Source organism: Leucoraja erinacea, chromosome 35 (assembly GCF_028641065.1).
Source record: "Leucoraja erinacea ecotype New England chromosome 35, Leri_hhj_1, whole genome shotgun sequence".
NCBI lineage: Eukaryota > Metazoa > Chordata > Chondrichthyes > Rajiformes > Rajidae > Leucoraja > Leucoraja erinaceus.
The window spans coordinates 5,984,478-6,056,566 of NC_073411.1; the positions used below are offsets into that span (position 1 = coordinate 5,984,478).

Genomic DNA, 72,089 nt, shown 5'->3' on the forward strand with positions numbered 1-72,089 from the left:
ACGTCACCCCATTCCTTCTCTCCAGAGATGCTGCCTGTCCCGCTGAGTTTCTCCAGCTTTTTGTGTCTGTCTTTGGTCTCAACCAGCATCTGCAGTTGCTTCCTATGCACAAGGTCAGTGTGGGACTGGGAAGGGGAGTTAAAGTGTTCAGCAACCTGGAGATCATGTCGGTCTAGGCGGACTGAGGGGGGGTGCTCAGCGAAACAATCGCCGAGCCTCTGCTTGGTCTAGTCTGTGATTTATTCCGATACCAGCAGAAAAAATAGCTACATTCTCATTCTTTCTGGCCAAGCCAGGACAGATCAGAACGTCACCGCAGAGATAGCAAGTGCTGAATTAAATTGAATCCTTTATTTGTCAATCAGACCTTTCGGTCTGAACGAAATGTCGTTGCCTGCAGCCATACATGTAATAATAAACAACGCAGAATAAACACAAATTAACATCCACCACAGTGAGTTCACCAAGCACCTCCTCACTGTGATGGAGGCAAAAGTCTTAGGGTTACTGTCTCTTCCCTCCTCTTCTCCCTCTGTGAACAGGTTGAGGGGAGGTGGTGTATACTTGCAGTCTTAGTCGGCACTCGACCACCTATGTTGTGAGGACCAGAGAACGGGGGGCATTAGTGGAAGTTAAAAGAGAAGTTTACTGAAGAAACTATTGCATTCAGCCAGGATATGGTTTCTCGAGGCTTGCGCTCGCTTGCTTTTTGTGATTTCACGCCTTTCAGCGATGCTCAGAAAGTAAGATTTCCATGTGAGGCAAATGTGAGAGAGAATTCTGCTTATTGGCTGTGCAACTCACCAGCGTCCTCTGATGAAATGAATCCTCGTGCAAGTTGTGACAAGGAAGCAGAATGAGGAAGTGAGTCTGAATTCCGAGCGAGCAAACCACCACAAAATATGGAGCAACATTCTGGTTGATAAGCCGGCAGCCGCCAGCACAGGTGGAGTGTTAGCAAACATGGTCGATGCACGATCTCTCCTGTGGTCTCTCCTCTTTTGCTCCATTCTGCCAGAGGCTGGTAAGTCTGTGCTCTCTACTGCTAAACCATATCCCTTTACTCAACCTGAACTGTGTGCAATCAGTTCTTTGACATTTACTGTGAGACTTGATTTATCCTCCTGCCTTCATACCGTCGAGTTTAGTTTTGTTTTATTATCTAAATGGGGGCCGATTGGGAAAGGGGGAGATGCAGCGAGACCTGGGTGTCATGGTACACCAGTCATTGAAGGTAGGCATGCATGTGCAGCAGGCAGTAAAGAAAGCGAATGGTATGTTAGCTTTCATTGCAAAAGGATTTGAGTATAGGAGCAGGGAGGTTCTACTGCAGTTGTACAGGGTCTTGGTGAGACCACACCTGGAGTATTGCGTACAGTTTTGGTCTCCAAATCTGAGGAAGGACATTATTGCCATAGAGGGAGTGCAGAGACGGTTCACCAGACTGATTCCTGGGATGTCAGGACTGTCTTATGAAGAAAGACTGGATAGACTTGGTTTATACTCTCTAGAATTTAGGAGATTGAGAGGGGATCTTATAGAAACTTACAAAATTCTTAAGGGGTTGGACAGGCTAGATGCAGGAAGATTGTTCCCGATGTTAGGGAAGTCCAGGACAAGGGGTCACAGCTTAAGGATAAGGGGGAAATATTTTAAAACCGAGATGAGAAGAACTTTTTTCACACTGAGAGTGGTGAATCTCTGGAACTCTCTGCCACAGAGGGTAGTTGAGGCCAGTTCATTGGCTATACTTAAGAGGGAGTTAGATGTGGCCCTTGTGGCTAAGGGGATCAGAGGGTATGGAGAGAAGGCAGGTACGGGATACTGAGTTGGATGATCAGCCATGATCATATTGAATGGCGGTGCAGGCTCGAAGGGCCAAATGGCCTACTCCTGCACCTAATTTCTATGTTTCTATGTTTTGTTTAGTTTAGACGTACAGCACGGAAACAGGCCCTTCGGCCCACCGAGTCCAGCGGTCCCTGCACACTAATACTATCCCACACACACACACACGAGGGACAATTTACAATTTTACCAAACCAATTAACCTACAAACTGCACGTCTTTGGAGTGTGGAAGGAAACCGGAGCGCCCGGAGAAAACCCACGCAGTCACGGGGAGAACGTATGAACTCAGTAACAGACAGCACCCGTAGTCAGGATCGAACCCGGGTCTCTGGTGCTGTGAGGCAGCAACTCTACCGCTGCGCCACCTTGCCACCATTCAAATACTTTATTCCTGGCTATATAGAAAGTGGACATTTGGCCCTTTGTTCACGAGGCTATCCCATTGCACTGCTAATTTCCCCTCTTTTCCCCTCACATTCCCATCAACTCGCCCTCCCCAAGGTTCTGCACCAGGCCCTAGTAAATGACCAACCTGGTGCCTCAAGAGCACCCTGTGGAAACCGGGGATGTGCAGTCAGGGGAGGCAGGGAGAAGCAGCGCCTCACCTGTCATACTCCCAATGAAAATAGCTGTTAAGAAAAGTAAAACGCTGTCCTTTAAGTCCTTTACTGCTTGATATTGCCTTGGAACCTTTGGCCACAGCTATTAGGGAATCCCCTAATATTTATGGTATTGTCCGCGGGAATAAGACACATAAGCTATCCCTTTATACAGATGGTTTGTTATTATTCATCTCTAGCCCTGAGAAATCTATTCCAACAATAGTAGCATTACTTAATCAATTTAGTAGCTTTTCTGGTTATAAACTAAATCTTAGTAAATCTTCACACCTCCTGCTGCTGAAAGACTCATCCATGCCTCCATCTCGTCCCGAATGGACTATTGCAACTCACTTCTCCTTGGCATCAGCTCCACCTACATCAACTGACTCCAACTGGTCCAGAACGCAGCCGCCCGACTCATCACCCACACCAAATCCTGGCATCACATCACCCCAGTCCTCAAACAACTTCACTGGCTTCCCATCTCCCACCGGATCACCTACAAAATCCTGATCTTCACCTACAAAGCCCTCCACCATCTGGCCCCCCCATATCTCACTGACCTCTCCCCCTACCTACCCTCACGGTCCCTCAGATCCACATCAGCCGGTCTCCTCTCCATCCACAAGTCCAACCTCCGCAGTTTTGGGGACAGAGCCTTCTCCAGGGCAGCTCCCAGGCTCTGGAACTCCCTCCCCCAACTGATCCGCAATTCCGTGTCCCTCACCATCTTCCAGTCCCGCCTCAAGACCCATCTCTTCACCTCTGCCTATCCTTAGCCCCACGTCCCCCTCCCTTTTCATCTGTGCATTAATTGCCTCATATTGTGTTTTGAACTGAATTCTGTCTTTACTTTGTGTACTAGTCATGTCTCTACTATTTATTTCATTCCCCTTACATGTTTTTCCTCTACTTGCTAAATTTTTGTAAGGTGTCCTTGAGACTCTTGAAAGGCGCCCATAAATAAAATTTATTATTATTATTATTATTATTATTATTAGTAGTAAGACTGAGCTTTTTCCATTAAACAATTTGGTTTCGAATTATGGACAGCTTCCATTTAGATTGACAACCGAATATTTTACTTATTTAGGCATTAAGATTACCAAGAAACACAAGGATTTATTTAAAGCCAATTTTACGCCTCTAATTGACCACATCAAACACCAGTTCACTAAATGGTCACCAATGTCCTTATCTTTAATAGGCCAAATCAATGCTATTAGAATGTTTATCTTACTAAAATTCTGTATTTATTTCAGACGATACCAATTTTTATTGCTAAACCTTTCTTTGATATTATTGACTCCAAAATTTCTTCGTATATATGACAGAATAAACATTCCAGACTAAGTAAAAAATACTTACAGAAATCAAAAAAAATGGTGGTTTGGCATCGCTGAACCTTAGACTCTACTATTGGGCAATTAATGCTCGCTATCTAATGTTTTGGACAAAAGATTTAGAAGATGCCCTGGATGGGTAAATCTTGAACGTGATTCTATGCAAGGGGTATCATTGGCTTCTATTCTAGGGGCCTTGTTACCTTTTCGAATTACGAGATTGAATAACTATACGACTAACCCAATAATAAGGCATACACTCCGAATATGGTTTCAATTTCGTACGTTTTTTGGATTGAATGATTTTATCTTACGAGTCCTATCATATCTAATTTTTTCTTCCAACCTTCTAGTACTGGACAAGCCTTTCTGTTATGTTTGAGGAAGGGATTAGTAGCTTCTCGTGATTTGTTTTTGGATAGTTGTTTTATGTCTTTTGAACAACTCTCCAATAAATATCATTTACATAACTCACACTTTTTTAGATATTTACAAACTAGACATTTTTTGAGGGCCACTCCACCCTTCTTTCCGTTACCACATCAAACCGAAAACTTGGAAACATTTTTACATTTGAACCCTTATCAGAAGGGCTTAATAACGACTATTTATGAGTTGATTTTGAAACATACATTTGATAAAATTAAGAATGACTGGGAAAGAGAACTCCAAATTTCTCTTTCTATAGAGAAATAGGAGAACCCAACTGCCCAAGTACAAGCCCAGCCGCTCCATTCTCTCAGCATATGACAGTCCCGCCATCCCGGGAATTAACCTTGTAAACCTACGCTGCACTTCCTCAATAGGAAGAATGTCCTTCCTCAAATTAGGGGACCAAAACTGCACACAATACTCCAGGTGTGGTCTAACTAGGGCTCTGTACAACTGCAGAAGGACCTCTTTGCTCCTATATTCAATTCCTCTTGTTATAAAGGCCAACATGCCATTCGCTTTCTTCACTGCCTGCTGTACCTGCATGCTTACTTTCATAGACTGATGTACAAGGACCCCCAGATCCCGTTGTACTTCTCCTTTTCCCAACTTGACACCATTTAGATAGTAATCTGCCTTCCTTTGGGTGCAATGGTGCCTTGGGTGGGGGGTTTTGCAGCGGTCAGAATGGTATTAACGTGCCATCGTTCCTCTCTCCATTCTCTCTCTCTCCCCATTCTCTCTCTCTCCCCATTCGCTCTCTCTCTCCTTCTCTCTCTCCCCCCATTTTCTCTCTCTCTCTCCCCATTCTCTCTTTCTCTCCTTTCTCTCTCTCTCCTTCTCTACCTTCTCTCTCTCTCTCTCTCCCTCCCTTCTTCTCTCTCTCTCTCCCTCTCTCTCTCTCTCTCCCTTCTCTTCTCTATCCCTCCCTCCCAGCCATGGCTCCACTCCTCTCTCTCCTCGGGGAGATGCGTTGATCAATACAGGGAGTGCCGGGCCACTGATACAAGCTTCTCTCTCCCTCCCCAGCCATTGCCCTCACTGCATGTCACTGAAGGAAACCCACGCAGTCACAGGGAAAACATACCAACTTTATACAGAGAGCACCTGTAGCCAGGATCGAACCGGGGTCTCTGGCGCTGTGAGACGGCAGTTCTACCCGTGTGCTGCTGTGCCACCCCCTAATTAAATGTTGGTTCAGCCTTCGAAGGCACACACCTCAAGAATGAACACTTAAATCTCAAACACATCTGGGTGTGACGAAGAGTCTTGACCCAAAACGCCACCTATTCCTTTTCTCCAGGAATGCTGTCTGACCCGCTGAGTTACTCCAGCTTTTCATGTGTATCTTCTGGTAGTTAGCTAAATTGTTTCATGCAAATGTCCCACGTGCTGGAGGGCAATGGGAACATTGGAGGGATGAGCTGTTTATGGACACATGAGAGAGAACTGGTTTACATGGAATATAAGTGGGCAATATGATTTATGACAATGTTCTCAGAGTTGCAGAGACTAAACATGATCAATTTCCTGAGCCCATTTCCTTCCCTATTTGTAGCAGTCCCTTGAGTCGCTGAAACAGTTGCAATTTCCTTCACCATCCTGTGGTGCGTCAGTTTTGCATAACGCTATAACTGAGCCAATAAACCCCAGTGGCCGAGCCTGTTGAACAAGATGTGGGATGATTAGAAGATTCAATTCAATTCAATTCAATTTAATTGTCATTTGGACCCCTTGAGGTCCAAACGAAATGCCGTTTCTGCAGCCATACATTACAAACAAATAGACCCAAGACACAACATAATTTACATTTTACATAAACATCCATCACATCGCTGTGATGGAAGGCCAAAAAAACGTATCTCTCCACTGCACTCTCCCCCCCCCACCGATGTCAGAGTCAAAGTCAAAGCCCCCGGCTGGCGATGGCGATTGTCCCGCGGCCATTAAAGCCACGCCGGGTGGTGCGAGGTCGCACACCAGGTTGTTGATGTTGACGTACGACAGACCCCGATTGTAAGCTTAGCTTAGTTTAGTTTAGAGATACAGTGTAGAAACAGGCCCATCGGCCCATCGAGCCTCTGCTGACCACCAATCAGTTCCATCTTACACACTTGGGGCAATTTACAGCAGACATTGAACCTGCAAACCCGCACGTCTTTGAAATGAGGGAGGAAACCGGAGCACCCGGAGGAAATCCACACGGTCACAGGGAGAACGTGCAAACTCCGCACAGACAGCACCCATAGCCAGGATCAAACCCAGATCTCTGGCGCTGTGAGGCGGCAACTCTGCTGCTGCGGCAGTGAAGAAAAGTATTTTTCTGTATCTGAAATGTTATAGTTTTCCCTGGAGGAGAGAGGAGACTTGAATGAGGTATATAAAATGATGAGGGATATGGATAGGGTGGACTGCAGGAAACCTATCCCCATATCGATAGGCAGAGATGAGTTTAAATTGGCATCATGAGTGATAGAAGCAGGATTAGGCCATTCGGCCCATCAAGTCTCCACCTGGCTGACCTATCTTTCCCTCTCAACTCCATCCCCCTGCCCCCAATTTCAGAACCCTTTACTCCTCCCTTGAGCAGAAACCAAGTCATCCACTCACTACCAACTTCCTTCACCTGCTGAAACCAACCTCACAATGAACAACTGCCCTGTTAACACCTCTCACTTCCTCTAAATCAAGGCCATGACTATAGGAACCTATGTTGGTCCAAGCTGTGCCAGTTTCCATCTGGGTTAGGTTGGCCAAATCCTTGATCCAGTCCTTCTCAACGCCTCCCCTGATTTGTATATCGACTTTATTGGTTCCCCCCTTCCTGCCCTCGCTCAGAATTCAGTTTCATCGTCTTTGCTCTCCAAGTTTAGTTTAGTTTCGAGATACAGCCCGGAAACAGGCCCTTCGGCCCACCGAGACATGCCGACCGGTATCCCCACACATTGACACTATCCTACACACACTAGGGTCAATTTACACTTATACCAAGCCACTTATACCAACCTACAAACGGGGAGAACGTGCAAACTCCGTACAGACAGCACCCGTAGTCGGGATCAAACCTCGGTCTCCGACGCTTGTGTATGGCGTGCACAGCCTAAAGTTGTAGGACAACTTGTTCTATTTGATCATATTTGATTGTGCACGCCGGGTTGATTGCATTCGTTGAAACAGGGCGGACCACGTGAAGGTTGCAATCTCCCACCCCGTCTCCGATGCTGTCAATGCTCCAAGACAGCAGCTCTACCGCTGCACCAGCGCTCTGATTCATTGCTGTCTTGATATCCCAATCTCTACCTGAAGGGTTGGGCCAGGGTCTAAGACCACAGACTCCTAGACCTACCTAGGTCGCACCTCCCACCCGCTCCCAGTAAGGACTCCATTCCAGTCTCCCTGTTTTTCCTATGAACAGTGACTCCTCCAACTTCAAGAAACCCTTGGTTTCCCTCCCCCTTCCCAGTTCTCCGACCAGTCTTACCGTCTCCGACTACATTTTATCTCTGTTTGCTTTGTGTTACCTTCTCCCGGCAAGCAATGATCTATTCTACATGTTCCTTGATCTCCATTCCCTTTGCCGTGTTTTCACACCTTCACGCTTCCTTATCTAGTCTCCAGACTTGTCTAGCACGACAGCTACTCTGCTCCTTTCCATCTGCCATTTTGGTTCCAGGATGGTGCCTGATCAATGTCCGCTGTTTCTTTGCAGTGACCTCGACCACAAGGCTACAAGGTGTACGGAATTACCAGGTGGTGAATCCGCGCAAACTCCACGCCAAGCAGAAACGAGAGACGGAGGTACGGTGCAAAACCCAGTCACTTCCTAACGCATGGATCCTTTACACATGGGGTGTTTGAACAGGGGTCCATCCCACTGTAACAATGGTGGACAGAGAGTAATGGGCAGCTTGGCAGCATAGCAGTACAGTCATAGAGTCATAGATCAATACAGTGTGGAAACAGGCCCTTCGGCCCAACTAGTGAATGGGATCTGTATTCTACTAAAAGCATTAAACACCTTTTAAAACATTAAAATGCCTGAAAAGAAATGACATTAGCAAACAGACTAGTTTAGTTTAGTTTAGTTTAGTTTAGTTTCGAGATACAGCACGGAAACAGGCCCTTCAGCCAGCGTTTCCCACACACTAAACAATCCTACACACGCAGGGGACAATTTTACAATTTTAACCTGCAAACCTATGCGTGATTGGGATGTGGGAGAAAGCCGGACCACCCAGAGAAAACCCATGCAGGTCTCGGGGAGAACGTACAAACTCCATACAGACAGCACCCGTTGTCAGGATCAGACCCGGAACTCTGACGCTGTAAGGCAGTGAAGGGCCTGAACTACTTGGGTATCATTTACGCAACATCATTTACGCTCTGCCCCAGAATTTTGGGATGTACAAAATTTCCGCACACCACCTGCATGACGTGCAAATGATGCCCAAGTGTTAGAGGCCCTTCACTTTGCACGACACACAGATGGCGCGTGAGATTTTGTACATTCCAAAATCCTGGTGCGCCGCTCGCAGCCGCCCGTCACCATGCGCGCGTAATGCGTCGTGATGCGTAAACGATGTCGAGTGAATAACGCCCAAGTGGGACAGGCCCTTAACTCCACCGTTGTGCTACCATATTGCCGTTAATCAAACTAATCCTATCAAGACATACAAGCAGTAATTGTTAATTAAATCAGAAGGTGTAGCTTTGTAAACAGAAAATATCGCTCTAAGGACAGCACGGAGTGGGGAGCCACCAGGCAATGATTGTTTCCTCAGCGTCGATGTATTTGTTAGGAAATAATTTGAGATTGGAACTGAGACTAACTTCGTAGATCTGCGGATAGCAAATCAGCAGATAGCGAGGCCTGAATCCGCAGAAGTCTAGAGTTGACGAGAGAGATTTAAATAATATATTTAAATTAAAAAATGAGGGCAGCATGGTGGCGCAGCGGTAGAGTTTCTGCCTTACAGCAAATGCAGCACCGGAGACCCGGGTTCGATCCCAACTACGGGTGCTGTCTGCACAGAGTTTGTACCTTCTCCCCGTGACCTCCGAGATTTCGGTTTGCTCCCACACGCCAAAGATGCACAGGTTTGTAGGTTAGTGGCCCTAGTGGGTGTAGGATAGTGTTAATGTGCGGGGATCGCTGGTCGGCGCGGACCCGTTGGGCCGAAGGGCCTGTTTCCACGCTCTATCTCTAAACTAAACTAAACTAATGGTGAAGGAGGGTTCTAATGGGACAGGAATATGGTATGGCTTTGGTTAATAACGAGAAAATAACAGGCAGAAAACCGATAGCTGATAGTCTGACTTTGAGTGAGATAAGACTTGCCAATTGAGTCTTTGTATATATTTAATGCATTCAGTGTTCATTTTCCAGTTTGGTTCATCTGAGACCTTTTCTGTTGCAGGGGCTTTATCCATCGGTTGTCCAGTATGAAGTTCCCGTAGAAGGCAAGGAGTTGGTTCTACATCTCGAGAAGAATGAGTAGGTGGCCTTGAGTTGTCCCTGTCTATTGGCATGAAACCCCAGAGAGGGTTGGTGTCTGCTGCCATGTTTCCCTGGGATTGGGTTGGTCCTGACCAAACGTACCATGGGAGTGTGCCCTGTGCTTCCAACACAGTATCTCAAAAATTGCTGAGAGATCAGGGACATCTATCAGAGAGGCACCAACATCCACATGGGTGACTAGGCCTCCAAAGTGTAGGAATGAAGGGGGCGGAAGCTTCAGGGAAGGGATGCAGATCAAAGGGCAAAACCAGAGGGTCTAGAGAGAGGGCCCTACTCTTCATGCTAATCAATGCAATGTTCATCCTTCTCATACTCGCCCGATCATTTTTGAAATCAAGGGACAGATCGGCATGTAGCATAAAAAGACACAAAGTGCTGGAGTAACATAGAAACATAGAAACATAGAAATTAGGTGCAGGAGTAGGCCATTCGGCCCTTCGAGCCTGCACCGCCATTCAATATGATCATGGCTGATCATCCAACTCGGTATCCCGTACCTGCCTTCTCTCCATACCCTCTGATCCCCTTAGCCACAAGGGTCACATCTAACTCCCTCTTAAATATAGCCAATGAACTGGCCTCAACTACCCTCTGTGGCAGAGAGTTCCAGAGATTCAAAACTCTCTATGTGAAAAAAGTTCTTCTCATCTCGGTTTTAAAGGATTTCCCCCTTATCCTTAAGCTGTGACCCCTTGCCCTGGACTTCCCTAACATCGGGAACAATCTTCCTGCATCTAGCCTGTCCAACCCCTTAAGAATTTTGTAAGTTTCTATAAGATCCCCTCTCAATCTCCTAAATTCTAGAGAGTATAAACCAAGTCTATCCAGTCTTTCTTCATAAGACAGTCCTGACATCCCAGGAATCAGTCTGGTGAACCGTCTCTGCACTCCCTCTATGGCAATAATGTCCTTCCTCAGATTTGGAGACCAAAACTGTACGCAATACTCCAGGTGTGGTCTCACCAAGACCCTGTACAGCTGCAGTAGAACCTCCCTGCTCCTATACTCAAATCCTTTTGCAATGAAAGCTAACATACCATTCGCTTTCTTTACTGCCTGCTGCATCTGCATGCCTACCTTCAATGACTGGTGTACCATGACACCCAGGTCTCGCTGCATCTCCCCCTTTCCCAATCGGCCACCATTTAGATTATAGCGGCAGCAGGTCAGGCATCTCTGGGGAACATGGATAGGTGATAGATTCCAAGGGGAGTAAGAGGCGACCGTGGCTGACAAGGGAAGTCAAGGACAGTATAAAATAAAAGAGATGATGTATAACAAAGCAAAGATGAGCGGGAAGCCAGAAGATTGGGCAACTTTTAAAGAGCATCGGAAGGTAACTAAAACAGGTTAGGAAAATGGGAAGTACAACGAGACCTGGGTACATCAGCCCTAGTACATCAGTCACTGAAAGTAAGCATACAGGTACAACGGGCACTGAAGAAAGCTAATGGCATGTTGGCCTTCATAACAAGAGGAGTTGAGTATAGGAGCAAAGAGGTCCTTATGCAGTTGTACAGGGCCCTGGTGAGACCACACCTGGATTATTGTGTGCAGTTTTGGTCTCCTAATTTGATGAAGGGCATTCTTGCTATTGAGGGAGTGCAGAGTGGGTTTACGAGGTTAATTCCTGGGATGACGGGACCGTCATATGATGAAAGAATGGAGCAAATGGGCTTGTATTCACTGGAATTTTGAAGGATGAGAGGGTGTCTTATAGAAACATATAAAATTATTAAGAGATTGGACATGCTAGATGCAGGAAACATGTTCCCGATATTGGGGAATCCTGAACCAGGGGCCACTGTTTAATAATAAGGTGTAGACCATTTAGAACTGAGATGAGGAAACACTTTTTCACACAGAGAGTGGTGAATCTGTGGAATTCTCTCCCTCAGATGGCAGTGGAGGCTGATTCACTGGATGCATTCAAAAGAGAATTAGATAAAGCACTTAGGGCTAGCGGAATCAAGGGATATGGGGAGAAGGCAGGAACGGAGTACAGATTGTGGATAATCAGCCATGATCACAGAATGGCAGTGCTGGGTCGAAGGGCCGAATGGCCTACTCCTGCACCTTTGTCTATGTATCTATGTATCTATGTGATGTTTTGGGTCGGGACCCTTCTTCAGACGAAAGACCAGCATCAGTCTGAAGAAGGGTCCTGACCAAAAATGTCACCTATCCACATTCTCCAGAGATGCTGGCTGAGTTACTCCAGCACTTTTGCGATCTTTTGTGCAAACCGGCATCTGCAGTTCCTCGTTTCTACATTTTGTCTGCACACTGCATTTTTGTTTTATTTTACATCATTCCCACTGACTCCAGCCAGACTACAGCTGGATAAACGTTACTCCCTCGCCAGTGATTCCTCCTGTCTAAACCCCTCTCCACTGTTTCCCCTCTCTCCACTGTACAGGGGTCTGTTTGCCAAGAACTACTCTGAGAGCTACACTTTGGAGAATGGGACAGAAGTGTGGGAGACCCCCGTCTATCCGGTGAGTACCACACAGCGTTCCCAATGTCGGGAAAGCTGCGAGTGTGCTGCAGGTCACAACGTGTTTCCCTGACACAAATCCGGAAATTCCATTCGTGAATCAGACTAAGGAAAGTCCAAATATCGTGTCAGCCCATGCAATATGCAGCACTGCATGCAGTTCTGGACGCCCCATTGCAGCAATGTTGTGTAGGCTTTGGAGAGGGTGCGTAGGAGGTGTACCAGAATGCTGCATGCATTGGAGGGTGTCAGTTACAGGGAGAGGTTGGATGGACTTAGACTGTTTTCTGGAGAGTCGGAGGTTGAGAAGTCGCTTGATAGTGGTATATAAAATTACAAGAGGCACAGATAGACTCAAGAGGCCTGTCACACTTTCACAACCTAATTCACAACCTCTGCTGAGTTTGCCCTTGACTCGTACTCGCAGCATGGTCGTCACGAGGTCGTAGGAGGTCGTAGCAGGCCGTGATGCTAGTCGTAGGTACTCGTGGCATCAAGTAGGTCGGGGCGTTTTTCTAGCCTGATGAAAAATGTCCACGAGTAAAAAAGGTTGTGAATTAGGTCGTGAAAGTGAGACTGACCCTTCATCCTACCACAAGCAGTGCTGAACTACTATCTACCTCTTTGGTGACCCTTGGACTATCCTTGATCGGACTTTGCTGGCTTTACCTTGCGCTAAACGTTATTCCCTTATCGTATCTACTCACGATAAATGGCTCAATTGTAATCATGTATTGTCTTTCTGCTGACTGGTTAGCACGTAACAAAAGCTGTTCACTGTACCTCGGTACATGTGCCAATAAATAAACTAAACTGGACAGTCGGAATCTTTCTCCAGGGATGGGAAATGTCCAACACTACTGGACATAGCTTTAAGGTGAGGGGGTAGACAAAAGTGCTGGAGAAACTCAGCGGGTGCAGAAGCATCTATGGAGCGAAGGAAATAGGCAACGTTACGGGCCTAAACCCTTCTTTTAAGGTGAGAGTCTTGGAACACATAGCTAGGATGGTGGTGAAGGCTAATACATTAATGCTTGCTGCTGCATGAGGCTTTTAGATACGCACATTTAAGTCCAGGAGCTAGAAAGATACAGATCGTGTGCAGGAAGGAACTGCATCTGCTGATTTACACCGAAGATAGACACAAAATGCTGGAGTAATTCAGTGGGTCAGGCAGGATCTCTGGAGAAAAGGAATGGGTGACGTTTTGGGTTGAAACCCTTCTTCAGGCTGCTCATGTTGTATGTTCCATGTTCCAAATCGGTCTGTTTTAAAATGAATGACTAAATCTCCTCTCTTCTTTCTGCTAGCCTTTAGAAACATAGAAACATAGAAATTAGGTGCAGGAGTAGGCCATTCGGCCCTTCGAGCCTGCACCGCCATTCAATATGATTATGGCTGATCATCCAACTCAGTATCCCGTACCTGCCTTCTCTCCATATCCCCTGATCCCCTTAGCCACAAGGGCCACATCTAACTCCCTCTTAAATATAGCCAATGAACTGGCCTCAACTACCCTCTGTGGCAGAGAGTTCCAGAGATTCACCACTCTCTGTGTGAAAAAAGTTCTTCTCATCTCGGTTTTAAAGGATTTCCCCTTTATCCTTAAGCTGTGACCCCTTGTCCTGGACTTCCCTAACATCGGGAACAATCTTCCTGCATCTAGCCTGTCCAACCCCTTAAGAATTTTGTAAGTTTCTATAAGATCCCCTCTCAATCTTCTAAATTCTAGAGAGTATAAACCAAGTCTATCCAGTCTTTCTTCATAAGACAGTCCTGACATCCCAGGAATCAATCTGGTGAACCGTCTCTGCACTCCCTCTATGGCAATAATGTCCTTCCTCAGATTTGGAGACCAAAACTGTACGCAATACTCCAGGTGTGGTCTCACCAAGACCCTATACAACTGCAGTAGAACCTCCCTGCTCCTATACTCAAATCCTTTTGCAATGAAAGCTAACATACCATTCGCTTTCTTTACTGCCTGCTGCACCTGCATGCCTACCTTCAATGACTGGTGTACCATGACACCCAGGTCTCGCTGCATCTCCCCCTTTCCCAATCGGCCACCATTTAGATATTAGCATGTGAGGAATATAAACCCTACACTCCTTGTCCCCGCTCACCTTTCAACTACTGATATAATCACTGACTCCTTCCCTGCAATCTTTGAGTCCAAATCCCATCTCTGTCTCCTTATGGGGAGAGGCCCATTAACATAGCAAACCAGCAACCCCAGGCCTACCTGCTTGTGTGGACTTTGCATGTTCTCCCTGTGACTACATGGGTTTCCCCCTGGGTGCTCTGGTTTCCTCCCACATCCAGAGATGAAACCTGTCCCGCTGAGTTACTCCAGCATTTTGTGTCTGCCTTCAGTGAAGGCCACAGACAGGTAGGGTCAGTGTGAGAGTGGGATGGTGAATGAGGGTGGCAAGCAAACCGGAATGCAAGTTAATGAGTTATAGGAGCAGAATTAGGCCTTTCTTCCCATGAAAGTTTACTCCGCCATTCAATCATGACTGATCTATCTTCCCCTCTCAACCCCATTCTCCTGCCTTCTCCCCATAAGCCCCGACATTCATACTAATCGAGAATCTGGCAATCTCCATTGACTAGGCCTCCACAGCCGTCTGTGACAATGAATTCCACAGATTCACCACCCTCTGACTAAAGAAATTCTTCCTCATTTCCTTTACTAAAGGTACACATCCTTTTATCCTGAGGCTGTGGCCTCTGGTCCTAGACTCTCCCACTGGTAGAAACATCCTTTTCACATCCACTCTGTCCAGGCCTTTCACGATTATGAAGAAAGACTGGATAGACTCGGCTTGTACTCGCTAGAATTTAGAAGATTGAGGGGGATCTTATAGAAGCTTACAAAATTCTTAAGGGGTTGGACAGGCTAGATGCAGGAAGATTGTTCCCGATGTTGGGGAAGCCCAGAACAAGGGGTCACAGTTTAAGGATAAGGGGGAAGTCTTTTCGAACCGAGATGAGAACAATTTTTATCACACGGAGAGTGGGGAATCTGTGGAATTTTCTGCCACAGAAAGTAGTTGAGAGGGAGTTCGATGTGGCCTTTGTGGCTAAAGGGATCAGGGGGTATGGAGGGAAGGCAGGTACAGGATACTGAGTTGGATGATCTGCCATGATCATATTGAATGACGGTGCTGGCTCGAAGGGCCGAATGGCCTACTCCTGCACCTATGTTTCTATGTTTCTATGTCTCACAGAGGGTTGAATAAACAGAACGTTTTAATTAACGAAAGGTGATTAAGACAACAGCCATAGCCAGCTCTCAGAACATCTTATTTACAGCGGGGCTGTGAATGTCCTTGTTGGTGGTGCCGTCCAAAACATGTTGGAACCTGACGAAGGAACGTGTTTTTAAGCCGATGATTAACTTAATAAATAACTCTTGCCCCAGGCTAGTCAGCGCGCACTATTTTTAGGTTTAGTTCAGAGATATAGTGTGGAAACAGGCCCTTCGGTTGACCGAGTTGGTGCTGACCAGTGATCCCCGCATGCTAGCACTATTCTACACATTAGGGACAATTTACAATCAACCTAGAAAACCATGTGTCTTGGGAGTGTGGGAGGAAACCAGAGCACTCGGCAAGAACTCACTTAGTCACAGGTAGAACGTACAAACTCTGTACAGACAGCACAGTAGTCAGGATGGAACCCGGTCTCTGGAATTGGAGACACCAACTCTCCTGCTGCTTGCAAAAGCTTTAGAGATGCAGCGTGGAAACAGGCCCTTCGGCCCACCGAGTCCTTGCTGACCAGCGATCACCTGGACACTAGCACGATCCTCTACACTAGGGAAAATGTTACAGTTTACAGAAGCGATTTAACATGCAAATCTGTATGTCCTTAGAGTGGAGAGGGAAGCTGGAGCACCCGGAGAAAACCCACGCGGTAATGGGGAGAAGGTTGAAACTTAATACACACAGTACCCGTGGTCAGGATCGAACCCGGATCTCTAGCACTGTAAAGCAGCGACTCTTTGGCTGTGCCGCTCTGTTGCCCTACAATGCCCTATCGGTGCCATCTAGGTCTGAGAACTGGTTGAGATTCTGGTCTCTAACATTAACACCCTCCTGCTGTCAACAAGCTAATGTGTAAACTTACTGTAACTCAGACGGAAGCCATTCGGTCTATTAAGCCCATGCCTGTTCACACTGAGCAATTGTATCAGTCCCATACCCACTTCATATCTCTCCTCTACTCCTGCAACCTATTTGGCTCACAGTCGCATCAACTCCATCCCCCCCCCCCCCCCCTTGATTCTGCACACTCACCTATGATAAATACCCTCACGTCTTTGGGATGTGGGAGGAAATCGGAGCCTCTGGAGAAAACCCATGCGGTCACAGGGAGGACGTACAAACTCCACACTGACAGCACCTTATAGAGCCTCAGCATCACCTCCCTGTTTTTATATTCCATCCCTCTTGAGATAAATGTTAGCATTGCATTTGCCTTCTTTGCTACTGATTCGACTTGCAGATGAAATTTTTAGGAATCCTGCACCAGCACGCCCAAGTCCTTTTGCACTTCCAATTTGTGGATTCTCTCCCCATGTAGAAAATAGTCTACACCTTTACTCCTACTACCTAAAATGAATAGGTTAATGTTGAGCACCTCTTCATTGACCTGTTTTAAATGTAAGTTTCTGGGAACTTGATTGTTGACAAACCCAATGCCTATTTTCTGCCACATTTAGGATCACTGCTATTACCATGGTTACATAAAGGGTGAAGAAGATTCCTCGGCCAGCTTCAGCACCTGTGATGGGCTCAGGTAAGGTCAGGACACCTGCAAAACCTCCCAGCCTGGGGCTCTACATGAACAAAGAAGCCATTCAGATAGTCATCGCGATATACAGACCTTTCATCCCACTGAGTCCATGTTCACCTTCAACCATCTATTTGCCCTGATTCTTTTTTTTAATCCTTTTCACTTTTGTACTAATTCCTCCAAGATTTTATGGTGGTATATATGATCACGAGGGGAATAGATAGGGTAAAGGCACAGAGTCTTTTACCCAGAATAGGGGAATCAAGAAACCTGGGGACACAGGTCTATGGTGAGAGAGGAAAGATTTAATAGGAATCTGAGGGGCAACCTTTTCACACAGACACACAGTGGTGGGTATATGGAATGAGCTGCCCTGGGAGGCAATTGAGGTGGTACTATAACTACATTTTAAAGACATATAGACAAGGTATATGGATAGGAATGATTTAGAGGGATAAGGGCCAAATGCAAGTGCAGATAGAGCATTTTGGTCAGCTTGGGAAAGTTGGGCTGAAGAAACAGGCCATTCGGCCCAAATTGCCCATGCTGACCAAGATGCCCCATTAGTTCCACCTGCCTGTGTTTGGTTCATATCCCTCTAAACCTTTCCTATCCATGTATCTGTCCAAATGTCTTTTTAGCATTGTAGGACTCGATAATTCATTGATTTTGACTATGCACACACTATATTGGCTAATTAACCTTCCAGTCCACACATCTTTGGGATATGGGAGAAGATTGGAGCCCCTGGAGGAGCACCGCGCGTGCACGTGCAAACTCCACACAGACTGCACCCGAGGTCGGGATTGAACCGTTGGTGCCGTGAGGCTGCAACACGACCAGCTGTAACAAATGGTTTGCAACGAGTGGCGCTAAATGAATTAGCCTCGTTGGATTGGACTAGCTGGCGCTGGCTTCGACATTCTTGTCCATACTTACAATTCTGACCATAGTCGGAGAGTCTGATATTATCTTTGGATCTTTGCCTTTCTTTTCAAGTGGTTACATCCGCACCAAGGGCCAACGCTATCTGATGGAACCCCTGAAAGAATCAGCCAGTGATGAGCATGCACTCTACAAATATGAAGAGCTCACCATGCCTCAGAGCATGTGTGGCGTGGTCAACACTTCATGGGATAACCTGGAGCCAAGAGTGGAAGAGACATTTGGCTCTGCAAGTGAGGTACCTCGAACCATAGAGTCACAGGATCACAGAAACAGGCCCGTTGACTCATTTCATTCATGGAGGCCAGATCTCAGCTCATCCTATTTCCCAGTGCTTGGTCCCATCTACACTAGTCCCACCTGCCCGTGTTTGGCCCTTAGTCCTCTAAACATTTCCCATCCATGTACGCCCAAATGTATTATGTAACATCCAAATGGCGTTATGCAGGCTCGAAGGGCCGAATGGCCCACTCCTGCACCTATTCTCTATGTTTCTATGTTTCTATGTTATAGTATCTGTCTCAACTACCTCCTCTGGCATCTCATTCCATATACCCACCAACCTCTGTGTGAAAAGGTTGCCCTATCCATGTACATGTCCAAATGTCCTTTAAATGTTTTTATCGTACCTCCCTCAACTATTTCCTCTGGCAGCTCATTCCACATACACATCAAACTCCGTGATAAAGTAACACCTTAGGTTCCTGTTAAATCTTTTCCCTCGCACCTTAAACCCATGTCCTCGGGATCTTGATTCCCCTACCCTGGGTAAAAGATTATATGCATCTACCCTATATATTCCCCTCATGAGCCAATACACCCCTCATCTAGGAATAGAGTCCTAGCCGGCTATCCTCTCCCGATAGCTCAGGCGCCCGAGTCCTGGCAACATCCGTGTAAACCATCCTTGTGAAGCGTGCAATGCTTGTGAAACATTGGGGTAAATTTCTTATTTGGTTACACACTGTTTTTGTAACAATGAGAACAATAACACGTGTGCGCAGCAGCAGAGTTGCTGCCCTACAGCGCATGCAGTGTCAGAGACCCGGGATCATTCCGACTACGGGTGCTGTCTGTACGGAGTTTATACGCTCCCCCCGTGACCTGCGCGGGTTTTCTCCAAGATCTTCGGTTTCCTCCCACACTCCGAAGACGTCCAGGCTTGTAGATTAATTGGCTTGGTATGAATGTAAATCTTCTTCTTATCGAGTTCACATAGCAGATTATCAATTGTTCAGCCACACTTCTCAGCATCTGCATATGGCGTCTTGCGTTTAGAAACATAGAAACATAGAAATTAGGTGCAGGAGTAGGCCATTCGGCCCTTCGAGCCTGCACCGCCATTCAATATGATCATGGCTGATCATCCAACTCAGTATCCCGTACCTGCCTTCTCTCCATACCCCCTGATCCCCTTAGCCACAAGGGCCACATCTAACTCCCTCTTAAATATAGCCAATGAAGTGGCCTCAACTACCCTCTGTGGCAGAGAGTTCCAGAGATTCACCACTCTCTGCGTGAAAAAAGTTCTTCTCATCTCGGTTTTAAAGGATTTCCCCTTTATCCTTAAGCTGTGACCCCTTGTCCTGGACTTCCCTAACATCGGGAACAATCTTCCTGCATCTAGCCTGTCCAACCCCTTAAGAATTTTGCAAGTTTCTATAAGATCCCCTCTCAATCTTCTAAATTCTAGAGAGTATAAACCAAGTCTATCCAGTCTTTCTTCATAAGACAGTCCTGACATCCCAGGAATCAATCTGGTGAACCGTCTCTGCACTCCCTCTATGGCAATAATGTCCTTCCTCAGATTTGGAGACCAAAACTGTACGCAATACTCCAGGTGTGGTCTCACCAAGACCCTGTACAACTGCAGTAGAACCTCTCTGCTCCTATACTCAAATCCTTTTGCAATGAAAGCTAACATACCATTCGCTTCTTGTGCTTCTTGTGAGTGTTGGTGGAAACAGGGCCGAGACGTGAACGCTCTTTCCTTCACCACGTAAATGTAAACCATCCCTAGTCTGTGTAGGGTGGTGTTAATGTGCAGGGTCGCTGGTCGGTGTGTACACGGTGGGCCGACGGGCCTGTTTCTGTGCTGTATCTCTAAACTAGACCAAACTAACTAATCAGAATTGCTGGGGTCATGTTGCATTGACTATACCTTTCCATTGCAGAGGAGTGACTTCCTGAAGGCAAAGAAATACATTGAAATGTTCGTGGTAACAGATACCGCAGAGGTGAGTGAGGCTTCCGCTGAATTGGGTTGGCAAAGGTTTCGGTGCCTCTGGTGATGGTGATTTATTGCCACTGGTTTATAATTCTCACCTGTACCAAGATACAGTGAGAAACTTTGTATTGGCTGCTAAGGGAAATCATACCACGCCATGTGTACATCAGGAGGTGTAACAAAAAGTAAAGAAACTGAATGCAGAATACGTGTAAGTGCAGATTTTAAAAAGCGCATGGCCACAATGAGGTAGATTGGAAGATCGTGAAATTAATCACTAGCTCACAGGAGGTCCATTCAAATGTCTGATTCAAGTGGTGAAATACATTTTTCTCGTGTCTCTTTCCCGACCCAGTGTGGTTTGCGTTGTATGTTGGCCAGGTAGATCCAGCTGAGTTCCATTGTGCCATTGGTAATTCCACAGTGACACCTCCGGGGAATGCGGGCAATCATACATGTACATACTGAGGCGCCCCACTTGTTGTCTATTAACCGGTGGCACAGAGGTAGAGTTGCTGCCTTACAGCGCTTGCAGCACCAGAGACCCGGGTTCGATCCTGACTACGGGTGCTGTCTGTATGGAGTTTGTATGTGACCTGCGTGGGTTTTCTCCGAGATCTTTGGTTTCCTCCCACACTCCAAAGGCATACAGGTTTGTAGGTTAATTGGCTTGGTATGAATGTAAATTGTCCCAAGTCCCAAGGGGTCACAGCTTAAGGATAAGTGGGAAATCCTTTAAAACCGAGATGAGGAGAACTTTTTTCACACAGAGAGTGGTGAATCTCTGGAACTCTCTGCCGCTGAGGGTAGTAGAGGCCACAGTTCATTGGCTATAATTAAGAGGGAGTTAGATGTGGCCCTTGTGGCTAAAGGGATCAGGGGGGGTATGGAGAGAAGGCAGGTACGGGATACTGAGTTGGATGATCAGCCATGATCATATTGAATGGCGGTGCAGGCTCGAGGGCCGAATGGCCTACTCCTGCACCTAATTTCTATGTTTCTATATTTCTATGTTTATAAGTATATTTAGGCTAGTATTAATGTGCGGGGATCATTGGGCAGTGCGGGCTCGGTGGGCCGAAGGGCTTGTTTCCGTGCTGTACCTCTAAACTAAACTAAACTAAACCATCTCAATGTTTACTACCAAACCCAAACATTCATCTTTCATTCCCTTCACAAAGCTGTGATGCGGAATGATACCATATGATGCCAACGTTATTTATCTGCCAACAGTCATGAAAAAAATACATGAAACATGAAATTGAAATAACGAGCGGAAAGGCTTTGGGGATGTGCAAAGATTAGGGAGGGGTGGGAAGAATCAGGCAGTCAGTCTCTGTCTACCCCACGACAGAAGGGGGAAGAGTTGTAAAGCTTGATAGCCACAGGGAAGAAGGATTTCCTGTGGCGTTCTTGGTGGAACCAGTCTGTTGCTGAAGGTGCTCCTCAGGTTGACCAGTGTGTCACGGAGGGGGTGAGCTGTATTGTCCAGGATGCTCCGCAGTTTGAGGAGCATCCTCCCCTCCAAGACCAACCTCCCATGAATCCAACTCCAACTCCAACTCCAACGACGGAGCCAGCCAGCCTGATGAGAAAGACACAAGATGCTGGAGTAACTCAGCGGGACTTCCCGCAATGTAATGGTGTGGGCTGGAGGATGATTCAAGACTGTGGCTTGCTAGGTTCTAGGAAGAGCGTCATGAGATGGCTAATAGCGCTCTGTGAAACAGGACAGAGGCAGAGTCAATTTCATGTAGCTTGTGTAAGAGGGAGGAGAAGACTTCCTCATCACTGCCCACACACAGGAAGAACTGTACGATGTTTTATATAGAGTCATAGAGTCATACAGTGTGGAAACAGTACCTTCAGCCCAACTTGCCCACACCGGCCAACATGTCCCATCTACACTGGTCCCACCTGCCTGCGTTTGGCCCATATCCCTCCAAACCTATCCATGTACCTGTCTAAGAAGGAACTGCGGATGCTGGAAAATCGAAGGTAGACAAAAGTGCTGGAGAAACTCAGCGGGTGCAGCAGCATCTATGGAGCGAAGGAAATAGGCAACGTTTCGTGCCGAAACGTTGCCTATTTCCTTCGCTCCATAGATGCTGCTGCACCCGCTGAGTTTCTCCAGCACTTTTGTCTACCATGTACCTGTCTAAATGTTTCTCAAACGTTGTGATCGCACTGGCCTCGACTTCCTCCTCCGGCAGTTCGTTCCAAACACCCACCACCGTATGTGCGGAAAAGTTACCCCTTAGGTTCTCGAATCCCCTACTCTGAGCAAGCGAATCTGTGCATCTACCCATCTACCCCGATCCATGTACACCTCTATTACATCACCCATCATCCTCCCGCGCTCCAAGGATCAGTTCCCTATAAAGCTACCAGGTCGTCTTGATGGAATCAGGTCTAATGGCTCCTCCTCTTCTTGCCTCTCAGTTCCGACGCTTCGGGTCAGTGGAAGCGGTGCGGAGCAGGGTGTTTGAAGCTGTCAATCACATCAACCTGGTGAGTAACTCTAAAATCTTGACCTCCTGTTGCAGTGTGTCTACAGTCTAATTGGACCAGGACCCTTCCCATTGCAGAGGGCTCTCTCGCTGTTATAAATCATGTTGCTTACTCTTCCCTGACTGATATCCAGCTCACAGTTCTCTTTGTGTATGAGTCTCAAGAAGTGTCTCGACCCGAAACGTCACCCATTCCTTCTCTCTGCATGTCATATAACCATATAACAATTACAGCACGGAAACAGGCCATCTCGGCCCTACAAGTCCGTGCCGAACAAATTTTTTTCCCCTTAGTCCCACCTGCCTGCACTCATACCATAACCCTCCATTCCCTTCTCATCCATATGCCTATCCAATTTATTTTTAAATGATACCAATGAACCTGCCTCCACCACTTCCACTGGGAGCTCATTCCACACCGCTACCACTCTCTGCGTAAAGAAGTTCCCCCTAATATTACCCCTAAACTTCTGTCCCTTAATTCTGAAGTCATGTCCTCTTGTTTGAATCTTCCCTATTCTCAAAGGGAAAAGCTTGTCCACATCAACTCTGTCTATCCCTCTCATCATTTTAAAGACCTCTATCAGGTCCCCCCTTAACCTTCTGTGCTCCAGAGAATAAAGACCTAACTTATTCAACCTATCTTCAACCTATGTCCCGCTGAGTTACTCCAGCATTTTGTGTCTCTCATGCTTCTCTTTGCTATGTTCTTGCATCCTTATCCAAAAACCATCACACACAATTGCCACTGCAACCTGGCTCTTTGGCTCATTGTGATCCATTGTCAACTCTGGTCACAGTATGACCTTCAGACCTGTCCCCTAAGCCAGTGATCCCCAACCTGGGGCCATATGGCCCCAAATGAGCCATGGCAAATATTCAGGGGGGGCCACAGAAAACATTGGGGATTCAGGGGACCACAGGTTCAATGATGGGGGCCACAGAGCTACCTCCTAAATTTCAGTTCTAATAAATTTTAATCTATGTCGTTGAAATATTTTTGATGTTTGTGGAATAGAGTAAAAGAGAATATATACGTGCAATGAATAGACACTGATATTTTTATGGAAGGTATTATAATATTGAAGTACTTTTTTCCGCTAATAATGTCAGGGGGGGTGGGGGGGGGGGGGGCACAGAAATATTAAAATATTCCAAGGGGGCCATGAACTAAAAAAAGGTTGGGAACCACTGCCCTAAGCTATTACCCCAGTGGTTACGGGAAGAAGGCAGGAGAATGGGGTTGAGAGGCAAAAATGATCAGCCATGATCGAAGGGCAGAGTAGACTCAATGGGCCAAATGGCCTAATTCTGCTCCGATGTGTTGTGGTCTTGTGGTCGTCTGTACCGCCTGCCCAATGGTAGCAGTGAGAAGAGGGTATGGACTGGACTGTAGGGATGATAGAAGCCACCAGTTGAGACAGGAACTCGTGAGGATGCTTCCGATGGTGGGGAAGGCTGTGCCTGTGATGAACCAGGCTGAGTGGCAACGTTTTTTTTTCACAATGCCACAAGATTTCACAAACCTGGTTAGAGGTTAACCCCACTACTTTCGATTTGGTTCTTTGAAATATTTTACCCTCCTGGAAGAAAATATCGTTTAACATCTCAACCCTGAAAGATAGATGTCGGCCCTGACTGTGCCGTCTCCCTCTCAGCATCACACTGGGACGGGGAATAGTTGGTTGTGTGTCTCAGCCCTCTGGAATGAACATAGACCATAGAACAGCACAGTGTGTAGGAAGGAACTGCAGATGCTGGTTTAAATCGAAGGTAGACACAAAACGCTGGAGTAACTCAGCGGGACAGGCAGCATCTCGGGAGAGAAGGAATAAAGATGCTGCCTGTCCTGCTGAGTTACTCCGACATTTTGTGTCTATCTTCGATGGAGCAGTACAACAGAGGAAAAGGCTCTCCAGCCCACAATGTCTGATGCCAAATTAATCTCCTCTGCCTGAATGTAATCCTTTATCCCTCCTATCCCTGCATATCCATATACTTATCTAAAAGACACTAACTTATTTGGTTCCGCCACTACCCCTTGTAGCAGGTTCCAGGCACCTACAATTCTCATGCAGATAATTTGCCCGACACTTCACCTTTAAACGTTCACCCTCTCACCTTACATCTACTGTATATTTGGTGGAGTGCAGGAGACCCAGGTGGCAGTGCCTAATGAAAACAGGTACGCCCTCTAGGGAACTGTCCGGGGAGACAACGTTCCCAGTCCGAGCTGCAGACACATCGGTGGCTCCAGTCCCAGAGATGGGACTCGACCGGCGAGACTTACGTCGGGCAGAGCCCTAGTGATGGGTGATTCCATTGTCCGAGGAGCGGACAGGAGATTCTGTGGCGGCAGACAAGATGGGAGGATGGTCTGTTGCCTCCCTGGTGCCAGTGTTCAGGATGTCCTACTCCTGCACCTAGTGTCTATTGTCTATATGCTCTCTAGTCATGACATTTCCACCATGGGAGAGAGGTTCTATCTACCCTCTCTATGCCTATCATAATTGATTGACCGATGGTTTGATCAATCGATCGATTCATTGATCGGTGTGGATTGATCGCTCGATGGATCAATCGATGGATCGATCAGTCAGTCGGTCGGTGGGTGCTGGATATACTTGTGATGTACTTCTATCAAATATCCCCTCCGAACAGAGTGAAACATGAATCCATAACGTTATCCCAGAGGTGAAAGTGCAGTCCGCAGTGGTCCACAAAGACACGTCGTTCTTTTCCTGACATTTACCAAAATACATGAAACTGTCATCAATTGAAATAGAAAATGGCCATTTGGCCCCTCGTGCGTGTTTGCCCTTCAATCAGATCCACAGCGGACCAAGGTGCCACTCTCCAGTGCCAACCACATTGGCTGTGATTAGCCTAATGTCAAATCTCCTTTGAAGGAGTTTACAGTGCCCTAAGAGGTCGTAATCGATATTCCCAACACTTACTTCTTGCTTTCCGCAGCTGTACAGGCCGTTGAGAACACATGTGGCCCTGGTTGGTCTGGAGATCTGGTCCAGGCAAGATAAAATAGATGTTCTACGAGATTCCGACCAGACTCTGAAAAACGTCTTGTCCTGGCGCAACCAGCAACTTCGACCAAAGCACGCTCATGACAACATCCAATTCATCACGTAAGTGTTGGTGGAAACAGGGCAGTGGCTTCCTTGCAATTCGTTCATTTAGTTTAGTTTAGTTTAGTTTAGAGATACAGAGTGGACACAGGCCCTTGATCCACCGAGTCCGCGCCGAACAATGATCACCCTATACACAAGCACTATTCTACACACTAGGCTGCAATGTTACAAACATTTTGAGATTTTAAAATTCAAGTCTGCAATTTATCTCATCAGATAAAGCACAAAAATAAGTTTAATTTGCACCTAATTCACTTTCATATCTTCAGTATTAAAAAAGTTATGGCCATTTTCATACTCGGAAATTAGATTCTTGTTCCCTATTGATTTTCCATTGACTTAACACAAAAGCTGTGATCGAGGGCAGTGAAATGGCCATAACTTTCTTAAAAATTAAGAGAACTGAAAGACATTTTCAGTTATTATAGATTGAAGCATTCTGAAACAAATATGAAACAATCCTACTTGGATGACCTGAAATTAAAGCATATAATTAGTTAGTTACCCAATTGTAGTTAATTCCAAACTTCAATTACTAGATCTAAACATCTATCCATTTCTTTAAAAGATTAACATTTTTAAATAGCCTAAGTGTCCAAATAACATTCACAAAGAATTCACAATAAAACATGATTTTTAAATCTCATTTACATTAATTTATAGGCCAAATGGAAGGAATTTAGTGTTCAATTGCTGTAAATTAATGGCCATTTAAATCAGCTTTCGAGTGGGATCCTGTGGAACTACGTGGAACGCGCAGGTTTAGAACGTTCCCATTGCGGTGAATTTGTACCCTAAATGCCCAGAAAAATAATGCGGGATTTTAATGGGGCTACTCGCAACATAAAACTTTGTATAAAGGGATCTTAAGAGGCCCTTTTTAATGTAAAAATAAACAACCTACCTTCCGTTGTCCCCTGTGTGAGATCCGTCCCGTTGTTGGCGGTCGCGGGTTTAGAGGTTAATTTTTAACCTACTATAACAATTAAATTAACCATTTAAATTAAAAAATAGCTCCAGCGAAAGAATCTCCCAGCGATTTTTCGTCAGCAACTAAGTAGGCTGAACAAGCTCGATTTGAATAGCCTAGGGAAAATCGCGTTTTAAACCCGCCCCCCTCTCAACGGCGCCAAAATCACGCACACGGGCTTGGACAGATCTGCAGTGACGCTTAAGGTAGGTTTTGCAACATACCTACAATAGGACAATTTAAAGATTTACCAAAGCCAACTCATGTCCATGTTTCTCGCCTGAAGACACCCCTGGAATTTCACAAAGACAACAGGGATGTTAGACCTGTGATGGATAAGGTAGTCACATGGACAAAAGGAGTGAATGACAGAATGATGCTTGATTGTCAATTGAGATAAGTCATAGTGATAGTCTTCATTTTGCATGACCAAGGTATGCAAAGAGTCACCACATAAAGGGTCCGTCGAAGTTGCAAAGTAACCCACACAGTACTCCTTTTGTTCTACCCCCTCCCCTCGAACCCACCCCCCCCCCCCCCCACCCCCCCCCCCCACCACCCTACCCCCCCCCCCACGCCGGGTCCTTCTTTGTAACTAAGCGCATAATGTCGTCTCCTATTTCCAGTTACGTGGATTTCAATGGAGACACCATTGGCTTGGCTCAAGTGTCTGCCATGTGTACAGGGGGCTCTGGAGCGATTAATCAGGTACGCTTCACACTCACAGAGCGGGCTTGATGCGATGAGTTGCCTGAACCAATTTGCACGGTTGTTCCCAATTAATAGACTTGAGGCTTTAAGCCTTTAGCACACACAGCTTTTCAATGCATCTTGGTACATAGTAACGTAGAAAATAGGTGCAGGAGTAGGCCATTCAGCCCTTTGACCATTCAATATGATCATCCAAAATGAGTACCCCATTCCAGCTTTTTCCCCCATATCTCTTGATTCCCTCAGCCTTCAGAGCTACATCTAACTCTCTCTTGAAAATATCTAGTGAATTTGCCTTCACTGCTTTCTGCGGTAAAGAATTCCACACATTCACAACTCTCTGGGTAAAAAAGTTTTTCCTCGTCTCAGTCCTAAATGGCCGTACCCTTATTCTTCAACTGTGACTCCCCCAACATCGGGAACATTTTTCCTGCATCTACCCTGTCCAATCCTCCAAGAATTGTACATGTTTCCATAAGATATCCTCTCATCCTTCTAAATTCTAGCGAATACAAGCCCAGTCGATCCATTCTTTCATCATACGTCAGTCCTGCCATCCCAGGAATTAACCTGGTGAACCTACGCTGCACTCCCTCAATAGCAATAATGTCCTTCCTCAAATTAGGGGACCAAAATTGCACACAATACTCCAGGTGTGGTCTCACCATTACCCTCTACAACTGCAGAAGGACCTCCTTGCTCCTAAACTCAAATCCTCTCGCAATGAAGGCCAATTAGCTTTCTTCACCGCCTGCTGTACCTGCATGCTTACTTTCAGCGACTGATGTACAAGCACACCCAGGTCTCGTTGCACGTCCCCTTCTCCTAATCTGACACCATTCAGATAATAACCCGCCTTCCTGTTCTTGCCACCAAAGTGGATAACCTCACATTTATCCACATTATACTGTACGAGTGACAAGAATAAACAAAACAACCAAACTAAGCTTTAGACTTTAGAGATACAGCGCAGAAACAGGCCCTTCGGCCCACCGAGTCCGCGCCGACCAGCAATCACCCCGTACACTAGCACTACCTACATAGTGGGAACAATTTTCAATTTTTACTCGAGCCAATTAATGGGTTTTTTCCGGGTGCTCCGGTTTCCTCCCACAAATCAAAGACATGCGGGTTTGTAGCTTAATCGCTTCTCTAAATTGTAAAGTGTCCTGAGTGTGTAGGATATTGCTGGTGTACGGGGGGACCATATAGTAATACAGTGTGGAAACAAGTCTTTTGGCCCAACGTGCCACATGAAGAGCATGTCCCATCTCAGCTAGTCCCACCTGCCTGCTTTTGGCCCATATCTATCTATCTATCTATCTATATATATATAAAACTCAAATCAGTCCGCCTGCAGTACGGATCCCTTCCTGCCTTTCGATTCGTTGACGGCTGCTCCTTCCTCAGCTTCCAACACACTTCAAAACAATGTTGCAAGACAGGAACACTGAACTTTTCACTGCTGCAGCAGGCAGGGATTTTTTTTTAAAGAGGCAGGGCAGTGCTGGAATCTTACTTTTGAGAACGGCTTCAGTTCCATTGGAGGAGACGGGTGCATGGTGGAATATTGGGTTGGGGGATCACACCATTGGGGGAGCAGACCCAACGGGTTTGCACTTGGTCTAGTCTCTCTCTCTAAAACCTGCCCTATCCATGTATCTGTCTAAATGTTTCTGAAACATTGCGAGTGTAGGATTGAACAAGTGATTATTGAACTGGTCGGCGTGGATTCGGTGGGCAAACGGCCTGCTTCTTCGCCGTATCTCTAATTACTCAATTACTCTTGGCAATAGAGGTTCTGGGTTTGGGAAATGCTCTCGGGTCGGTCACGGGTGGATAAGTCTGACGTCTTTTCTAAGGATCATACGTCCAATGTTCATGGAGTTGCCTCGACCATGGCTCATGAGATGGGACACAACTTGGGCATGAATCACGACAATAACGCTTGCTTGTGCAAATCCGCATCATGCATCATGTCTCCGGTCTTAAGGTAAGTGAGATGTAATCCCCCGCACCCTGGAAAAACACGGCTCATCTGTGGCTACAATTCTTCTTCTTCTTCTCGCGTATAGCGTGCACAGCCTAAAGTTGTAGGATTAGAAGCTGGGATGTAATGTTAAAATTGTACAAGGCATTGGTGAGACCAAATCTGGAGTATGGTGTACAATTTTGGTCGCCCAATTATAGGAAGGATGTCAACAAAATAGAGAGAGTACAGAGGAGATTTACTAGAATGTTGCCTGGGTTTCAACAACTAAGTTACAGAGATAGGTTGAATAAGTTAGGTCTTTATTCTCTGGAGCGCAGAAGGTTAAGGGGGGACCTGATAGAGGTCTTTAAAATGATGAGAGGGATAGACAGAGTTGATGTGGACAAGCTTTTCCCTTTGAGAATAGGGAAGATTCAAACAAGAGGACATGACTTCAGAATTAAGGGACAGAAGTTTAGGGGTAATATGAGGGGGAACTTCTTTACGCAGAGAGTGGTGGCGGTGTGGAATGAGCTCCCAGTGGAAGTGGTGGAGGCAGGTTCATTGGTATCATTTAAAAATAAATTGGATGGGCATATGGATGAGAAGGGAATGGAGGGTTATGGTATGAGTGCAGGCAGGTGGGACTAAGGGGAAAAAAAATTTGTTCGGCACGGACTTGTAGGGCCGAGATGGCCTGTTTCCGTGCTGTAATTGTTATATGGTTATATGGTTATATGGTTATATGGTTATATGGTTAACTTGTTCTATTTGATATTACTTGATTGTGCACACCGGGTTGATTGCATTCGTCGAAACAGGGCGGACCACATGAAGGTTGCAATAACCCACCCCTGGCTACAATTCAAAGGGCTGGAAAGCCATTGCCTGGACTCTATAACCAGGGTAACTCTACCATCAACCCTTCATGGATGAGAACCAAGAGGTTGATGGAATCAATGGGCTATTACACTGAAGATAGGCGCAGAAAGCTGGAGTAACTCAGCGAGGCAGGCAGCATCTCTGGAGAGAAGGAATGGGTGACGTTTCATGATGAGTCCCTTCCTTAGACTCTCTGAGAGTTTTTGTGAATGAGGGAGAGCTAGAACTACGTTCATAAGTTATAGGAGAAGAATTATGCCATTCAGCTCATCAAGTCTACTCCATCATTCAATCATGGCTTTCCCTCTGAACCCCATTTTCCTGCCTCCACACCATTACCCCTAACACCCATGCAAATCAATATGAAGGCCTTTAGTGCTTATAACATGTTCTGTAACATTTTCTTTGCTTAAAACACATGGATATTAGCAAGTAGATGTTTGTGTTACATAATTACTTTCATATGAAGAAAGACTGGATAGACTTGGCTTGTATTCGCTAGAATTTAGAGGATTGAGGGTGGATCTAAGAGAAACTTACAAAGTTCTTAAGGGGTGGGACAGGCTACTTTCTAGTCATTTTACAGGAGCCCACTTTCTGCACCAAAGGACTCTGCGAGTCCATGTAAATGTCATTTCTTCTATTCTTTCTCGATAGCGCTTCCTTGCCGACAGAGTTCAGTTCGTGCAGTCACCAGAACTTCCAGAGCTTCACCTTGTCACACACGGCGTCGTGCATGCGTGACGTTCCCAGCCTGGAAGAGATTGTGGCGGCACCCATCTGCGGGAACCACTTTGTAGAGAAGGGGGAAGACTGTGACTGTGGAACTGCCAAGGTAAGGACCAAAGATCTTGCTCTAGTATCCATGATATGGACGTAAATGTATACAGCGTGCAGGAATAGCTCAGCGGGTCAGGCAGCATCTCTGGAGAAATGGGATGGGTAACGTTTTGGGTTGATGCGCACCCTCCTTCAGGTTCGTTTCCTCCCATATCCGAAAAGCCAAGAGGGTTAATGAGATGTAGAAACAAAGAACTCCAAATGCTGCATTATACCAAAGTGCAAGAGAAAATCAGCGGGTCAGGCAGCATCTCTGGAGAAAAAGGATGGGTGATGTTTCAGGTCAGGACCCTTCTTCAGACGTCTTCAGACAGACTGAAGAAGAATCCCTGACGTCTTCCTGACCCAAAACGTCACCCATCCCTTTTTCTCCAGAGATGCTGCCTGACCCGCTGAGTTACTCCAGCACTTTATGTCGATCTTCGGTGTGAACCAGCAACAGCAATTCCCTTCCAGACACTGCAGGTGCTCGAATCTTGAGTAAAGCACAAAGTGCTGGAGTAAGTAGCACATGTGGAGAACAAGATTAGATGCTGTTTCGGGTCCCTGTCCTCCAGCGATGCTACCGGACTCACTGATTTCCTCCAGCACGTTCTGGCTTACAAACACATTTTTCTCGCCATTGTGCAGCTCTGCGATGCCTTAGCAAATGATCAGTGTGTTTCAATGAGACCATCGCTTGTTCTCACCCCTTGTTTGATCGTGCAGCATTTGTAACTCCCAGTCCAGAGGTTGGGCAGCCAGGTAGCGTAGAGCAGATCCACAGGGTAAGAGTCAGAGGGAGAATTAATACAGGTAGGGTGATGCAAGATGCAAGTAGGTGATGCAAGGAGACGCAAGGAGACGCAGTGGGTGGGAAGCTAAGCTCAGAACTTACCGCTCCGTCTCCTTAAGGGCCTGTCCCACTTGGGCGTCATTTGCGCAACATGCAGATGGCACGTGAAGATTTTGTACATCCCAAAATCCTGGGGTGCCGGGCGTGACCGCCCATCACTGCCTATGTATGTGCGCGAATGATGTCACGTAAATGTCGCCCAGGTGGGACAGGCCCTTTACCTGTCCCTGCATCCCCTGACTACCTGTATTACCTCTCCCTCTGTCTCAATGTATCTCCTTCCCTGTGCCCAAAGACACAGGCAGACAGGCTTCCCTTCCAGCATTATAAAGGTGGCATGGATGGCACAAGCGGTAGAGTTGCTGCCTAACAGCGCCAGAGACCCGGGTTCGATCCTGACTACAGGCATTTGGCTGCACGGAGTTTGTATGTTCTCCACATAAACGGCGTGGGTTTTCTCGGGATCGCTGGATTCCTCCCACACTCCAAAGACGTACAGGTTCGGTAGGTTAATTGGCTTGGTATAAATGTAAACTTTCTCTGGTGTGGGTAGGATGGTGTTAGTGTACCGGCACGGACTGGCTGGGCCCGCTCCGCGCTGTATCTGTTAACTGGAAAAAAAAGGCCATTCAGTCCATACTAGTTCACAAAGAGCTACCTGGGCTAATACCAGCTTCGACAGTGCAGGTCGCAACTCTTCGAGGTCATTTACGCCTGCTGTATAAATGTGGTGCAGATTCAGACCTGCACCACCGATTAACACACGCTAGCTGGGTCAGGCAGTCAGTCAATAGGTAACAGGTGCAGGAGTAGGCCATTCGGCCCTTCGATCCCGCACGAGTCATCAGATGTACGTTTTCGAAGGTACACAAAAATACTGGAGAAACATCAGCGGGTGCAGCAGCATCTATGGAGCGAAGGAGATAGGCGACGTTTCGGGCCGAATCCCTTCTTCAGACATGTGTCAGAGATGTACGCTCTCCCCCCCCCCCCCCCCGATATTCTTTGACGGTGGTGCAGCGGTAGAGTCGCTGCCTCACAGCAAAATGCAGCGCCGGAGATCCGGGTTCGATCCCGACTACGGGTGCTGCCTGTATGGAGTTTGCACGTTCTCCCCGTGATCTGCGTGGGTTTTCTCCGAGATCTTCGGTTTCCTCCCACACTCCAAAGACGTACAGGCTTGTAGGTTAATTGGATTAATTGGCTTGCTAAAAATGTAAAAAATGTCCCAGTTGGCGATTTGCAGAGTGCTGCCCTGCTGACTCAACATTCAGAAGGTCTTGTCATCTACACCTAGGTACAGTGAAATGCTTTGTGTTGTGTATAACCAGGTAATATCATGTGGCAGACCTCACCTAGCTAGTACACAAGTGTCACCACAAAGTTACAATAGTTCACTGTCCTAGCCTCCCTCCTCATCTCCAGGACAGCAGCCCCCCCGGCCCCCCCACCCCCCTCCCCCCCACCTCCCCAGCCAGGCCCACCCTCCTATCTCGGTGTCCCCCAACCAGGAAGCTCTCGACAGCCCCCCTCGCTCTCAGCGGTTGCTCACGGGCCCCTCCTCGCTCTCGGCAACGGGGTCCCGTCAACGCCGGTGGCTCAGGGCCGAGTTCGGAGTCCGCGGTGGGCGAGCCCGGCTTGAGTGCCCCAATTGGCGCTGAGCGTCCCTCGGTGGGCAAGCTTCCCTCTGTCGGCGAGGGTGTGGTGGTGTGGTGGTGGAGGTGGCCCCTCATGGTATCTTGTCACCCACAGGAATGTCAAAATCCTTGTTGTGACCCTCGGACATGCAAACTGAAAGAGGAAGCCCAGTGTGCAGATGGAGAATGCTGCCAGGATTGCAAGGTACCTTCGATCCATCCAGTCCGTTCTATCTTCCTTCATCTGGTGCTACTCTGAGCTTCGTTACCCGTTCACTGCTTCTCCTTACACCTTCCTGCACCCCCTCTCCCTCTGGTCTCTCCCAGTGTATGTGTCTCCTTTCTCCTTCAGTAGAATGCTAATTGTTGGGGAAACTCAGTGGGTTGGCCGACACCCTTGGAGGACATGGATAGGTGACGTTTTGGGTGAGGAAGAAGGGTCCCGGCCTGAAACTCCATCAAACCATGTCCTCCAGATGTGCTGCCCGATCCGCTGAGTAACTTTGAGTTTGAAACGAGATTTCAGAATTTGCAATAAATTGTATCTACTTTCTCTTTTTTGCTCTCAGTTTATTTTGTCCATACCTGTGTGTGTGTACATGTGTTTATGTGTATGTGCGTGTGTGTGTCCACGTGCGTACGTGTGTGTTCATGTGTGTTTATGTGTGTGTGGGTGCCTACGTGTGTGTGTGTGTGTACGGGCATGTGTGTGTGTGTGTGTGTACGGGCATGTGTGTGTGCAAATCCGAGTGTGTACATGAGTGTTCATGTGTGTGTGTGTGTGTGTGCATACGTGCGTGTGTGTGTGTGTGTGTGTGCAAATCCACGCGTGTACGTACGTGTGTGTGTGTTGGTGTATGCCTGTGTGTATAAATGTGCATGTGTGTGTGTAAATGTGTGTGCGTAAGTGTGTGTGTGTAAGTGTGTGTGCATGTGTAAGTGTGTGTGTGCATACGTGCATGTGTGTGTAAATCCGTGCGTGTACTTACTTGTGTGTGTGTTAGTGCATGCCTGTGCGTGTATGCCTGTGTGTGTAAATGTGTGTGCGTAAGTGTGTGTGTGTGTGTGTAAATGTGTGTGTGTAAGTGTGTGTGTGTGTGTAAATGTGTGTGTGTGTAAGTGTGTGTGTGTGTGTGTAAATGTGTGTGTGTAAGTGTGTGTGTGCGTAAGTGCATATTTAGTGTGTGTGTGTGTTTCCCTGCCTTCATTTTGTTTCTCTCTTGCTCCCTCATTGTTCCTGTGTATTATCATAGTCGGAGAGAGCTGCAGCACAGAAGCAGGATCTTCAGCCCAACCTGACTACATCAACCATCCATTTACACCAATCAATCCCAAAGCCATTCTGTACTCCCCACCTTCTCATCTTCTACCCCCTGATTCTACCACTCACACGCACCCTAGGGGCCATTTCCAATTAATTTACCAATCGGCATGCATTATTATGTGGGAAGAAACCAGAGAATCCAGGAAAACCCACACAGTCAAATGGAGAACATGCATACTCCACACAGGCAGCATCCGAGGCTAGGATTGAATCTGTTCACTGGAGCTGTGATCTTTGCGCACGGAACCACTGTGCCATTCAAACCCTTGTCTGTCTGTTTCCCTCCATCTCCCATCCTCCCCACCCTCTCTCTCCCTCTCCCTCCCGTTTGTCCATGCTCTCTCTACATCTTTCTCTCTCTGAGTCTCCATCTCTCCCCCCTCTCCCACTAACTCTCTCCTTGTCAGCCCGCATCTGCCTCTCTCTGTCTCTCATTGACTCATTGTCTCTGCCTGCTTGTGTCTACTTCCCCCCGTCTCTCTCGTTCTTCCCTGTGAACGAGAGGCCTTGCCGCATCCTGCAGAGGTGAGGGTCCCTGTGCAGGAAGAGACTGTGAATCCGCTCTCCCCGCTCTTCGTAGATCAAAGCCGCGGGCGCACTGTGCCGGAGAGTCAGAGACGAGTGCGACCTTTCGGAAAACTGTGACGGCACGTCCAACATATGCCCGAAAGATGCATTCCGCATGAACGGGACCCCTTGTAAGAGAGGGGCGGCTTTCTGTTACAATGGAGGATGCCCCACTCACCAGGAACAGTGTACCTCACTGTGGGGGCCTGGTAAGTCAACCTTCTTCATTAGTGCCGCAAAGATCCTTCAAAACCCTAAAATGTAAACACTGCCAAAGCTCTGTGTAGAAAGGAACCGCAGATGCTGGCTTAAACCGAAGATCGACACAAAGTGCTGGAGTAACTCAGCGGGCCAGGCAGCATATAAAAAGGATGGATCGGGTTGGGAATAATTACACTGGTGTGAAACAGGCCTCTATCTCTCCCTTCTACGGCACGGTGGCGCAGCAGAACACATACAGCGCTTGCAGCCCTAGTCCCATATACCTGCTGCCTCAGACCACGTTAACCCTCCAGTGGGCCAAAGGACCTGTTGGCAAAAACAGGAAATAACTATCCAATTATTTTTGGGAAAGGGGGAGATGCAGCGAGAAAAACATTGAAGGTAGGCATACCAGGCAGCTCCAGTACCACCTTCAATGGAAGCTTTCATTGCCACACAGTATAGGACCACTCTACTGAGTAAAGTCTTGGTGAGACCCACCCTCATATTTACTCCTAAAATCTCAGGTCCCTTATTGCCTCATGTCATGTCACCAGACTTGTCCTTGTCAATCTTCCCTACTCTGACTTGGTTTATACTCTGGAAATTTAGAAGATTGAGAGGGGATCTTATAGAAACTTACAAAATTCTTCGGGTTGGGGCTAGATGCAGGAACACTGTTCCCGATGTTAGGGAGTCCGACTCAATTTCTCAGCTTAAGGATAAAGGGGAATGGTTAAAACCGATGGCGCAGCAGAACTTTTTTCACGCAGGGTGGTGAATCTCTGACTCTCTGCCACAGAGGGTAGCTTGCCAGCATTGGCTATAGAGACCAGGGTGTGGCCCTTGTGGCTAATTATCAGGGGGTATGCTGTCAGGTACACTGAGTGGATGATACATGATCTGGCGGTGCAGGCTCGAAGGGCCGAATGGCCTAAAGGCACCTAATTTCTATGTCTTGTTTCTGTCCTTGCTGTATCTCTAAACTAAACTAAACTAAGGAGGCTATTTGGCCCATTGAGTCTATGATGGTTCTCAGAGCAAGTTTAGTTTCACCATTGTTTGCTCCCTTTCACATGCTCAACAAAAACTGTCTCAATGGTTAAACTCTGGATTTTGTTCTTAATAATGTCCATCTCTCTGCCCCGCATTCCTCCTTGAAGATGCTCATTAAAAATCTGTCTCTGCTCGATAATCAACAGGTAATGTTTCAATGCGTGACGTTGGATAGACTCTGCTTGTAAGACTGGATAGACTCGGCTTGTACTCGCTAGAATCTAGAAGATTGGGGGGGGGGATCTTATAGAAACTTACAAAATTCTTAGGGGGTTGGACAGGCTAGATGCAGGAAGATTATTCCCAATGTTGGGGTAGTCCAGAACAAGGGGACACAGTTTAAGGATAAGAGAGAAGTCTTTTAGGACCGAGATGAGAAAATCATTTTTTACACAAGAGTGGCGAATCTGTGGAATTTTCGGCCACAGAAGGTAGTTGAGGCCAGTTTATTGGCTATATTTAAGAGGGAGTTAGATGTGGCCCTTGTGGCTAAAGGGATCAGGGGGTATGGAGAGAAGACAGGTATGGGATATTGATTTGGATGATCAGCCATGATCATATTGAATGGCGGGGCAGGCTCGAAGGGCCGAATGGCCTACTCCTGCACCTATTTTCTATGTTTCTTTGTTTCTATGTTGGATCGATGGGCAGGATGGAGGTTCTTGAATGTGGGACCACAGGCAATGATGGTTCTTTCACTCAAGATAGATTCACTGTGATGTACTGTTTTTGTCAGTAGCAAAAATCAAAATCTTTGAACCAAATTTAGTTGTTAACAAATTGGTGTCATCAAATGTGGGAAATGTGATGGTGGAGTTCAGATATTCGGATGAATTGTGACCTTAACTATCTGTTCCAATGTTAACCAAATATTGATTCATTGTGTTATGGATGATGAAATAGAAACTGTAAATTAAAAAATGATGTTAAATAGGAAGCAGGAAGTGAAATAACCTAGGGAAGGAAGCGATGATGTGCTAATTTTAAACGAAATGTTCTTAATTTACACACAAATGTTTAATGGATATAATGCTTCACTCAGTTGAAGTGTTAGGCAATAGATGCCGGTTTGCACAAAAGGTTTGCACAAAAGGTCGCAAAGTGCTGGAGTAACTCAGCCAGCATCTCTGGAGAATGTGGCTAGGTGACATTTTTGGTCAGGACCCTTCTTCAGACTGATGCTGATCTTCCGTCTGAAGAAGGGTCCCGACCCAAAACGTCACATAGATACATAGATACGTAGACAATAGGTGCAGGTGTAGGCCATTCGACAGTCCCGCCTTCGGGAATGTTCTGTTGAGATAAAATATTGGTTGAAGCACAATAAATTGAAGACTTTGTGTTTTTCCCCATTCGATTTTGATCATGGCTGCTATCCAGTCAGTGGATTTATCCCCACCGCATCAGGATGGCGACTCTCGGAAGATTATTGGCTGCAATCTTCCCTGAACTGTACACTCAAAAGCTGCCACAGCTTTGAATCACTACCCTCTCCGACTGTCAAAGCTGCCACAGCTCGACACAAAAAAATAGCGCCCAAAATCTTAATGCATTTGTTTTCAGATAAAGTCCAGTGTTAATGTTTAGTGTTTTCTGTCATTGACTCAAAGATAGTCCAAGGTAGACAAAAATGCTGAAGAAACTCAGCGGCTGAGGCAGCATCTATGGAGCGAAGGAAATGGGTGATGTTTCGGGTCGAGACCCTTCAGACTGGAGTTTCTCCAGCATTTTTGTCTACCTTCGATTTTTCCAGCATCTGCAGTTCTTTCTTATAAATAGTCCAAGGGTCTCCAATGAGGTAGATGGTCGGTAAGGATTGCTCTCTAGTTGGTGGCAGGATGGTTCAGTTGCCTGATAACAGCAGGGAAGAAACTGACCCTGAATCTGGAGGTGTGCGTTTTCACACTTCTGTACCTCTTGCTTAGTGGGAGAGGGGGGTAGAGGGAGTGATTATGAGTTTCTGGTTAACTGGATTAGTTGAGTATCGCATAGCTTGGTACAGTGTATAAATCCAGGAGGACTGTCTTATGAAGAAAGACTGGATAGACTTGGTTTATACTCTCTAGAATTTAGGAGATTGAGAGGGGATCTTATAGAAACTTACAAAATTCTTAAGGGGTTGGACAGGCTAGATGCAGGAAGATTGTTCCCGATGTTGGGGAAGTCCAGGACAAGGGGTCACAGCTTAAGGATAAGGGGGAAATCCTTTAAAACCGAGATGAGGAGAACTTTTTTCACACAGAGAGTGGTGAATCTCTGGAACTCTCTGCCACAGAGGGTAGTTGAGGCCAGTTCATTGGCTATATTTAAGAGGGAGTTAGATGTGGCCCTTGTGGCCAAGGGGATCAGAGGGTATGGAGAGAAGGCAGGTACGGGATACTGAGTTGGATGATCAGCTATGATCATATTAAATGGCGGTGCAGGCTCGAAGGGCCGAATGGCCTACTCCTGCACCTAATTTCTATGTTTCTAATACTATCCTATCTTTGGGACAATTTGGGATACTGAGTTGTATGATCAGCCATGATCATATTAAATGGCGGTGCAGGCTCGAAGGGCCGAATGGCCTACTCCTGCACCTAATTTCTATGTTTCTATGTTTCTAGGAGCTGCAGAGGGTGAAGCAAATTGGTTTTCTGTTGCATGTAAAATGTATCTAATGCAGATACACTTTTATCATGTGGTCAGTTCTGCGATGAGGGAAATGACTCATCCAACTTACAAACACCCACGATTGGTATTGTGGCCACCAACAGGATATGTTGCTTTGAAGCAATGTTAATGTTGACAAGAGAGATGCTATTGAGATGGCTTCCACTGGTCTTTCAAGCAGTTGAGATGAGATTGTACTCATTGAAATCACTGGCACATGTTACAACTGTGAGCAATTTTGGCTGCCGTATCTGAGGAAGGATGTGCTGGCTCTGGAGAGGGTGCAGGGGGGGGATTACGAGAATGATCCCAGGAATGAGTGGGCTAACTTATGATGATCGTCTGACAGCACTGGGTCTGTACTCGCTGGAGTTTAGAAGGATGAAGCCTTGAAACTTACAGAATAGCGACAGGCACCGATAGAGTGGATGTGGAGGGGATGTTTCCACCAGTGCTACAGTCTAGGACCAGAGGGCACAGCCTCTTTCGTCAGAGGGTGGTGAATCTGTGGAATGTATTGCCACAGACATCTGTGGAGGCCACAAGTCAGTGGATGTTTTTAATGTGGAGACTAACAGATTCTTGATTAGTGCGGGTGTCAAGGGTTATGGGATTGAGCGGGAAAGATAGATTACCTATGATTGAGTGGTGGAGTAGACTTGATGGGCCGAATGGCCTAATTCTTCTCCTATAATTTATGAACTTATGAACATATTAAACACAATTCCCCCCCATTGATCCTCACAAAAACCCTCAGAATTCAAAGCTTATTCTCACGGGTTGCAGTACAGGATAGTGACCAGTTGAGCACAGTGTTATTTATCAGAATATCAAGTGTTAATAGTGTTAGGGGCAGAACAGTAAATAGCCTGTCCACTGAGAAGCGTGGAGGGATATATAGTTGTGCACGAAATAAATCTTCACGCGCCAAATGCCTGTCACGTAACTGACGGCCAATGTGGGACAGCCCCAAGACCCTGGCTCAACGCAATGTCTCACCTCGAACAGCAGCAGAAGCAGGCAAATGATAGCCTGGGTCTGGGGCTCACGGCCGTTGTGGGTCCAGATCCGCCCCCACTTCTCCTCCAAGAGCAAAGCCAAGAAAATTGAAGATAGACACAAAATGCAGGAGTAACTCACCGTGACCGACAGGATCTCTGGAGAGAAGGAATGGATGATGTTTTGGGTCAAGACCCTTCTTTCAGACTGAAGAAGACTCTCGACACGAAGCGTCACCCATTCCTTCTCTCCAGAGATGCTGCCGGTCCCGCTGAGTTACTCCAGCATTTTGCGTCCTTCTTCAAATGACGTCACGTGCTCCAGACAGCTGTGCTGGCGCATGAAATCGCGCGGGACCGTGGCGTAATTAGCGTGCCAAGGACACGTAAGTGGGACAGGCCCTTTACACAGTGGTAGAGTTGTTGCCTTACAGCACCAGAGACCTGAGCTCGATCCTGACCTCGGGTGCTGTCTGTTTGCACGGAGTTTGCACGTTCTCCCTGCGACCGTGTGGGTTTCCTCCAGGTGCTCCGGTTTCCTCCCACACTCCAAACATGTGCAGGTTTGTAGGTTAAATTTGCTTCTGTAAATTGTCCCAATCATGTTGGGTAGATGACTAGTTGTTGCAGACTCCATGGACCAAAGGGCCTGTTTCCATGCGGTAACTCTAAAACTAAATTGCCCATTAGAGTGTAGGATGTGAATGTGGGATAATACGGAACTAGAGTACCTGCTGTATCTCAAAACTAAACTAAGTGTGTTAGCATCTAAGTGTTAAAACTTTAGCCTCTCCTCTATCAAAACTGGCTTGGTTGAAGATCCAGGGAGGGTGTTCCTGGTGGATGGAGAATCTTTTTTCTTAATATGTATTTTTATTAGAAGCAGGCACATATCATAGTAAAAACATTTCATGTATATCAGTCATACATCAATAACATTGCCAGTTGTGTATTGGATCTTCTTCTAGTTTTTTTTGTTATAGAAAGAGAGCAAGAGAGAAAGAAAATAAAAACAAAACAAAAGACATGATAAGGGAGAATGGGATAATTTATTAATAAATTACATTATTGGAGATAGGTTCGTAAATTAAAGTGTAACTTTTCATCTAATCCTGAGTTCAAGCTTCAGTTAGGTTCCTGTGCTGAACCATTCTTCTACCCCTTCAAATAATCAATGAATGGAGACCATATTCTGACAAAAAGTTCTTGTTTGTCCATTGACAAGTCTAATTCTTTCCAAGTGTAGGGTCTCTGACATTTCCATAATCCACATTTTAATTGTGGGGGTTATAGGGCCTTTCCAAAATGTTAATATTAATTTTTTCCCAGTTATTATACGATAGTCAAGAAAGTATCTTTGGCTTGTTGTAAGTATTAGGCTTTGTTCTGATATTCCTAGTATTATTAGTTTTGAGTCAGGATCCAATTGGGTATTAACAACTTCAGAGATTATTCTAAAAATATCAATCCAGACATTTTTAATTTTTGATTTTTATACAATTTACAGTATGCGTTAAGTTAGCTTCTAGATGCGGACATTTATCACCAATAATAGAGGATGGAGAATCTGGAAATAGGTTTATCTGCCTCGGGTTATAGGGCGTGCCATTTAGAACATCTATCAGGAGAAATTGCTTCAGCCAGAAGATAGTGACCCTGTGGATTTCTCCGCCATTGACATTGTGCCAGTGGAAATATTGACCTGGAAGTTACTGAAGTTATTAAGGCAGTTGTGTTATTCATGAAAGGAAGTCGATGTATTTCTCCCTGTAAGAGGGTCCAATGATATGGACAGAAGATGGCACAGCGGTAGAGTTGCTGCCTTGCAGCACCAGAGTCCCAGGTTCGATCCTGACGACATGTACCGCCTGTATGGAGGTTGCACGTTCTCCCTGTGACCGCGTGGGTTTTCTCCGGGTGCCCAGGTTTCCTCCCACACTCCAAAGACGTGCAGGTTTGTAGGTTAATTTGTTTCGGTAAAATTGTAAATTCTCCCTGGTGTGTAGGATAGTGCTCGTGTACGGGGTGATCGCTGGTCGGCGTGGACTCGGTGGGCCGAAGGGCCTGTTTCCGCTCTGCATCTCTCTAAAATCAATCTCTCTCTCTAAAGGTGTGAGGATCAGTCTGTTGTATAATGCTGTTGTACTGTGGACAGGCCCGATGGGCTGAATGGCCTGATCCTCTCACTGCCGTTATCTTCAGTGCTCCGATACTGAATACCATGGAGACTCAACCGCATGTAAAAGTTCACATTGATCGTGCCGGCTAATCTTGGGAGCTTTCTCTTTTTGTTATCAGGGGCTCGGACAGCACCTAATCAATGTTTCCAAACCAACACAAGGGGCTCGCTGTACAGTTACTGTAAGAAGACAACTACGTATCGATCCTGCAGGGATAAGTGAGTGTTAAAATGGTGAAACCATCACATAAAATATTGTACACTTGCCCATTAATAACATGCTGATTGCTCGGTGTAGCACACAGTCTCCCTCTGTACACGCAATGTGTGTTCCAGTTGCACAGTGGCTCAGCGGTAGAGCTGCTGCCTTACAGCGCTCGCAGTGCCCGAGACCCGTGTTCGATCCCGACTGCGGGTGCTGTCTGTACGGAGTTTGTACATTCTCCCCGTAACCGGTTTTCTCTGAGATCTTCGGTTTCCTCCCACACTCCAAAGTCGTACAAGTATGTAGGTTAATTGGCTTGGTGTATGTGTAAATTGTCCCTAGTGTGTGTAGGATAGTGTTATTGTGCGGGGATCGCTGGTGGGTGCGGACTTGATGGGCCGAAGGGCCTGTTTCCGCGCTGTATCTCTAAAACTAAGAAAAAAACGAAAGTTGCCCATTTATTTCCTTGTCACCTATTCTCTCTCACAGAATCACAGGCAGGAACTGCTCTACCCAAAACATCACCCATTCCTTCTCTCCAGAGATGCTGCCTGTCCCGCTGAGTTACTCCAGCTTTTTGTGTCTGTCTTCGATTGAAAGCAGCATCCGCAGTTCCTTCCTACTCAACCGATTTCTAGTTTCCAAAGTCAAATCTCAATGCTGAAATGACTGTCAGCTCCACACTGTCAATGGATTTTGGGAGGGAGAGATGTGGATTGTCACTGGCCTATCCTCCTGTCCATCACTCTAGGGAACTGAGGATCGGTAGGTGGTGTCTGGCAGTGCGTTACCTCTAACATTCTCCTTCCTCCCCAGGGACATAATGTGTGGGCAGCTGCACTGTATCGGTGGCAACAAAAGGCCACCATCTCACAGCACTGGGACAATAACCATTGGAAGTCAAGTGTGCAAAGTCGTTCTGGACCGGGATGGAGTTAACCCAGGATTAGTACACAATGGCGCAAAGTGTGGAGACAACAAGGTAATGAGATGCAGACACAAACAACTGCAGATGCAGGTTTATACCAAAGATACGCTGCTATAAGTAACTCAGCGGGTCAGGCAGCATCTCTGGACTAAAGGGATGGGTGACATCCATGTCGGGTCGAGACAGTCTGAAGAAGCATCCCGACCCGAAAAGTCATTTATTGAATTTCTCCAGAGATGCTGCCTGACCCGCTGAGTAACTCCAGTACTTTGTGTCTTTTTACTCGTCAATCAACCTCTGCGGTTCCTTCTTTCTACATTTTGAATGCTCATTGTAAATCTGCCCTCTCCACAGATGTGCGTGAATGCAGAATGTGTCGAAGTCAGATTGAAGAACTGCACCAGCAAGTGCCCTCAGCATGCGGTAAGGTTGATACTTGGCCTGGCCACGTTTGTGCCTCTCCATCTTCCACAGGGTCCTTGTCTACACCCTTCAGCGTGGTCTACCCTGGGACTTGGCATTAGGCAGGCGCTGCTGCCTAAGTTCACCATCTCAGTCCCTGCTCAGCTACAGTACCATGCAGTGGTGTGTGGGAATTAAACATAGAACATAGATCAAACAATACAGCCCAGAACTGGCCCTCCATGCCCACAATGTCCACACTAGTCATGATGCCGTTAAACTGATCTCATCTGTGTGGACATGATCCATATCCCTCTATTCCTTGAACAGCCATGTGCCTCACTAAAAGCCTCCTGAACACCACTATAGTATCTGCCCACCACCGTGTGTTCCAGGCCTCCACCACTCTCTGTGTCAAAAGCTTCATTAAACTCATTAAATCTCCATTAAACTATCCCCCTCTCACCATATAGCTCTGCCTTCTAATGTCCGATATTTCCACTCTGGGAAAAGGTTCTGACTGCCTATATGCCTCTCATCTTTTTATACACTTCTATCTAGTCTCAACCTCTCCTATCATCCCAGCGTTAGTCTGGAGTTTTTAGGGACTGAATAGAAACATAGAAACATAGAAAATAGGTGCAGGAGGAGGCCATTCGGCCCTTCGAGCCATTCATTGTGATCATGGCTGATCGTCCCCTATCAGTAACCCGTGCCTGCCTTCTCCCCATATCCCTTGACTCCACTAGCCCCTAGAGCTCCCCATATCCCTTGACTCCACTAGCCCCTAGAGCTCTATCTAACTCTCTCTTAAATCCATCCAGTGACTTGGCCTCCACTGCCCTTTGTGACAGGGAATTCCACAAATTCACAACTCTCTGGGTGAAAAAGTTTTTTCTCACCTCAGTCTTAAATGACCTCCCCTTTATTCTAAGACTGTGGCTCCTGGTTCTGGACTCGCCCAACATTGGGAACATTTTTTCCTGCATCTAGCTTGTCCAGTCCTTTTATAATTTTATATGTTTCTATAAGATCCACCCTCATCCTTCTAAACTCCAGTGAATACAAGCCTAGTCTTTTCAATCTTTCCTCATATGACAGTCCCGCCATCCCAGGGATCAATCTCGTGAACCTGCACTGCACTGCCTCAATCACAAGGATGTCCTTCCTCAAATTAGGAGACCAAAACTGTACACAATACTCGAGATGTGATCTCACCAGAGCCCTATGCAACTGCAGAATATAACTGAACAAGCAATATAGCATGGAAAAGAGCTATGTCCACACCAGCCACCAAAGTCCTAGTGACATAAATCTGACACTAATACCACTTCTACTCACCCCATATTCACATCCGCTCTCTCCACCACTCACTCGCACACTAAGGGTGATTTACAATGGCCGATGAACCTATAACCTGAGGCACAGTGTCACAGCAGGTAGAGCTTCTGCCTCAAAGTGCCAGAGACCTGGGTTTGATCCTTATTTCCGACGTGGTCTCTGTAGAGTTTGCACCTTCTCCCAGTGATCGCACGGGCTTCCTCCGGGTGCTCCGGTTTCTTCCCACATCCCAAAGACGTGCTGGTTTGTGGGTTGTATGGGAATATGAGCTGCAGATGCCAGTTTACACCGAAGGTGGACACAAGATCCGGGCAGGGCCTGGCGCGGCCTTAATGGCCACGGGACTTGCCGTCGCCCGCCGGGGGCTTTGACATCTAGAGAAGATTGGAGAGCAGGGGAGAGACTAGCCTTTGCCTTCCATCACAGTGCGGAGGAGATTCACTGTGATGGATGTTTGTGTAAATTGTGTGGGCGTGTGTCTTGGTTCTTTACTTGTTGTATGACTGTAGAAACCAAATTTTGTTTGAACTTCATTTGAGGTTCAAATGACAATCAACGGTATTGTATTGTTGTGTGTGTTGTATTGTAAAATGCTGGTGTAACGCAGCGGGTCAGGCAGCATTTCAGGAGGAAAGGAATCCTTCACGTTTTGGGTCGGAAGCCGTCTGTAAAAGGATTCCGATTAGAAATCTCACCTATTCCTTTTCTCCAGAGATGCTGCCTGACCTGTGGAGTTACTTCTGCATGTTGTATCTATATTTCAGGTTTGTAGGTTAATTGCCTTCTCTATAGTGTCCCGAGGGTGTGGGAATTGAACCTGAATCTTTGGAACTGTGTGACTCTACTCACTGTGCCAACGAGCTTGCAGATACTTGCAGAGAACATTCAATAGGAAAGTCATGGGGGAAAAGGTGCTGGAGAAGGGTGGCACAGTGGCACAGCGGCCCAGCGGTAGAGTTGCTGCCTCACAGCACCAGAGACCCTGGTTCGATCCTGACTCCGAGTGCTGTCTGTGCAGAGTTTGCACAGTTTTGGGTTTGGAGTTGGGATTTTCCCCGGGTGCTCCGGTTTCCTCCCACATCCCAAAGACGTGTGGGTTTGTAGGTTAATTCACCTCAGTAAATTGCCTCTATGTGTAGGATGCGAAAGTAGGATAACATAAGAACTAGCATACGGATGATCGATGGTCGGCATGGATTCAGTGGGCCGAATGGCCTGTTTCCATGGGGTGCCTCTATTAAAAAAATTGGTGAGCATTCCGTTTGAATGCAGTGTCTTGCAGCCATCTTTTCTAGTTTAGTTTAGAGATACAGCACCGGAACAGGCCCTTCGGCCCACAGAGACCGCGCTAAACAGCGATCCCCGTACACGAACATTATCCTACACACACTGGGGACAACTTACAATGTTGCCAAGCCAATTAGCCTACAAACCTGTACGTCTTTGGAGTGTGGGAGTAAGCTGGAGCACCCGGAGAAAATCCACGCAGGTCACGGGGAGAACGTACAAACTCCGTACAGGCAGCACCCGTGGTCAGTATAGAACGTGGGTCTCTGGCGCTGTAAGGCAGCAACTCTACCATTGCGCCACTGTACAGTCCAGTGAGCGAGGAACAAAAAAAAGGAGGCTTGCTCTTTTACCGCAAGTTCCCTATCCTCTCTGGCATGCCACCCATCCCAGCAGTGAGTTTATACTGAAATGCAGAGGCTATGTTTGTACTAAAGGGCCATGGTGGTGGGACATTGTGTTAGGGTGCCCTCTGTGTGAAGTGTTTAGGAATTGCTCAGTATTTGGTTCCTCATTGCATCTTCATGTTCGTTTCCACAGGTCTGTAACCATCTGGAGAAGTGCCAGTTCAAGGCGGGCTATAGTAAACACAGCAGCATTTTCCCTGTTATAGGTAACGTTACCACAAGACGATCGCAAGTCAAGGCCGCGGTTACCCCATTGAGTTTGATAATCCCCACTTCACCATGTTGCTATTGTATCTGCCCCCCACTCAGAATCCTGAATCACCCCTTCCCCACAAAACCATCCTTTGTGAAAATGAAACACCTTTGCCGGAAATCTGAACTAAATGAGTGAGGATTTGCAGAAAACAAATACCTTGGCATAAATGCCACTTGTTTTCTTAGTCTGAGTGCAATTGTTCACTGGCTCAATGCAGCTTTTATTGTCACATGTGCGAAGTGCAAACACACGGTGGAATTCTTTAATTGAGCCAGGTAGTCTGCAAGACACCTTTCGACAGGTACATGCTAGGTGTAGTATGAAATGGGCCAAACGTGTATGTCCTGGTGTGTAATGTAGATGTTCACAGAATGCTGGAGTGACTCAGCGGGAGAGAAGGAGAGAAGAAGGAATGGGTGCTGTTTTGGGTCGAGCCACTTCGTCAGGTGTTGGTTGGTGTGGGCAGGTTGGTCCGAAGGGCATGTTTCCACACTGTATGAGTCTATGCCCACGGATTTAAGCTCATCGGTTCTTGCTGCGGGTGGATGAGAGACTTAAGGGCCTGTCCCATTTGCGCGCCATTTGCACGAAGATTTCGTGAATCCCCAAATCCTAGGGCGTCGCACGTGACCGCGCGTCACTGCCTACATCACCACGCACCATGCACGCACCATGCACGCGTAATGCACGCCATGTGCATGTAATGCACGCCATGCGCGCGTAATGCACGCCATGTGCGCATAATGCACGCCATGCGCACGTAAATGATGTCACGTAAATGACGCGCAAATGACACCCAAGTGGGACAGGCCCTTTACATTGTATAACTCAGCTGTAATAAGCCCATGGTCCTAGGTAATAACCCCGTGATAAACCACTCTACTGCAGCAACCTAAAATGACTCAAGGTAACTATCAACGGCCGTGTGTGTCGGGTGTTAATGTGTTTTTGCTTCATACCCTGCAGCAATAGTGATCATCATTGTGGTTGTGATACTGATCATTGCCGTGATTGGAGTGGGATGTTTCGTATACTGGAGGAGGTACAAGGCAAAGAGCCCGTCGCAGCCACGGTGAGTCACCCTGCTGAAGGGCCGGTTGTCTTTTGTCCACCTCGCTCACAACCGGGTTGCTGAACTTGGAGTCTTGGCCCGTCTCCTGTAGCCCGGGCCACAGTACAAGGTGGTGCAGCGGTAGTGTTGCTGCCTTACAGCGCCAGGGAGCCGGGTTCGATCCCGACTACGGGTGCTGCCCGTACGGACATTGTACATTCTCCCCGTGACCTGCGTGGGTTTTCTCCTGGTGCTCCGGTTTCCTCCCACACTCCAAAGACGTTCAGGTTTATAGGTTCACAAAAATGCTGGAGAAACTCAGCGGGTGCAGCAGCATCTATGGAGCGAAGGGAATAGGCAACGTTTCGGGCCGAAACGCGAAGGGTTTCGGCCCAAAACGTTGCCTATTTCCTTCGCTCCATAGATGCTGCTGCACCCGCTGAGTTTCTCCAGCACTTTTGTGTACCTTCGATTTTCCAGCATCTGCAGCTCCTTCTTAAACAGGTTTATAGGTTAATCAGCTTCTGTAAATTGTCCCTAGTGTGTAGAACAGGACTAGTGTACGGGGTGTGTAGGATGGAACTAGTGTACGGGTGATCGCTGGTCAGCATGGACTCGGTGTGCTGACGGACCAGTTTCCACCCTGTATCTCTGAACCAAACTAAGTAACCGCAACACATCCAACTCAGAACTGTGGACTCAAGTTATACTCTTGAGCCTTGGGTCCAGATCGCAGCTGACATCTCAGAGTTGAGGGGGTGCAACAATATAGGAGGTACTGCTTTTAAACTGAGGCCCCTCTCTCCTGTCAATAGACAATAGACAACAGGTGCAGGAGTCCTCGTCCTTGCTGCTGTTTATAACATGTTCCTGGTTTTCATCTTTTCCAAGATATATATGAAAATCCCCGCGAAATGCAGCTATGCTCACGTTCCCATGAAATGTAGTTAGTTTAAAGTTTGCTTCAAGAGCTTCTTGCTGCTTATTCAGCAATGAGGGAGGCACAGGAGTAGAGCTGTTGCCCCACAGCGCCAAAAACCCAGGTTCAATCCAGACCTTGGATGCTGTCTTTGTGGAGTTTGCACATTCACCCTGTGACTGCATGTTTTTCCTCCCAGTGCTCTGGCTTCCTCCCACATCACAAAGGGTAGGTTTGGGAGGATGTGGGCAGGTGGGACTAGTGTAGACGAGACATGTTGGTCAGCGTGGCCATGTTGGGCTAAAGGGACTTCCACCCTGTATGACTCCATGTGTGTGTTTGCAGGTTATTTGGCCTTTGTCAAATATCCCCTAATTGTTGGGAAAGAATGAGAATGTGGGATAGCATAGAATTAATATGGGTTTATCAATGGTCGGCTGGGACTTGGTGGGACAAAGGGGCTTTATCCATGCTAGTATCTCAAAACTAAACTGAATTAGATGTTACCCAATGTCATGTTGATATATGGTAGAGATATCTGGCTTCCAGACCTTGACCCTTGACACTGGGATCCAAAGTTTTGCTGAAGGTAGACACAAAAAGCTGGAGTAACTCAGCGGGACAGGCAGCATCTCTGGAGAGAAGGAATGGGTGACGTTTTGTGTCGAGACCCTTCTTCACAATGAGAGTCAGGGGAGAGGGAGTCTAGAGATATGGATGGGGTAAGGTGTGAAATCGACAGACTTTGATTAAGAAATCAACGGTTCATTGTTGACTGAGGCAAAGGTGACAAGGAGGAATATAATCAGTAAAATTAATAGGTAGTGGGGTGGGAGGGATGGAGAGAGAGAGAGAGAGAGAGAGGGAAAGCAAGGGTTCGTTGAAGTCAGAAAAAAAATCAAGGGTGATGCCGCTGGGTTGAAAACTGCCAAAGCGAAATATAAGGTGATGCTCTTTCCTTTTATTGACGATCATCTGATTCTGTTCTTAGGTTCCAGTCAACAACCTTCGGACTCACAAACCCAACCTTTGCAGGAAGTGCACCAGCCACACCACAGATGCAAAGAACCCACAACCCTAAGGCAAGTCCGAGCAATGTTTCGATCTGCTGTCTGATGATCAGAGCACTCCTGTCTGAAGAAAGGTTTCGGCCCGAAACGTCGCCTATTTCCTTCGCTCCATAGATGCCGCTGCACCCGCTGAGTTTCTCCAGCATTTTTGTGTACCTTTGATTTTCCAGCATCTGCAGTTCCTTCTTAAACACTCTTGTGGCTTTATTGCTGAATTAGTGTTCCAGAGAACTACTACCAAACTGAAGTCATGAATCCACATCCTTCAATTTGAGTCATATTTTTTTTTTTAAAGCAAAAAATAGGAACTTTAAAAGTTGCTCAACTGTGTAAAACTCTGATAGTACAACATCCTCCCAACTTTAGTGGCGTTACACAGGAGTATAAATAACGTGGATGTGGAGAGGATGTTTCCACTAGTGGCAGAGTCTATGACCAGAGGTGAGGTGGAATTTCTTCAGTCAGAGGGCGGTGAATCTGTGGAATTCATTGCCACAGATGGCTTCTTCTTTTGTGTGGCGTGCACAGCCCAAAGTTGTAGGAAAACTTGTTCTATTTGATCTTCTGTTTGTGCACGTCGAGTTCATTGCATTAGTTGAAACAGGGCGGACCACGTGAAGGTTGCAATCTTCCACCCCCCACAGACGGCGATGGGGGTCAAGTCAGTAGAGGCCGAGATTTATGATTAGTTCGTGGGTCAGGGGTTGTGGGGAGAGGGTAGGAGAATGGGGTTGAGAGGAAAACACAGATCAGCCATGATTGAATGGTGGAGTAGACTTGAGGGGCCGCATAGCCTAATGCCCCTGTCCCACTTAGGAAACCTGAACGGAAACCTCTGGAGACTTTGTGCCCCACCCAAGGTTTCCGTGCGGTTCCCAGAGGTTTTTGTCAGTCTCCCTACCTGCTTCCACTACCTGCAACCTCCTGCAACCTCCGGGAACCGCACGGAAACCTTGCGTGGGGCGCAAAGTCTCCAGATGTCTGAAGAAGGGTTTCGGCCCGAAACGTCGCCTATTTTCTTCGCTCCGTAGATGCTGCTGCACCCGCTGAGTTTCTCCAGCAATGTTGTGTACCTTCTGCACTACACTGGATGGATTTAGGAGAGAGTTAGATAGGGGCTAGTGGAGTCAAGGGATATGGGGAGAAGGCAGGCACGGGTTATTGATAGGGGACGATCAGCCATGATCACAATGCATGGCGGTGCTGGCTCGAAGGGCCGAATGGACTCCTCCTGCACCTATTTTCCAAAAAAAAAATTTTAAAAATCTCTAAATAGTCTAAAGTATAAAGGCTGTTATAGAAGCTATCAGAGTGGGGTAAAACTCTGCCAGTTGTTGAAACTAAAGGTCATCCCTTCCCATTCTCACCAGCCTCTCTGTTCTCTCTTCTCACTAATTCTCGCTTCAAATTGCAGGGTCCAATGCAAGTGGCTCCACCCCCTCTCCCTTACGCCAGGGGACCTCCTCCTCCTGCACCTGCCAAGGTAAGTCCACGTGCCACCACTGGGTTATTCTGGCTGCATTGGTCCACAAACACCATCATTTCATTGAGGATAACCTCTCATTCCAGAGCACCATTCCTTGCAGTCATTTGCTTCTCAAAGTCCAGTGTATGTTTAGTTTAGTTTAGAGTCATCGAGTTATAGTTATACAGTGTGGAAACAGGCCAAACTCACCCACGCCGACCAACATGTCCCATGTACACTAGTCCACCTGCTTGTGTTTGGCCCATATCCCTCTCAACCTGTCCTATCCATGTACCTGTCTAATTGTTTCTTAAAAGTTGTAATAGTTGCTGACGTATATACCTCCTCTGACGGCTCGTTCCGTACACCCACCACCCTTTGTGTTTTGTTTTCATTTAGTTTTGTTTCGTTTCGTTTTGGTTTATCGTCACATGTACCGAGGTACAATGAAAAGCTTTATGTTGTGTGCTAATCAGTTAGAGAAAATACTACACTTGAGTTCACAGTGAACAGGTACAGGTTAAAGGGAGTAAAGTTTGGTGCAAGATAAAGTCCTATTATTGGCTTTTCCTCCAAGATAACCTCACTAATTCTCACGTTATATTCCAGGGTCCAATGGCTACCGCTCCCCCCTTTCCTCCATATGCCAAGCCACCATCTGCACCCATCCCCACTGGCAGGGTAAGTCCACATCCCAGCAATGGGTTGTTACCACGGGGGACAAAGAGCGCCACTGAGTGTTAAGCCCCTGTATCACTTAGGAAACCTGAACGGAAACCTCTGGAGACTTTGCGCCCCACCCAAGGTTTCCGTGCGGTTCCCGGAGGTTTTTGTCAGTCTCCTTAATGGTCGAAAGTGGTTTACACTTCTTCTATGTTCTGGCGATTATTTAAAAAAAAAAAATTTTATTCAAAATCGGCCGTGACTAAAAATAGGTTGCCGTTTTAAAAATCGGTAATTTTTTAGTCGAAACCGGTTGCGATGCTGGTTGAAGGTGGTTTCCGGAGGTTGCAGGTGGTTGCCGGAGGTTGCAGGTGGTGGAAGGTAAATCCTGCAACCACCAGCAACCACCTTCAACTAGCATCGCAACTGCCTTCGACTAAAAAAATTACCGATTTTTAAAACGGCAGAGGAACATAGAAGAGGAAACCACTTTCGACCATTAGGGAGACTGACAAAAACCTCCGGGAACCGCACGGAAACCTTGGGTGGGGCACAAAGTCTCCAGAGGTTTCCGTTCAGGTTTCCTAAGTGAGACAGGGGCATTACAACTCGGATGAAAGCATCGGCTGATCAGACTTAATATTAATATTATTTCTCGTCTTTTTCTCCCAGCCATTTCCACCTCGAGCTCCAGTGAAGAAGCCGGTGTTGCCTCCGCCATCGGCCAAGGTACTTCAACCTGATTAGCAACTTACACAGAAATAGGTTGACCAAGTAGATAGTAGCTCAGGACCGCTCGCTAGTTGTCGGTAGGATGGTTCAGATGCCCGATAGCAGCTGGGAATAAACCGTCTCCGAATCTGGACGTGTGCGTTTTCACACTTCGATACCTCTTGTCTGATGTGGGGAAGAGGGAGTGTGACTGGCCCCAGGTTATGCTGCTGGCCTTGCCGAGGCAGCATGAAGTGTAAATGGAGTCGATGGAAGAGAGGTCGGTTTGAGTGATGGTCTGGGCTGCGTCCACAATTCTCTGCAATTTCTAAATGCTGTGGGTCGGGCAGCATCTCCGGGGAAAAGGAATAGGTGACATTTCGGGTCTAGACCCTCCATCAGACTAGCGCGTGTGTTTTAAGGAACGTACTGAATGTATCAATATCTTCTTTCCAGGTCTTGATGCCTCCAAACAAACCGAGAAACTGAACATCAGACGGGAACTGACTGCTCCAACCTTCCAGTTACCTGTAGCTTGTATTAATTGTTCCGTTTATTTATATGTGGTCGCAGTGAAATTCGCAAAGCTTTTTCCTTCTCTATTTATTCTGTTGATTTATAGCCAAAGATGCAAAGCAACTGGACTCCTATATCTCTACCTTGACCGGGGAATGGGCAGGAGAGTGCATGATGTATCAATAGTCTCTGCTAATGATCAGTGGATGTTACACTGGAGATTTTTGATGTGTGCAAAGTGGCGATGTTTTTATAAGGGCCAGAGTGAGAGAATGCATGTTTCTTGTAGAGTGAAGGGCAATGCAGGTTGGAATAAGGAATCCCTAGAGAAATCGAGGCTCTGGTCTGAAAAATTGGAGGAGGCATGGTGTGTAGGTAGGAACTGCAGATGCTGGTTTACACTGAAGGCAGACACAAGATGCTGGGGTAACTCAACGGGTCAGGCAGCATCTCTCGTTAAAAAGGAATAGATGACGTTTCTGGGAAGTTGGAAGCAGAGGAATGAAAAGGTACAGATAAGTGGAGGCCAATTCACTGGATGTTTTCAAGACTGTGTCTGATTACTGATTGGGGATGATCAGCCATAATCACATTGAATGGCGGTGCTGGCTCAAAGGGCCGAATGGCCGACTCCTGCACCTATTGTCTACTGTCTAGAACAAATCAGAGCCGGCACCGATGGCCAAGGAGCGAACAATGGTCCATTGCTGGCAGTGGAGGAGGTGATAACGAAGGGATGTGAACAGTGACACTAGCAGGACAGCTAGAAACATTGAAAATAGGTGCAGGAGGAGGCCATTCGGCCATTCGGCCCTTCGAGCCAGCACCGCCATTCATTGGCTGATCATCCCCAATCAATAACCCGTTCCTGCCTTCTCCCCATATACCTTGATTCCACCAGCCCCTAGAGCTCTATCGAACTCTCTCTTAAATCCATCCAGTGATTTGGCCTCCACTGCCCTCTGTGGCAGGGATTCCACAAATTCAACAAACTAGGGTGGGGGAAGAGACGGAAAGAGAGGGAAATGCAAGGGTTACTTGAAATTAGAGAAATGCAGTTTAATTTCCGATAACTGAGGAATTGCATTTCGGGAAGTCAAACCGGAGCAGGACCTTTATAGAGGACCCTGGGGAGGGCTGCAGAGCAAGGGAACCTACATGTACAACTACAGCATTCCCTGAAAGTGGTTTCACAGGTAGATGTGGTGTAGCAGAAGGCATCTGTAATGTTGGCCTTCATCAGCCAGGGGAGTGAGTCTAGAAGTTAGGACATTACATTACACTTGTACAACATGCTGGTGTGACTACACTTGGAGTATTGTGTTCAGTTATGGTCACACTGCTATAAAATGCCATCAAACTGGAAAGGTGCAGAGATTTACAAAGTTGTTGCCAGAACTCGAGGGTTTGATCTATAGTGAGGTTGGGCAGGCTAGGACTTTTTTCCTTGGAGCGCGGGAGGCTGAGGAGTTGATCTTATAGTGGTGTATAAAATCAGGAGGTGAATATATGGGGTAAATGCAATCTTTCTTTTCAGGGTAGAGGAATCAAGAACTAGAGGACTTATATTTAAGGGGGGAGAGTAAGGATGTAATAGAAACCTGAGACGCAAATGTTTCATACAGTGGTAGGTATATTGAAAGTTCCACGAGAGGTCCCACCACTGCCATTAAATGTAGCCTTATTTCTTGGGGTGGCACAGCGGTAGAGTTGCTGCCTCACAGCGCCAGAGACCCGGGTTTGATCCTGACTATGGATGCTGTCCGCACGGAGTTTGTACATTCCCACCCTGACCTGCGTGGGGGTTTTTTTCCAGGAACTCTGGTTCCCTCCCACACTCCAATGACATACAGGTTTGTAGGTTAATTGGCTTGGTATCATTGTAAATTGTCCCTAGCGTGTGTAGGATAGTGTTAATGTGCAGGGATCGCTGGTCAGCATGCACTCAGTAGGGCCGAAGGGCCTGTTTCCGTGCTGTATGTCTAAACTAAATTAAAAGTATTGATTGCGGCAGGCACAATAACAATATTTAAACAAATATTTTGATGAGTCATATTCTTGTGTGTGGCATGCACAGCCTAAAGTTGTAAGACAACTTGTTCTGTTTGATCTTCTGTCTGTGCACGCCAGGTTGATTGCATTCGTCGAAACAGGGTGGACCACGTGAAGGTTGCAATCTCCCACCCCATTTTGACATGTCAAGGATAGGAAAGGTTTAGTGGACTAATGGGACTAGCTTAGATGGACATCTTATGATATTTCCAAGCTGTATGGGCCGACTCTATTTGACATCCCATTTAAAGGTGGAGGTAATGTGCAATTTATTCTCAAATAAAAATAATCAAACAACAAGTCCTTGTTTTCTATTTATTCTCTTGTCATTGTTGAAAAGGCCTCCTGTGAACGTGACTATGTTGATTTCTCCAGCAGAATAATTCACTAAACGATCCAGGTCTGTGTATCAGGAGGATATATTGGCCTCAGTAGATGTAATGAACCTAAGTAATCAATAAGATCATAGGGCCTGAGACCACATCTGGAGTATTGCGTACAGTTTTGGTCTCCTAATTTGAGGAAGGACATCCTTGTGATTGAAGCAGTGCAGCGTAGGTTCACGAGATTGATCCCTGGGATGGCGGGACTGTCATATGAGGAAAGATTGAAAAGACTAGGCTTGTATTCACTGGAGTTTAGAAGGATGAGGGGGTATCTTATAGAAACATATAAAATTATAAAAGGACAGGACCAGCTAGATGTAGGAAAAATGTTCCCTATGTTGGGCGAGTCCAGAACCAGGGGCCACAGCCTTAGAATAAAGGGGAGGTCATTTAAGACTGAGGTGAGAAAAAACTTTTTCACCCAGAGATGTGTGAATTTATGGAATTCCCTGCCACAGAGGGCAGTGGAGGCCAAATCACTGGATGGATTTAAGAGAGAGTTAGATAGAGCTCTAGGGGCTAGTGGAGTTAAGGGATAATGGGGAGAAGGCAGGAACGGGTTATTGATAGGGGACGATCAGCCATGATCACAATGAATGGCGGTGCTGGCTCGAAGGGCCGAATGGCCTCCTCCTGCACCTATTTTCTATGCTTCTATGTGAGCAGAATTAGGTCATTCAGCCCATTGAGTCTACTCCGCCATTCGATCATAGCTGCTCTATTCTTCCCTATCAACCCCATTCTCCTGCTTTCTCCCCACAACCTTTGACACCCTTAATCAAGAAGCTATCAATCTCCGCTTTAGAAATACCCTATTACTTGGTCCCCACGGCCATCTGCGGCAATGAACTCCATAGATCCACCACCCTCTGGCCTCCCGACACCCTTCCCCCATCCACTCTATCCAGGCCTTTCATTATTCGATAGCTTTCAATGAGACCCCCTCATCCTTCTAAACTCCAGTGAGTACAGACCCAGGGCCATCGAACGCTCCTCACATATGTGCCAAAGACGTCTCTATGACTCTAGTTGGCATAGACTCCATGGATGTCACTAGGAAATACATGAACGTATGTAGGATATGGAAACTGCAGGGATGGTGAGATGACAGCTCAGCTCTGACTGACTTGGTTGATCAATGCTGTGGTTTGGTCTCATGGAGCTGTGACGTGGCTGCACAGTGCAATTGCTCAACGTGGTCAGGCCAAAACAGCTGCACCACACGTATCCAAAATCTCCCTTTGAGGAAACCACGTTGATTCAGCTGTGATCAGCAGAGGCCGTGGCCTTGTGTGACTCAGAGCCCAGACGTCTGACACCAACAACCAGAGCACAGAAATCAAACCGCAGCCACAGGACACAGGGTTCTGGTGAAATGCCACCGGAACACGACTATAAAAGGAGGTCTGATGGAGGGACCGAGAGCAGGAGGTGGAGCGGATTATAGACAATAGGTGCAGGAGTAGGCCATTTGGCCCTTTGAGCCAGCACCGCCATTCAATGTGATCATGGCTGATCATCCTCACTCAGTACCCTGTTCCTGCCTTCTCCCCATATCCCCTGACTCAGCTATCTTTAAGAGCCCTATCTAGCTCTCTCTTGAAAGCATCCAGAGAACCCGCCTCCACCGCCCTCTGAGGCAGAGAATCCCACAGACTCATCACTCTCTGTGAGAAAAAGTGTTTCCTCATCTCTGTTCTAAATGGCTTACTCCTTATTCTTAAACTGTGGCCCCTGGTTCTGGACTCCCCCAACATCAGGAACATGTTTCCTACCTCTGGCGTGTCCAAGCCCTTAACAATCTTATATGTTTCAATTAAATTAAATAATTAATTATTATTTAACTAAAAAAGATTTTTAGTGCTATATGACCCCAAAGTGCTTCACATAATTACATTACATTTACACACAGGCAAAGGTGGGTGAAGTGTCTTGCCCCAAGGACACAACGACAGTATGCACTCCAAGCGGGATTCGAACCAGCTACCTTCCGGTCGCCAGCCGAACACTTAGCCCATTGCGCCATCAATCCCACTCAATGAAACATATAGGATTGGTTCAATGGTTCTTTATTCTCACATGTACCTGGACACAGTGAAATTATTTTTTTGTACACAGATCAGTAACGTTATTGCCCAATGTATGTACAATCCCCAATTGAGTAGAGAATGTATAGAAACAGACAACTGAGTACACATATTATCCGATACTATGCGAAATATGATACGATAGAACGATATTATCCCAGGAGGGAAATTAATCTGCCAATGGTCATTAAACACAAGAAACATGAAATATGAAATTGAAATGATGAGTGGAAAGGATTGGGGATGTGCAAAGATTATGTGGGGCGGGGGCGGGAGGGAGGAGGGAGAGGGAGTGTCAGTCAGAAGGGGGAGAGTGCAAGAGTCCCCAGGTTTGGGCACCATTCTCAGAGTCCCAGCTGCGGCTGGTCATGAAGGTCTGTTGCAGACGTAGCCATGATCTGAATCGTCCTGAATTGTCCTTCTCCTCGCCCGGCCACCTTCAGCCTTTGTCTAAACAACCATTTGCCTTGTGAGTGCGCAGAGGGTCGGCACTGCCACTGCATGGCCCCTTCCTCAGTAACATGTCACAACGTGCAGCATTTGCAGCCTGTGTGCTTTGAGATGATTACTGGTGGCTTGTTTCCGCAGGTGCAGACACAAAATGCTGGAGTAACTCAGCGGGACAGGCGGCATCTCTGGAGAGAAGGAATGGATGACGTTTCGGGTCGAGACCCTTCTTCAGACTGATCAGTCTCTCGACCCGAAACGTCACCCATTCCTTCTCTCCAGAGATGCCGCCCGCGATGATGAGTTACCCGAAACATGAAACATAGTTAGGTGCAGGAGTAGGCCATTTGCCCTCTGCACCGCCATTCATTTTGGTGATCATCCAACTTTATCCCGTTGCCTTCTTCCATAAAGCCACAGGGCATCTGCTCCCTCTTAAATATAGCCTGAACTGGCCTCAACACCCAGAGAGTTCCAGAGATTTTGTGTCTATCTTGTTTCAAACCAGCATCTGCAGTTCCTTCCTACACCCAATGTTATATGTGGTTAGCGCCCTTAAAATCTCACCGCTGATGATGAAACCATCTTGTGTTTCTGTAAGAGATGGTTCGTGTTGCTGGGACAAGTGCTGGAAGGTCTTTAACAGCAGAACCTGCCCTCATGATGAATAATGATAGGAGAACATCAACTCCATGGCTTTTGGACTTTGCACTGTGGTCCACGGGAAAGATGTGGAAACAAAGGAGAGAGATGTGTGCAGGGCAAGGGGCCCATCACAAAGTGCTGGAGTAACTCAGCAGGTCAGGCAGCATCTCTGGAGGACATGGATAGGTGACGTTTCGGGTTGGGATTCTTCCTCAGGCCTTTATGCAGTCTGCTCTCACTGCCTCCCAGTTCCTTTGGCTCAGCACCTGACAGCTTTGCAAACCTCTTGTAAAATCAACACAATGATGTACTCAATAGAGTTAGATATAGCTAATAATGAATAATCGAGGGATAATGGAGAAAGCAGGAATAGGGTACTTTATTTGGATAAGCACCTTATCAAAAACAACCAAAGCTGACTCAAAGGCCGTGCTGGCCTACACCTATTTTCTATGTTTCTATAATCAAGCAATCTTCATCATTAAACAGGCAGATTCACAACAGTACAAAAATGAAAACACACTAACATTCAGGCGCATAAATTACATCAATGAAAATCCAACAATAAATTAAAGACATAAAACACGAAAAGTACGTAACCACGCAGCAAAACCAAGCAAATAAAGTAAATAAATAAGTCGACCTGCCTTACTGGTCTACCCCCTGGCCACGGAGAATAATATGTCTTCAGGACTCCCTCTTAAAAACAGCTAGAGAAGGGGCCTGTTTACCTTCGTGGCAGAGGCAATTCCACAGATTCACCATAATCTGTGGAGCTTTTTTTTTCAACTCGGTCCTAAGAGTTACTTATCCTTAAGCTCTTACCCCTGTTCGGGAATCCCAAGGGATATGTGGACAAAGCCTGCATCAGCCTGTCCAACCCCTTAAGAATTTTGTAAGTTTCTATAAACCCCCCTCAATCATAAATTCTAGGGAGTATGGCGGTCTATGCTTTCTCATGAAGGGACATCCCGAATGAGCCTGGCCTACTCTGTACTCCCCTCTATTTCTATGTTTCTATAGATCAAGGACAAATACGCAATCTTCAGGTTCCCTCTCCGATTGAAATCGGACTTTACTGGAAAAATGTGCACTAAACGCACACCTCCATGTAATTGAGCATGCCTTTCTTCCCACCTGTTATCACCTAGTTAAATCCCCAACTAGACAGTGGTCCCAAGCTTCTATCAACATCAGTGGAGATCCTTGGACTTTACTGGACTTTGTGGTTTGTCCTGACACCCAGTGGACCCATCCGGTACTGCAATGCAAAGGTCTCTATTCCAATCAGAAGAACTATCAGTCTGAAGAAGGGTCTCGACCCGAAAGGTCGCCTATTCCTTTGCTCTGAAGATGCTGCCTCACCCGCTGAGTTTCTGCTGCATTTTTGTCTACCATAAGAACGGAAGGAATCAGAACAGGAGGAGGCCAATTGATGTTAGCACAAGGGTGAAGGTGGAGGCAGGGTCAGAGAGTTGGTCCAAGCAGACTCTGTCCCCAACCTGATCAGCTCAAACCAACCTCCCTTCCCACCCCATTGTGCATTAATGAACTCCCTTAACTAGAGATACAAGGAACCAGAGTGAAAAAGGAGGAGGCCCAGGGCGGCCCAGTGGTGGAATGGTAGTGTTACTGCCTTACAGAGCCAGCGACCTGGGTTTGATCCTGAGACGAGTGCTTGTCTGTACAGCGTCTGTACGTTCTCCCTGTGACCGCGTTGGGTGCTCCCGTTTCCAAAGACGTGCAGGTTTGTACGTTAATTGGCTCTGTAAATGGTGGGCCAAAGGTCCTGTTTCCACGCTGTATCTCCAAACTAAACTAAACTGCAGATGCTAGAATCTTGAGAAAAACACAAAGTCCTGGAGTAACTCAGCAGGTCAGGCAGCATCTGCGGAGGGAATTGAAGGGTCCCAACCTGAAACGTCACCTATCTATCCATTCTCCACACAGATGCTAGGAGCAGGGAGGTTCTACTGCAGTTGTACAGGGTCTTGGTGAGACCACACCTGGAGTATTGCGTACAGTTTTGGTCTCCAAATCTGAGGAAGGACATTATTGCCATAGAGGGAGTGCAGTGAAGGTTCACCAGATTCCTGATTCCTGGGATGTCAGGACTGTCTTATGAAGAAAGACTAGACAGACTTGGTTTATACTCTCTAGAATTTAGGAGATTGAGAGGGGATCTTATAGAAACTTACAAAATTCTTAAGGGGTTGGACAGGCTAGATGCAGGAAGATTGTTCCCGATGTTGGGGAAGTCCAGGACAAGGGGTCACAGTTTAAAGATAAGGGGGGAAATCCTTTAAAACCGAGATGAGAAGAACTTTTTTCACACAGAGAGTGGTGAATCTCTGGAACTCTCTGCCACAGAGGGTAGTTGAGGCCAGTTCATTGGCTATACTTAAGAGGGAGTTAGATGTGGCCCTTGTGGCTAAGGGGATCAGGGGGTATGGAGAGAAGGCAGGTACGGGATACTGAGTTGGATGATCAGCCATGATCATATTGAATGGCGGTGCAGGCTCGAAGGGCTGAATGGCCTACTCCTGCACCTAATTTCTATGTTTCTATGTTTCTATGCTGTCTGGCCTGCTGAGTTATTACAGCAATTTGTGTCACCGTCAGATATTTGCTTCAAACGCTGATTATCATCTTGAATTATTCAACAAATTCAATTGGAGATTTAGGGATATTAGTTAGTGCAGGAAAGTGTTGCTGGATTGGCCATGATCTTACTGAACAGTGGAACAGTCACGATGGGTTACTCACAGAGTCCTAGAGAAATACAGCACAGAAACAGGCCCTTCAGCCACCCTGGTCCTGATGAAAGTTGGAAGAGAAGATAGGATGGGACATAGCCTAATGGGTAATAGGTGGATACAGGTGAAGGTGTGTTTTTAATGGGCAGATGTTTGGACAAAGGCCAGCAATGGAAAGACAAAGGGTTTGAGATAAGGATAGGTGTGAATTACGGAAACTGGGTGATCTCACCCCCCTCCCCCCCCTGCACATTGTGCAATCCCTGCACGTTGACACTACCCTACATACACAGTGCACTAAGGAAAATATTATATTTAAATTAAACCAATTGCCAACAAACCTGTACTTCTTTGAAGTTTGGGAGGAAACTGAAGATCTTGGAGAAAAACCACGCAGGTCCCCGGGAGAGCGTTTGTACAAACTCCGTCCAAACAAGCACACATCGTCAGGATTGAAATAGAAACATAGAAACATAAAAACATAGAAGTTAGGTGCAGGAGTAGGCCATTCGGCCCTTTGAGCCTGCACCGCCATTCAATATGATCATGGCTGATCATCCAACTCAGTATCCCGTACCTGCCTTCTCTCCATACCCCCTGATCCCCTTAGCCACAAGGGCCACATCTAACTCCCTCTTAAATATAGCCAATGAACTGGCCTCATCTACCCTCTGTGGCAGAGAGTTCCAGAGATTCACCACTCTCTGTGTGAAAAAAGTTCTTCTGAACTCGGGACTCTGGCGCTGTATGTAGCAGTTCTACCGCTGCGCCACTATGCCCCCCTACGTGAAACGTGGTGGTAGAGCTGCTGTCTTACAGTGCCAGAGACCCGGGTTCGATCCTGACCACGGCTGCTTATCTGTGCAGAGTGTACGTTCTCCCCGTGACCAGCGTGGGTTTTCCCCGGGTGCTCCGGTTTCCTCCCACACGGCAAAGAAGTACAGGTTATTGTGCAATCCACAATTCCCTGACCGGCAGACCACAGGTGGTGCGTGTGGGCCATCACAAGTCATCCTCCCTCACCCTCAACACTGGGGCCCCCCAGAGCTGTGTGCTGAGCTCTCTGCTGTATCCTCTCTACACCCACGACTGCAAGGCCGTCTCAGACTCTAACATCATAGTCAAGTTTGCAGTGGTAGACCTAATCTCAAACAATGACAAGGCAGCCTACCGCTCTGAAATCATCCACCTGGCAAACTGGTGTAGGGAGAATAACCTGGAGCTGAACACCTCCAAGACCAAGGAGCTCATAGTGGACTTCTCCAGGAAGCAGCAGAGGAGCTTCCTCCCCCTCAGCATAAACGAGACCCAGGTGGAGAGGGTGGAGAGCTTCAGGCACCTCGGAATCCACATCTCCCAGGACCTGACATGGTCACACCACCTCAGCAGCCTGGTAAAGAAGGCCAACCATCTCAGACGGCTGAGGGACTTCAAGCTCCCCCTCAGGGTGCTCAAGAACGTCTACACCCATACTGTGGAGAGCATCCTGAGTGGGAGCATCATCACCTGGAGGGGGAACACCGCCAAGAGGGACCAACTGGCTCTGAGGAGGGTGGTTCACTCAGCTCAGCGGACCATCAAAACCACCCACCCCAACCTGCAGGACATCTACACCAAGCGCTGCAGGTCAAGAGCCAGGAGGATGATCCAGGACCACATTCACCCCAACAACAGACTGTTTTCCCTGCTGCCCTCAGGGAAACGGTACCGGCTGCTCAGGGCCAACACGGAGAGAATGAGGGAGGAGTTTCTTTCCCCAGGCCATGAGACTGCTGAACGAGGACTGAGTGTGCCCCCCCCCCCAGCCCCCCAACCCCCTCCCCACCCTCCTCGCCAGCACCTGCACCCCCGCCCCGCCTCGCCACCATCAAACACACACACAGACAGGCACTTAAGCATTTCACTACTGGTTATACCTGTATAATTGAGTTTTTTATGTGACCAATAAACTTGAATTGAATTGATGTGACCAATAAAAAAATTGAATTGAATTGAGGTTAATTGGGTTGGTAAATGGAAAATTGCCCCTGGTGTGTGTAGGGGTTGTGTTAATGTGCGGGGATCGCTGGTCAGTGCAGACTCGGTGGGCCGAAGGCCTGTTTAACGTGGTATGTCGCCAAACTATACTAAACATATCTAAACTCTTCCTTCCACCCCCCTCCTCCCCCCCACCCCCCTCCCCCCCCCCCCCCTCTCCCCCCCCTCCCCCCCCCTCTCCCCCCTCCCCATATCAGTCTGAAGAAGGGTTTCGACCCGAAACGTTGCCTATTTCCTTCGCTCCATAGATGCTGCCTCACCCACTGAGTTTCTCCAGCATTTTTGTCTACCATAACTAAACTCCCCACGGATTCAGCATGTCCTGCACAATCTTTGCGGCATTCAAATGTTTCCCTTTTCATTGGAATCAGCATTGATTCAGCCAGTGGGCACTAGAGGGAGCTAGAGTATAACTCAGAGAGTGGATAGACACTGTGGGAGAGAGTGGGAGAGAGTGGGAGGGAGAGAGGGAGATGGAGGGAGAGAGAGATGGAGGGATAGAGAGATGGAGGGAGAGAGAGATGGAGGGAGAGAGAGATAGAGGGAGTGAGATAGAGGGAGGGATAGAGAGAGAGAGGAGGGAGAGGGAGGGAGGGAGAGAGGGAGGAGAGGAGAGGGAGAGAGAGAGAGAGAGAGAGAGAGAGAGAGAGAGAGAGAGAGAGAGAGAGAGAGAAAGAAAGAAAAAAACGATTTGAAGGGGAATGAGGAAAAAAGAATAACGTTGGGGGAAGATGGAGTGTAGAAATGCAAAGAAATGTAGAGAGTCGGGATCGAACCTGGGTCACAGGCACTGTAAAGATTGAGGGGAGGATCTTATAGAAACTTACAAAATTCTTAAGGGGTTGGACAGGCTAGATGCAGGAAGATTGTTCCCGATGTTGGGGAAGTCCAGAACAAGGGGTCACAGTTTAAGGATAAGGGGGAAACTTTTTAGGACCGAGATGAGAAAAACATTTTTCACACAGAGAGTGGTGAATCTCTGGAATTCTCTGCCACAGAATGTAGTTGAGGCCAGTTCATTGGCTATATTTAAGAGGGAGTTAGATGTGGCTAAAGGGATGGGGGGTATGGAGATAAGAGGGAGTTAGATGTGGCTAAAGGGATCGTGGGTATGGAGATAAGGCAGGTACGGGGATATTGATTTGGATGATCAGCCATGATCACATTGAATGGCGGTGCAGGCTCGAAGGGCTGAATGGCCTGCTCCTGCACCTATTTTCTATGTAAAGCAGCAACTCTACCGCTGCACCACCATTGGGAGAGGCAAAGTGTAAAGGACACGGTGCAATGTCTTTAACACAGAGAGTGTTGGGTGCCTGGAATGCACTACTGGGGATGATGGTGGGAAGGAACTATGATAGTGGCATTTAAGAGGCTTTTAGATATTTTAGATACGCTGGGAATGGAGGGATATGAAACATTTGCAGGCCGACAAAATGAATTGAACGTGGCACTATTGTTGCCCATGTTACTGTGATGTACAGTTTTATGGTCCATGCTCACACTGACGTCTACCTAATCCATAATTCATAAAGAGAATAATGTGTCCTCGTGAATCCAGCAAATAAAACATAATTTGCTTTCCTTAAAAGTGGATTTATATTCATATTGCTCACAGCGGGAGCAAGGGGCTAAATCAAAGTGTTTATGATAAACAGATATATAAATAAAACTGTTACCTCTCTCTCTCATATCAAGAACAAGCTGACACTGCACCAAAATGAATCATCGCGGTAGTTTTAAAACTGGAGAAGACCACTCGGCCCTTTGAGCCTGTTCTAGCATTTAATGAGATCACGGAGGTTTCACGTACCAGCTCGAGCCGCCTGCTGCGCCTCTCAACATTGTGGAACAACTTCAGGCTTAACATTAACAGGGGCTGCAGCATCGAATACTGCAGGAAAAAAACACAGAGGCTGAATGAGACTGATCAATGTGCACTGCTGTGGGCCCTGCATTACAACATGCGTCTAACTTTGAGAGGTCTGTGGCAGCAGAGGGCGACAACACTCTATGCAACCGTGGCCTGAGAACACAGCAGTCGGACACATGATGCAGGGAAAACTCAGTGGGACAGGCAGAGTCTCTGGGATGAAGGGATGGGTGATGTTTCTTCTTCAGATCCATCCCCAATATCACAGAGCCTGGGGGGGTGGAGGACTGGCAGGGGGGGGGGGGGGGGGGGGGAGGGGGGGGGGGGGGGGGGGGGGGGGGGGGGGGAAGGGGGGGGCACCTCGCAGGGGCTGAACCAGGGCAGGGCTGATGTTCAGACAGGGTGGGCAAACGTCCGTCAGAATGACATGATAATAAAGGAGTAGACCATTCAGCCCCTCCAGCCTGCCCTGCTGTTCCAAAAAATCATGACTGATCCCGATGGGCAGGAATATCTTTAGCCAGAGGGCGGTGAATCTGTGGAATTCAATGTTACAGACAGACAGCAGTGTAGGCCATATCATTGGGTATTTTTAAGGAAGGGATAGATAGATAGATAGATAGATAGATAGATAGATAGATAGATAGATAGATAGATAGATAGATAGATAGATAGATAGATAGATAGATAGATAGATAGATAGATAGGCAGACAGAGACAGACAGACAGACAGACAGACAGACAGACAGACAGACAGACAGGCAGACAGACAGACAGACAGACAGACACTTGTACAGGGAATGGAGGAAAATAGATTACATGCAGGCCGGTAAGAGTTGGTCTTGGCATCATGTTTAGCACTGACATGGTGGGCCGAAGGGCCTGTTCATGTGCTATAGTACACTATGATCCATGCTCTATGTCACCTTGGCACAATGAATGGGGTTTCAGCACCAGTTAGTGAGTGACGCTGCCTGCAAAGCCTCACAGGGAGGAAGACGTCCGAACCTGGACCAAGACATCAGCTCAGGAACAAACCGCGCTCCTCCTTCGAGCATCCAGGTCTTGCCCGCGTTGGGAGTGGCCGCGAAGATCAGCAGGGAAGAGCGATCTGCGAGGAATCGGAGCGCAGGATGAGGGAGGAAAGGAAGGAAAGGCCACATGCAGGTGTTGAATACAGAGAGTGAGATGGACCCGCCAAGCATGTGGCCTCGTCCTGAACTATTATTCCTGCACCAAATACCCTGAGATAATCAACATATTCAAACCAAACCGGGCTCCTCTCCCAGCAATGTTCTCCTCTCCCCCTTCCCCCTCCTCCTCCCCACTGCTTGCTTCAGTAGACAATAGGTGCAGGAGTAGGCCATTTGGCCCTTCGAGCCAGCACCGCCATTCAATGTGATCATGGCTGATCATCCCCAATCAGTGCCCCGTTCCTGCCTTCTCCCCATATCCCCTGACTCCGCTATTTTTAAGAGCCCTGTCAAGCTCTCTCTTGAAAGCATCCACCTACCGCCCTCTGAGGCAGAGAATTCCACAGACTCACCACTCTTTGTGAGAAAAAGTGTTTCCTCGTCTCCGTTCTAAATGGCTTACTCCTTATTCTTCAACTTTGTCCCCTGGTTCTGGACTCCACCAACATCGGGAACATGTTTCCTGCCTCTAATGTGCCCAAGCCCTTAACAATATTATATGTTTCAATGAGATTCCCTCTCATCCTTCTAAACTCCAGAGTGTACAAGCCCAGCTGCTCCATTCTCTCAGCCATGACAGTCCTGCCATCCCGGGAATTAACCTTGTAAACCTACGCTGCACTCCCTCAATAGCAAGAATGTCCTTCCTCAAATTAGGGGGACCAAAACTGCACACAATACTCCAGGTGTGGTCTCACTAGGGCTCTGTACAACTGCAGTAGGACCTCTTTGCTCCTATATTCGATTCCTCTTGTTATAAAGGCTTCCTCTGGGATTACAATTCCACGAGTGGTGCATTAACCTTTGACCACTTCCATTTGCGGTCCTCAGCCCAGTCCATTTGCAACTCAAACTCCTAACAGCACGTCGTTAAGACAGGGGGGAGTCCATTCATCACTGCTGCTCAATGCCAGATTTTACTTTGGGGAGACAGGTGTCAGAGGGCCCTTATCGGGAGAAGAGCAACGGTCTTTCCCTGTACCAGCTGCCGTGAAGGGACACTCGTCGGAAGAAGAGCCCCCTGCCAATACCCAACACAAACGAGACAGAGATGTATTTATTTCAAAGATGGACACAAAATGCTGGAGTAACTCAATGGGACAGTGTTAGCTGTGAGGAGGATGCTAGGAGACTGCAAGGTGACTTGGATAGGCTGGGTGAGTGGGCAAATGTTTGGCAGATGCAGTATAATGTGGATAAATGTGAGGTTATCCATTTTGGTGGCAAAAACGGGAAAGCAGACTATTATCTAAACGGTGGCCGATTGGGAAAGGGGGAGATGCCGCGAGACCTGGGTGTCATGGTACACCAGTCATTGAAGGTAGGCATGCAGGTGCAGCAGGCAGTAAGGAAAGCGAATGGTATGTTAGCTTTCATTGCAAAAGGATTTGAGTATAGGAGCAGGGAGGTTCTACTGCAGTTGTACAGGGTCTTGGTGAGACCACATCTGGAGTATTGCGTACAGTTTTGGTCTCCAAATCTGAGGAAGGACATTATTGCCATAGAGGGAGTGCAGAGAAGGTTCACCAGACTGATTCCTGGGATGTCAGGACTGTCTTATGAAGAAAGACTGGATAGACTTGGTTTATACTCTCTAGAATTTAGGAGATTGAGAGGGGATCTTATAGAAACTTACAAAATTCTTAAGGGGTTGGACAGGCTAGATGCAGGAAGATTGTTCCCGATGTTAGGGAAGTCCAGGACAAGGGGTCACAGCTTAAGGATAAGGGGGAAATATTTAAAACCGAGATGAGAAGAACTTTTTTCACACAGAGAGTGGTGAATCTCTGGAACTCTCTGCCACAGAGGGTAGTTGAGGCCAGTTCATTGGCTATATTTAAGACGGAGTTAGATGTGGCCCTTGTGGCTAAGGGGATCAGGGGGTATGGACAGGGATAGGATACTGAGTTGGATGATCAGCCATGATCATATTGAATGGCGGTGCAGGCTCGAAGGGCCGAATGTCCTACTCCTGCACCTAATTTCTATGTTTCTATGACAGGCAGCATCTCTAGAGAGAAGGAATGGGTGACGTTTCGGGTCGAGTCCTCTGAAGAAGGACTCCAGCATTTTGTGTCTATCTTTGGTTTAAACCAGCATCTGCAGTTCCTTCCTACACATATGTATTTATATCAGCAGCTTACCCCTGTCCCACTGTAAGAGTTCATTCAAGAGCTCTTCTGAGTTTAAAAAAAATCAAACTCGTGGAAGCACGTAGAAAGTACGTGGCGGGTACGTTGGAACTTGGGGATGTCTCTTAGCGGCTCGTAACGCTAACCGCAGGTACTCGGGAAGACTCGCTAACGGCAGGTAAGCACGGGAAGACTCGTGAAGATTTTTCAACATGTTGAAAAATGTCCACGAGAGCCCCGAGTACCGACGAGTGGCCATTACCGTAAATCTCCGAGTTCGAATCAGGGCAAACTCGGGAGAACTCTCTGATGAAAGGCCCTGGCCCGAAACGTCACCTATGCATGTTCTCCAGAGATGCTGCCTGACCCACTGAGTTTCTCCAACACTTTGTGTCTTATTTTGTAGACCAGCATCTGCAGTTCCTTGTTATAACCGTATTTCCAAGCTGCTACTTTAGTTTAGATTTCCACAGCGCGGAAACTGTCCCTGTCTCACCGGGTCCACGGCGACCAGCAATCCCCATGCACTAGCACCCATCCTACATATTAGGGGACAATTTACAATTTACAGAAGCCAATGAACCTGCAAACCTGTACGTCTTTGGAGTGTGGAAGGAAACCGGAGCACCCGGAGAAAACCCACACAGTCCCAGGGAGAACGTACAAACTCTGCATAGACAGCATGGGTCTGTGGACGATTTCATCACTGGCCGGCTGCATTCCACTGTTTAGGCTCTCAATCTTGGGAACTACCTCCCTAAGCATTGCTAACTCCTTGCTTCTTATAAACGCTCTTTCTTGCTTTGGCCGAGCTGTTGGTGATGTGTCCGGAGTCCCCCGATGTGACCCAGTGACTTGCATCAGCTCACGAGTCATCGGAGCGGGATTCGGCCATTTGGCCCATCATGTCTACTCCGCCATTCAATCGTGGCTGATCTATCTTTCTCTCTCAACCCCATTCTACTGCCTTCTCCCTGTAACCCTTGACATACTCCAAATGTGGTCTGGCCAGCGCCTTAGAAAGCCTCACCACAACATTCCTGTTTTTATACCCAACACCTCTCGAAATAAATGCTAACATTGCATTTGCCTTCCTTACTACCGATTCAACTTGCAAACTTGCAAATTAACCTTTGCAGTGTAGGCTTCTCGCACTTACATCAGCTCAGGAGGAGGCCATTCAGATCTGTGCTGACTCCCAGAGCAGCAATTCCCATTGATCCCATTCCCACTTTCTGGAAAATTTTGTCATTAACCTACACCGAGGGGTAATTTACAATAACTAATTAACCTTCCATTTGAGTTTTTATTTCAATTTGTTTTATAATTGCTCCTGGGATTAGGTAGCAGAGCATTTAACCAGCTTATTCTTTATATCCACATTATTAAAATTCTGTCATTGGTATCCCTATAGTGCTCCAGTTTCCTCCCATATCTGAAAGCCAAGAAAGTTACTAGGTTGTGGAACCAAAGAACTGCAGATGCTGGATTAGACCAAAGATATAGACGCAGAGTACAGGAGTAATTCAGGAATAACTCAGAGGGTCAGGCAGCATCTCTGGAGAATAAGGATAGGTGACATTTCATGTCGGGACCCTTCTTCAGACTTCTTAAGACTGAAGAAGAATCCGGATTCGAGACATCACCTTTCCTTCTTTATGTTGAAGAAGGGTCTCGACCCGAAACGTTACCTATTCCTTTTCTCCAGAGATGCTGCCTGGCCCGCTGAGTTACTGCCTATCTAGGGTTAATGGGTTGCCAGCCTTTGATTCGTTGCTACGCCAACACCAGACGCAGAAACGCCGAGATTTTTTCCATTTCGGCAGAGATTTCACTTTTCATTCCAAGTATCCACTCCTACATTTTGTCGTGTTTATGTACACATTTTAAATAAAATCCTTCTCACTGTAGATTGGCCCTTGTGAGTGTAAGTGATATCAGATCAGATCTGGGGGGGGGTGGGGGGGGGGGGGGGGGGGGGGGAGTTGATGGGAATATGGAGAACACTGATTTTAAGAAAAATTAGTGGGGGTGAATGGGATTGCTCAGTGAGTCTGCACAGACTTGACGGGCTGAATGGTTACCTGTGTGGTAAAGCGACATATAGAGCAGAAATATATATATACTAGACCAAGTGCAGATCTGTTGGGTCTGCTCCCCCAACGCACCCGTTCCCTACCCGTAGCCCCCACGGGAGACGTGGTCCTCCAACTCAATCCATTCCCGAACATAAGATTCCAGCACTCAGCAGTGCGGCTGTTTTTAAATGGCGTCTTTGAGGCGAGAGGCGGGCAGCGGGGAGAAGGATTTTATTAAAAATGTGTACATAAACACGACGAAATGTAGGAGTGGATACTTGGAATGAAAAGTGAAATCTCTGCCGAAATGGAAAAAATCTCGGCGTTTCTGCGTCTGGTGTTGGCGTAGCAACGAATCAAAGGCTGGCAACCACAAGACAGGCAGAAACACACACAGCCACACATACATACACACACACACAGTTTTAAATATAGATAGAGATATATAGAGAGAGAGAGACTCCGGAGAGGCAGCTTGGAACCAG

General features: G+C 47.0%; 1 protein-coding gene across 1 annotated transcript; it reads left to right on the top strand.

Moving 5' to 3' along the window:
* The first annotated feature begins 619 nt into the window (after positions 1-619).
* Positions 620-56,268, top strand: LOC129713219 (zinc metalloproteinase-disintegrin-like batroxstatin-1). The gene is made up of 24 exons (XM_055662145.1): positions 620-1,024; positions 7,937-8,025; positions 9,645-9,721; positions 12,165-12,243; positions 16,972-17,048; positions 18,045-18,228; positions 20,165-20,227; positions 22,660-22,728; positions 25,701-25,870; positions 27,470-27,551; positions 29,417-29,547; positions 31,066-31,243; positions 33,836-33,925; positions 35,625-35,820; positions 42,817-42,916; positions 43,719-43,884; positions 44,185-44,253; positions 47,401-47,473; positions 48,490-48,595; positions 50,485-50,575; positions 51,978-52,046; positions 52,638-52,709; positions 53,364-53,420; positions 53,859-56,268. Exons 1-24 carry the CDS (start codon positions 964-966, stop codon positions 53,889-53,891), a joined length of 2,382 nt encoding a protein of 793 aa, XP_055518120.1. The 5' UTR covers positions 620-963; the 3' UTR covers positions 53,892-56,268.
* Positions 56,269-72,089: the final 15,821 nt, after the last annotated feature.

What these genes read in the sequence shown, in the direction of transcription:
- LOC129713219 (XM_055662145.1), top strand. Translation starts at nt 964, where the DNA reads ATGGTCGATGCACGATCTCTCCTGTGGTCTCTCCTCTTTTGCTCCATT. An exon ending in GCTCTGGAGCGATTAATCAG is followed by an intron (nt 27,552 to 29,416) that starts GTACGCTTCACA and finishes GTCTTTTCTAAG; the next exon opens with GATCATACGTCCAATGTTCA. An exon ending in ATCATGTCTCCGGTCTTAAG is followed by an intron (nt 29,548 to 31,065) that starts GTAAGTGAGATG and finishes CTTTCTCGATAG; the next exon opens with CGCTTCCTTGCCGACAGAGT.